General features: G+C 38.9%; 1 protein-coding gene across 15 annotated transcripts; it reads right to left on the bottom strand.

The window, feature by feature from the left end:
- Nucleotides 1–2,143: 2,143 nt before the first annotated feature.
- kif1b (kinesin family member 1B) lies at nucleotides 2,144–60,464 on the bottom strand. 15 transcript variants are annotated; one of them, XM_015378127.1, is made up of 50 exons: nucleotides 60,181–60,464; nucleotides 58,306–58,459; nucleotides 42,484–42,560; nucleotides 42,210–42,389; nucleotides 41,676–41,744; nucleotides 40,709–40,887; nucleotides 40,032–40,143; nucleotides 38,073–38,150; nucleotides 37,926–37,991; nucleotides 37,732–37,749; nucleotides 37,418–37,493; nucleotides 36,946–37,024; nucleotides 36,711–36,853; nucleotides 36,093–36,134; nucleotides 33,705–33,916; nucleotides 32,821–32,900; nucleotides 31,837–31,912; nucleotides 30,693–30,772; nucleotides 30,236–30,342; nucleotides 29,745–29,828; nucleotides 29,340–29,520; nucleotides 29,153–29,225; nucleotides 19,749–19,854; nucleotides 19,628–19,645; nucleotides 18,984–19,132; nucleotides 17,413–17,591; nucleotides 16,823–16,963; nucleotides 15,252–15,506; nucleotides 13,307–13,425; nucleotides 12,977–13,062; nucleotides 12,678–12,807; nucleotides 12,244–12,397; nucleotides 11,998–12,088; nucleotides 11,804–11,922; nucleotides 11,482–11,537; nucleotides 9,711–9,819; nucleotides 9,542–9,608; nucleotides 9,336–9,420; nucleotides 8,879–8,984; nucleotides 7,772–7,886; nucleotides 7,558–7,691; nucleotides 7,316–7,377; nucleotides 7,087–7,232; nucleotides 6,735–6,992; nucleotides 6,581–6,652; nucleotides 6,352–6,473; nucleotides 6,099–6,251; nucleotides 5,730–5,922; nucleotides 4,695–4,813; nucleotides 2,144–4,611 (listed from the first exon to the last, which is right to left on the bottom strand). In XM_015378127.1, the coding sequence occupies exons 2-50, from the start codon at nucleotides 58,409–58,411 to the stop codon at nucleotides 4,569–4,571; spliced, it is 5,505 nt and encodes a 1,834-aa protein (XP_015233613.1). In that variant the 5' UTR covers nucleotides 58,412–58,459; nucleotides 60,181–60,464; the 3' UTR covers nucleotides 2,144–4,568. The 15 variants fall into 15 exon arrangements, with proteins under 15 accessions (XP_015233613.1, XP_015233614.1, XP_015233621.1 ...); XM_015378128.1 differs by having other exon boundaries at nucleotides 15,252–15,503; XM_015378135.1 differs by having other exon boundaries at nucleotides 33,705–33,838.
- Nucleotides 60,465–62,769: the final 2,305 nt, after the last annotated feature.

The following is a 62,769-nucleotide window of genomic DNA, read 5'->3' as shown; positions in this document are numbered from 1 at the left end:
AAACGTTTATAGCCCCGGCCTGTATTAGAGACCGGCCATTATTTACCTCCTCTGACAGCGAGACCGGCCATTATTAGAGACCCGGCCGCTATTGGAATACAGGCCAATATTAGAGAATTTACGGTATATATATATATAGACACACACATACATACATACACATATACATGTATACACACACATATATATATATACATATATATGTAATTATATATATAAAACCTTTTCAAATGGCATATAGCTAAAAACACATCAGCTGACTTAAGGCTGCTGCTCTGTCAGCTGATGCCAGTGGTCATGTGGATATGTGAAGTTAATCCAGACCAGTAGTTCACATGGCACAACTATGTAATCTTGTTAATCTTGGAAATAAAGCTTTTATCTTGCAGCATCTGCAAGTGCATAGAAATAAGATACCAATAATATCTTTAATGTGAAATTATTTGTTTTAAACCATAAAACACCCAGAGTTAAATTAGAATCTGTGGGAGATCACATAAACGTGACTATAAAATAAACCAGTCTAATGTCAGAGCAAATCTGAGCGCAGAATATCTATGAATGAAAAGTAAATATTTAAAGAACCACATAAAGGGTCCTTTATTTATTCTGTAAAGCAACATCTCACATTGAACAGTATCAATCAGCCATAAATTTGAAGTTTTTTTTTTTTTTTTTTAATGTAGCAATAGTAAAATATAGTCAAAATAATTATTTGAAGATTCATATCATTCAAACAGAGAAAACCACTAAACCCTCTTCAAAATAATTGTAATAAATTTTTAATCTATAAAGTTGTAGAGACCTGTTCTCGCGTTCTGTGACTTTCTGCCCATCACAACAGACGAGGAACCATTTTTATCTTGCTATTGAAGTTAGCAGAATGAAGTAAGATGTAAATTTAAAAAATTAAAAGAAAACTTTAAGGATACAAAACTAAAGGTTTACATTTGGGGTCACTAATTTTCCATAATGACCATCAGACACCAGCTACATCCACGCTGGTTGCCTTGGATTAACCAGAAAATTAAAACAAGCTCACCTTCCATTAAAAAAGTAAACATGTGGAGTCTGCTACCAGTCTTCTTGGACTTAACCATGAGCCATTTCTATGGAACAGAGGTTTGGTGGCAAAGCATCTCATTAATAGTTTAATACACTGAAGGATCTGTGGGAATATTAAGAGTCTAATCTGGTCTTGTTTAGGTAGAAAAAAGGTCTGGAATTATTGTGGATTTGTTGCCTTAAAGACAGGAATGCATCTTCTAATTTTTTGGGGGGATAAGATTTATATTTTTCACAGAATATATATATTTTTTGGCTTGAAGCAATAGAGACAATACATTGATGCACCCAAATCTGTTTTAGGAGAAAAATTGTAGATATATCTGATCCTGTTTACTCTAAAAGTAAAATAACATAATATAACCCAAAGTTTTGAACACCCAAATATGATTGGGTTGCACTTAATGTTTCCCTATTAAACAACATTTAGAAGCTTGATCTAAACATTTTTCTGCTAGCAGGCAAAAATTGCTCTATTTCCAGATTCCGGAAAGAGGCCAGAAAAAAACCCTTCAAATGACTGTGAAAAGGTCCCTGAAGAAAACATTAAAAACCTGGTTAAAAAGAATCTCAGCACTTCAATATAGGAGAAAAAAATAACCTTATACAAGATTTTAGCATTTTCTTTTGCAGTTAAAACATCTAAAATATATTTTCCAATTTAGAAACATAAAAGTTTCAATAAGTTTTTAATAAATCTATTTTGTGTCACATGACACTACTTCCTTTAAAACTGCAAGGAAGGTATTTTTGTGTTAAAAACCTTAAAAAACAGCAGCGAAACTCAGAGCAAAGAGAAAACAACAGAACAGGCATCAGTCTGTGTAGTAATGCAGTTTGCACATTTTCTTTTTTTATTGTTGCCTCATTCACTAAACAGTTGAGTGGTGCAAGATTACCAGACAGAGAGTTAGGATACACATCTATGCTATACAGCGGATGGATTATAATTATTACAAATACAGTAAACATATTTACATTTTAGTTCAAGCTCCATACAACATAGATATTTACAAAATAAGTATGAAAATGAAACCAGTCTAAATAATGTACAGCGGTAAAATGTTCAGGTCTTGTCCTTTTATTTTTTTAAAACCAAGAATCCCAAAGATACTGTCAGATGAGGAGGGTGGGGGGGCTGATGAGAAAAATCACGACTAGTTTAGTTTGAAAGGCATCAACGGAAAATTTAAAGTCACATTAAAGTGTTCTAATATAATTTCAGTCTATAGCTATGATGTGTTATATTCCCTGATATTAGATTAAATAAACTAATAAATTAACCCTTTTATTAGATTTCAGACACCTGGGCATCGTGGGTAGTTGGTAAATGTTTCCTCATAATAAAAAAAATAAAAAAACTACTTTCTGATCAGGAGGAAGCGCTACTGTTGCTCATATCCTCATGAAAAAAAAAAAAAAAAAGGTGCAGCGGGTTACATCTCTGGTCCCTTCAAATTAAATAGTTAAAAACAACCAAACATCTTAAATCGTACATTCAACTCTCTCAGCTCAGGCTGCCAACCTTCATTTGGTTAATTATGAGCAGAACAACTAAACCGCACAGACTTTATTTAATCAGTTAGTTGAACCTTTTATTAATATGTGCAAAGAGCTGCAAACTAATATGTACATTTATAAACCATAAACACAAACAATAATAATATACTTCTGCAAAGGAGCCACTGTGTGTGAAAATGTTTGCTCTGGTGTCCTTGTATTTTTAACCTAACGAATGCATAGATGCAGGGTTTAGATTCCAGTATGGGCTCTTTAACGACTCTCTGACCAGCAGGTTTCCTGACCTCTGGGTCCTTTGACAAGCAAATATTCTACTATAAAATAAACTAATGAAGGCATCTCCGTGTCGGCTCTCGTGTGAGGTGAGCAGGGGGCAATCTGCTGGTTGGTTGGCCAGAGTTTAATAATGCCCTTCTGTGCAGCGAACGAGTGCAGAGACAGAGGCGCCTCATCAGCATCAAGTGCAGGGCAAACATTTTCACCTTCCTCCACGTCCTTTTAAGGTTTTCGTCCAGTGTAACTCCGATATGCTCACTCATCCTTGTTCCTGAAGCTCAGACATAATCCTGCATGATCTGCCTTGCAATAGATATGAGTTAATGTGCAAAAAAACAAAGGTGCAACACCAATAAATGCTGGTTAAAAACAAAAATCAACAAATAAATGCCCTTTTTTTACATTTCAAATGACAGTGAATACTGAGAAACAAAAGTTGTAGAAAGAGTGTTAAGAGTTGGAGAAGTTTAAATTCAGGAACCTGAAGAAAAAATAAAGAAGTGGTCATGTTTGTTGGTGCTGAAATTAACAAATACTTCATTTTAGAGGTTTTACCCAATAAGGGGAATGTTTCTTCATCCATCCTTAAGCTACAGCAGCTTCAGCACTCATCTCAGCAACTTTTTGACATCTCACCAGTTTTTAGTTTCACACATATGCGACAGTCAGGTAATAAAGTTTGGGTTTATTTTTGCTATAGAAGCAGAGAGAACTGCCTTAAACAGGATCTGAATATCACTGCCATCCCAGAGGAACACCTTTAGGAATAACTTTCCCTCCGGAGCATCTTTAGCTCCTGTATTTCCTCCCTCATATCCTCCAGTCCTTATGGTGAAATACAAAACGGAAAAATGTTTATTCCTGCAGCAACTATCCGTACAAAGAATGTACATTTTTGCTCGTTTTTATCCAGTTAGCAAGATTTCTTTTTTTTGTTTTTTTTTATGTTTGAACAAATGCACAAACTGACACTGGCACTATCTTGGCGTGTATGTACAGAGGCTGAGGAGTGGGATCTAACATCAAACGGAGGATTTGGGCTGAGCTCGACTAGATTTTACATGAAATCTTAAGTTTCTTATTTTGAAGCCTGATGCATTTCTCTTTAAGTCCAATATGGAAAAGCAATAGTTAATGTTACAGAGTATTAACTACTAAATCCCTTTGATATATTTGGAGATTTTCACCTAAAATTTCAATCTGTTTTCCCTTATCAGTAAGCAAACTTGGTGTTCTCCAGCCTCCCTTATCCTAGCATATTATCAAAAAACTAAAATTTAAATTAAACTTATTTTGGGAGTTACGTAACACTGATAGGAGACTTTTTTTGTTTCTTTTGTTTTTGTGAGAGATGTTTGGCAAACTAAAAATAAATGTTTTTGGAGAGCCGTGCACACACAAGTAGACTACTACAACATGCTTCAAGTCAGGAAGTTCAGGGGTGACGACAAAGCAGAAAGAAATCGAGACATAAAAGTTTAAAACACAAAAAGCCGAAGGGGGAGGAGAAGAAGAGCTCGGGTTGCTGGAGGGAAGCAAAGTTCAACGGAGTTGAAACTTTTAGTCGCATGAAAAGTAGAGACTTAAGCCACAGGTCTACTTACAAGAGGAAACCTTTTAAGACTCACAATGATTAATAAGTTTTAACACTCTGTATGTTCAAAGGCTGCATGGAGGGAGCAGGAGCCATGGGAGGCCTGCGTCACTCAGTTCTTCATCAGGCCGCTGCGCCTCCTCGCCAGCTTCGACCTACAGGGACGACATGTTGCCGTGAGGTTTAAGGTGCATTCGTTCAACAGATGTAAAGGTGTAACATGTTGGGTTTAAAGTACCTTATCGTCCCTGCTAGCAGGGGGTTAAAGGCGTACAGCCAGTCGTTCAGATCTTTCTCATTGTTGGCCTGCAGGAGGATTCCTCGATGCTTTGTGCACACTGCAAATGTGTTGGGAGTCTGCAAACAAAGATTCATAATGAGGCAGTTTTATCAAATTAGGTTAAAGTCTATTTATTTAAAAATAAAAACAAAGCTTGGTGATAAAAGTTCAAGGCAACTGCAGTCACGTGTTTATATTAGTCCATAGCGGGCTTGGAAGGTGCTCATTTTGCCGTGAGACACAAAATAACTTTATGGGAAAAAATGGTTACATGTTTAATTTATAAAAACACACAAACACTGATGCTAATTTGAAAGTTGTTGAGAAACGACTCTCTTTTCAGCCACTAACATGCTCCTAGTGTAATTTCCACTTGATTTGTAATCACTTAGATCTACAGCGGGAGGTTTTCTGACCCTGTATTTAGTCATCATGATTTCAGAAGCTTGATGTTGTTGCCAAACAGCGTCCTTGCGTCAAACACAGCTGGTGAGTTTGGGCGTAGTTCTCCATCATTACTGCGTTCAGTTTGTGTCATTTATCAGAAACAGACCCTCATGCTAGTCATGGTCAGCAGTACAGGCTTACTGTGCCTCCTCTTCCTTCTTAAACTCACTGAGGAAAAGTAGATTAATGAAGCTGGTAGATGTTAATTTAGGAGTTCCTCCTTTCTTAGTTGACTCCTTTTCAGCCTGTACTGATGTGATACTAAGTTCACTAAAGATTGCATCATCAGGGTTTTGGCAGATTCCCGATTCTTGACACTCATTCAGTCCACAGAGGGTAGATAGTTACTCTGCATATATTTTTAAACATTTCTGATGAATTCAAATAAGTTCCTGTTTTTAAAAATGACTTGAGCTCTGAGTTGTAAAGTGAAAGACGTCATGTGATGGGGGTATGTAAACCTCTATTTCACCATAGAAACACTCATAAAATAGTTCTAATGTTGATTCGAGCCTTCAGGAAGTGCTGGCGATTCTGATGAATTACCTTGAGCATGGCCTGCTGGTCTTCGCTGTATTCCACCTGGGCTGTGGACAGGTTGAGAACGCCGCGCTCCACTGGGTCCTTGTCACTGTTGTAGATGAAAACGTACGGGCGGCGAACGACCACGAAGTGCTTTACCCACGTGTTGGAGCGCGGCTCCATGAAGCTGAGGAAACCTTTCTTAGACACCACAGACCTAAAAACAAGAACAGAAAAAAAAGACCTCCTTACTTTGTTTTTCCTAAAGATGAGTGCCACCAATTAGCATCTTATCAGCTGAGAGCGTCCAAGTTTGATGGATATTTTTTAAGCTGCTAATTGGCTGTCAGACAATAACAGCCAAATCAAATAAGCCACTGCCATAATACTAACCCCGGCCTCATTTCCTCAATATCAGGCACCAGGTTTAAGAACTCGTTCTTTCCAGCCCGAGCAAGGTAGGACATCTCCAGCGTGGGAACCATTGGGAAGTTCTCATAGTCTGAGCAGGAAGGACTGGAGGCACGGGAGCTGTTCTCTGGAGTTCTTTAAAAGACAAAATACCAAGACAGAATCAAAGTTATGCACTGTCTGGATTATTTACTGTTAGAAAAAAATACATCAAACAATCAGAAAAAGTTTTTACTTTTGGTCTAAGGAGCTGCAGCGGGAGTCAGCCAGGGAGGGGCAGGTGGAGGAGGGGGTGAGGGTGGCGCTGCTCAGGCTGGTCACCGATGGGTCTCGTCCCAAGGGAGAGATGTCGGACAGCTGGAAAGAAAGGATGGAGTTCCACATTTTTTACAATGAGAATCAGCTTCATCACCGTTCAGATAAAATGCAACCAGATTGAGGAAAACATTCCAGAAATTTCTCACCTTACAGTCACTGATGCTGTTCACCACCTGGCTGTATTCGCTGTTGAAGGTGTGCGTCAGCAGGCGCAGACACTGTAACACAACAAGACCGTCAGCTCAAGGCAGCTTAGAGAGGTCACTGCTGTCTGTTTGGGTTTACGAGCTTTCTCCTCACCTTGGAGGCGAGCTCCTTCTCGCGATCCACCAAGCTCTCAATGTCCGCAGAGTCGTAGCCGCTGCTCTCGCTGGGGGTGATGGCGCTTTCGCAAGTGGCGCTGGAGATCTGGGAGGAGATGGAGGTGGAGGTGGACAGCGTGCCTGTGCTCATGCTGGGGGACAGACACTCGCTCAGGGACTTGGTGGTAGGAGTGGTTCCCACTGGAGCCTCTCCCAGCTTCTCCCTCAACAGAAGGAGGTGGCGGGTCTTCTCCACCTGTTAATGTGAGGGTTGTTTTTAAATAACAGATAAAACTCAGCTCTCTATGTATTTAGTTTTTCCAATATGTGAACAAGAACTGAGTTCCCACCTCATGCAGCTGCTCTAGTTTTTCCAGCTCCCACTGGTGCTCCAGGATCAAGCTGTCTCCTCTGGGTCTCCATCCGGCCAGATTCTCCTCTCCTCTTACATAAGCCACTGAAGTATCCAGAACCTTCCTTCTCCTTCGCTGCATCCCTGCGCAGCAAAGAATAACTTGTTAAGAAGAGGGTGAAACAATTATTCAGATTTTAGTTTAAAAGCTCCTTTTTCTTGCTCACCAGGGCTTCCAGTGTCAGACATCTTGCACAGGCTCAGCTCATAGATACCGGTGACACGATTGCTAAAACAAACCAGCAAAAAAATTATTTTGTAACAAGTCAGAGATTCTGCAGCAAGATAATACTGAGTTTTTATCTTGAAATTACCAACTTTACAAAAAAACAGAATGCAAATAAGATACTGATAAAATATGTTTTTATTTCAATAGAAAAATCCAAAGTTGATGAACTTGCAGGCTTACCAGTCAGGAGTTTTGGAGTAGCCACTCCCAAAAAGGTTCCTGAGCGAACGGGGAGGAGAGATTTTGGCGTCCCGGGAGTAGAACACCATAGAGACGTCTTTAGTGATGATGGCGGGCTGGATGCAGTGGTCCAGCTGAAAAGAGAGGAGACAGTTGGAGCGAGCCGAAGTCCAGAGGCAGGTGAGACAACTTGAAGCAGGGCAGAAGGACAAACCTCTAGATATGCGGACAGAGTCATGTAGATCTTCTCTCCGTAAGGAGTGACCCGGTTGAGCAGGAGGGAGTTGTGGAGGGAGCTGTCCCACACCGCTTCAAAACGATAGAAGGTTCTGGAAGAGAAAACCGAGAGAAAGGGGCATGAGTCGATGATTTGTGATATGTTGCTTTGCAAACACTAAGTTTATATTCTCACAGGAACATTGGGGACTTAAATTGTGAACCAGCATTAACGGATCTGACAGATTAAGCAGGAATCTTACTGTTAGCATGAAAGGATGTGAGGACAAATGGTGAGCAGACACAAAGACAGCACAGATGGTAAGGGTAGGAGCTGGAAAATACTACAATTAATTCACTGTGTTGCTTTGTACATAAATCAATCATCAAAATAAAACAATTTTAATGTCATAAACGTGTCTATTTAAATAAATTAACCCTTTTAAATGATTGTTTCCTTCTTTACCAGCAGGGGGAGCATTTACTATCAGACACTGACCTTGTTAACTTGTCACCTTACAACTTTATATTAAAGGTTTATATTAAAATCTAAAACTTATAAATATACTGTATAAAAGAAGCACTAATCAAGGGGTGTGTTTGCATTTAGATTGCCTTTCTTTGCAAATCAACATTTTGAGCAATTTGTGGGAACAAAGAAAGATCTTATGCAACATGGAGGGGAGAGGATTAAAAACCAACTATAATGAACTTATTTCTAAGAATCTATAAGTCTAAAGAAAGCATAAAGCCCATTCATTGAAGGCCTCTCATAGAAAGGGTACCTATCAATATCCTTATCAATAGAAAGCCTGAGGACAGCGGCAGCAGGAGAAAAGAGTGAACAGAACAAAAAGAGAAGCACAAAGAGTCAGGCAACAGAGACAATGAAGCGTTTCAAGTAAAAAAATAATGCAGACACTAAAAGCTCATGCAATGAGTGCATTACTACCTTAGATACTTTAGATGACAACATTTCATAGCAGAAGATGGAAAAAAAGAAAGACAAACTACATCCAAAACCTTGGGAAACCCATGGATTCACCCTGTGTTACCTGTAGAATCCATCAGAACCAAAGTAACCCTCAGAGTCCCATTCGAGTACCTGTTAGTGTTGTGGGATGACTTAATGTTCTTGGCAGAAATGATGTTGAGGGACAGGACGGCATCAGCTGCACCATCATCCACCTCGGCCTTGTTTCTGATACGACCTGATGGAACAAAACAGCACAACACATCAATATGGAAAATAATAATAAATAAAAGAAAACAACTCTACAAGCATTTCATCCACATGCAGCACATCAACAGTCTGAATAAGATGCTGAAAGTTTGAAATGTAATTATTTGGTCCATCAGCTGCAGCTAGAGTATATAAAACGCTGACAGAAACGTCACCTTAAGCAAAACAGAAGCCTGTCCTCCCAACCAGAAAGCTGTGTGGTATATTTCAGTAATGCCTTCTATAAAGTGTGCACCCTCCCTTCTATATACTCCGACAGGCTGTGTTTGCTGGATTGTTTCAGCCTGATCAAGTGAGCGCAGATGTAAGGGCAGCTCACCTACAACCAACTCACGAACATCCTTCCAGTGAAGTTCACTGCCTTTCTCGTGTATGAGGGTCACTGTGATCCTTCGCTGGATTCCCTGCAGAAACAATTAAGAGATTATGATTCCATTTTTATTATTTTAGAAAGCGATGAAAAAAAACTTTGAGTTAAAACACACATAGGGATATTTTGAGGAGTGTCAAATGTTTTCTGCTTACCTGGTGCAGAAGATAGGTGCCATGACAGGGCAATCCGGCACTGTGATCCACTATAGCTGGGATGTACCTGTGGATAAAGCCAGATTAAAATGAACAAATAGCATTTAATAAACTATTAAAAGTTGGATTCAATCTGATATGAAAGAAAAAGGCACAGAGAGCCACTCACTCTCCAGTAGGCTCCAGTTCACTTATCTCGAACCAGACGAGCAGGTCGTACTTGCTGACACACTGACCCAGGTTCGACTTGGTGATGGTGTTCAGCTTGGTGGCTGGAACTAAAAAAAACATCTAAAATTAGCTCAACATTCTATTAGGGGTTTTCATGAATGTTAATGATGAACAAACGTAAAGAACACCAATCATTTCTGCTGAGGCTGAGGGAATCTACACAGAGCCATACAGACATTACTATAGAGATTTGCTACAGAAATAAAAGAATGTGTATTATAGTAATCAGACGAGTCCAAAAAAAAAAAAACGAGTCTAGTGATTTTCTGGTGTTTGTTTTCTATCAAACACATAACATTCTCAGAATATCTATGGCAGCATCATGCTGTGGGGAAGCTGCTCATACTGCAAGCGGCTGAAAGGATGAGATCAGGGCAAATGTTCACCTTCCAGCAGGAGAAAAACCCTCCATACAAATCAGGAGCTATAGATCAAAGTGTATTCTATAGTCTTAAAATGTCCTGTAAAAATCCAGACATGAATCCAAAGTGATAAAAAGCTTGAAACTGATGTTCACAGATTCTCTTCATCCAGTCTGACAGGTCTCCAGATGTGTAAAGCCGGTCGAGACAAACTGCAGATTCAAAGGGGGCTCAACACTGAGGCATGCCATTCTTTTCAGATTTTTATAAGACTGATTTTATTTAATACCAATGTGTCATTTTCTTTCCTTTTATTCAGGTGTGCTTATAATATCATGAATTTGAAAAGTTCAGTAACCACGAGTCCTTTTGGAGGAAGCTGTATTTTGTGACTGAAAAGTGGAGTTAAATCACAGATTACGCCTCGCTGAACGCTTCCTGGTGTCTGACACATCATCAGGATTACGCTGCTGTTAGAACCATCTAATCTCTGATGTGCACACCCATTTCTGCAATATAAAGCTTGAAACTACTAAAGCTCTCTAAAGCCACAGAGGGTTTAGGGATCCACAGTCCGATCAGTTGTCCTTTATGATTAATTCTCTTTTTTCACAACCAGGAACACAATTTACGATTCAGGAAATGCAGCAAATCTACAGAAAGGTACAAACTAAAGTAAGGCTATAAGCGACGGGGGAGGTTACAGCTAATGTATTGGGGCTTGAAGGTGTCTCCAGTGAGTTGCAGCACTCACTGCGGTGCTCTGGTGTGTCCCCACAAAGAGGACCGAAAAGAAATAAAGCTCTAGTCTAATCACAGACAGTGGAGGGGCATCTATTGGCTGCTTCTCAACTGCTACAGAGTACTTTGAACCAACCGTGGTGCTTAGGTACAGTGAACACGGGGTCATGGAGTGCAGAAAGGAACGGGAAGTGTGAGAGCTGCTCAGCTTCGTCCTCCAGGCTGGCCACAGCAGAGGAGGCGAGGGCGTTGGCGTGCTCGGACAGCCTATCCAGCACTTTGCTGTTAACATAGCCGCTCACCAAGTAGTGGATCAACTCGATCTTACGGGTGTGGTCTTGGTGAGTGATGTTGTTTGTGTGCAAACGGTGGAAAAGATCAGTAAGTATGCATGCAGGGGGAAAAAAACAACAAAAGGGGAGGACTGAGTCTGGTAAATAGGATTAAAGATTACAGATAAATGATTCAATAGGACACAAAAAGATCCAAAGGAAGCGAGAAATGAAAATGTGCATGTGAGGTTTGGATATATAAGAAACTCAAAGTTATGGGGAATCAATGATGAAAGAACATTTTACTGTAAAGGTGTGCTGGAATGACTGGTACCTGGTTTAGACAGAGGCATAGGAATAGGATAGTATTTCCTTGATGGTGTTGGAGGCCTGTTAAAGGAAGCACAGGAAGGAAATGTGAGTTTAAAAGAGAAGTTTATCCTATCTGAAGTACTTTAAATGGAATAATGAAATGAAATAATTTAAATTCGTTACATAAGTACTCAAAATCCATGAACTTTTTTACATTAAAATCACGAAATTGCCTGAGTGAAACTCAGCCTTTTGCTGGAAGGTTCCTCTGTACTTTATTTAGTTGTATTAGAACAAGACATCAAAGTTTCTAGGGTTCCTTTCATATATCTAAAGCTTCCCACCTGATCAGGTCCTGGCCATGGATATGCAGCGGGTGCTGCTGATAGTGGCCAAACACCTCAAACACGATGGGCTTGCTCTTAATGTACTCAATAAAGGACTCCGTGACCTCCACTGAAACCTGCAACAGTAGAAAGTCCGATTTAAGCTTCTATTTAAACACTGCAGAAATATTTCCATGTTTTTCTGTACTTACATTCTGAACGTGGTAAAAGCCCAGAGGAGCTCCTTTGCCGGTGTTCTTCAGTGGCTCAGTTGAAAAAGCCTCGTCGTGGCGATGAAGGAAACTGAAACGAAGCACATGTCTGCGTGAAAAACGCTTCCTATAAAATCGGGACCAATTCTGATCAGAACTCGTTTTTCGGAGTGGTGAAACTTTAAGAGTTGTATAAAAAGAAATTTTAATCATTCTGTGTTCAGCTTAGATGTTATTTTTACTTACTTGAATTGGCAAAAGATGTCTGCATACTCGGGTGGGATGCCGCTGGCCTGGAGGACAGTAACACGGAAGGTGAAGATGCTGCCTACCTCCAGCTGGCCTGCCAGTCCGTCAATGTGACTCAGCTTGCTGTCTGAGATGTTGCCCAGCTTAAGGTCTGAGGAAGAAATATGAGCTGCGATTTATTAAAAGTGACCAATAAATGCTGGTGGTTCCATGTGAAATCTATGCTCTTCTTCTAGTTATTTAAGAGCAGCTCTGGGGAGGCAGCACTTTAAGCTTTTATAAAAAGCATACAAAAAAAATAAAACTGCATTGCTCTCATTAACATGACAAAGTATTAAATCCTAACTTTGGAACATCTGCTAAATGTGATCGCCAGTGAGGGGGAGAGCCTGAAATTTATGAGTGTGGAGGTGAAGGTCTGGCAGCCGTACCCATGTCGTTGATTCTGTTGAGCTCCTCGGAGGGTGTGATGACCTCTGAGCTCTGACCCTGACCCTCCACAATACGCAGCTCCTCCAGGGACAACCCAGAGCGAGTCATAACCGTAGAGGGAAAGTCGTTCTGAATGGATGAATAAAAGCAGGAGGCATTAGCATAAAGCTGGTCTAGAGGAATGAAGTCCTGAGAATTATATATATATTATTTTCAACCAAGTAGTTATTTCTGAAAAGAAAAACAGACAGCCCAGGTGTCTGAGTTTCCAACTGCTTTCATCTGATTCTGGGCTCACCTTTTTGAAGTATTCATCATCAAAGGAAATCTTGGCAGTCCCCGACTGTCTTACCCCTGACCCATAATCTGGGGCCTCCTCGTCAGCTAGAAGAGAAACAAACCCTCCTTTTATCCCAACCTGTCATAAACCTCTGCTGTCAAAGCACATCTAAAGGAATGCATAAAGGATCTGAGGGAATCACTGCGATGCAGCACAGTCCCTGACAGCTTTTCTACACATTCGGCTTTCAAAGCAGCAGGCAGAACCACACACTCTTATGTTTAGACTGTTTTAACAAAAAAAAGCATTTTTTTTTTAATTTCATTAGAGATTTCAATAATTACTCACCAGCTATAGCCTGGACCCCCACACGCAGGAAGCCTCGCACCTCGCCCTTTTCTGTAACTATGGCAACACGGTGGACGAGCGGCACCGGATACAGCAGGTTGCTCAGGTACACAAAAGCTCTGAGTGCAAGAAAAAAAACAAAAGATCTGAAAAACTGCTGAGAGCGGTTTAGCATCGAAATATAGCATCAATCTAGTATCTGCAAAGGTTAAAAAGTTAACATGTTTTGCACAAGTTATTGACAAATATACACAGTGAAATATTAGTGACAAAATAAAGGAGAAAAAAAATTAATAAATGAGAATGACAAGTAATGACAAGTAAGAGCTATTTAAAATGTAATTTTTTTCAGTTTTTGTCTCATTCAGTGAAATAGGAGACAGATCTGCAGGATGCAGCAGTAAAGGCTGTAAAAACAGCAGCTTAAGGTTCTATCCCATGGTGGTCTCTCAGGAACACACAACTCTGATACGTTTTGTAAAAAATTATTTGTAATTTCAGTACTCATAGATACAGACTCTGCAACCAGATCGCACCCCTCTGTCTCTGTGCCGGAAGACTCAAGGCTAAACCCAGAGCAGAGATGTCAATGCATAAAATCTCTGAAGACCCAGGATGCATCTGTGTGTTGGTTTCACTGCTCATCACTGCGATATTGGATTTACAGGATGGTGTTATTAGTGTTGCACCTTCTCCATTTTGGGTAAAAATCCAACCACCGTTGTTCAGTATCAAATCAATCTGTCAATTTTTCTTTATCTTTTGTGAAATATTTCATACCCATCTTGAAAACTGATAAGTCATAGCTTTATGTAATCTACAGTCTAGTTTAAGGTTTATATCACTCCTTTAATCTAACTAGAAACTGTTTTGATTGTATTTCACTCCGTTTACATCAGAGTAAAATACATTTAGAAATGAAAAGGGAAGGCATGAAAAAGCAAGATTTAGGAACAAAAATCAAGGCAGCTTTACTTAGAGGTGTCAGGAGCACCGACACCAGTTGATGTGGAAGCAGGAAGTCTTAAAAACTCCTGAACTTAAATTGCTATAAAATGAAGGCTTGTTTTGCAGCAATGTGACCAGATGCTCAAACTGTGATACGTAAAAATACATTCATCACACTAGCATCCAAAACTGCTCTTACTTCCATAAAAACTGATATATCAGACAGTCTTTTAGTTTGTACTTTAAATCATGACATCAGAAAACTTTGAAGCAAACTAAAGCAACCAATATGTAAAACTTTACAGCTGCTGATCACATGATGATATAAAACAAGCTAAAGCAAAAACACTGACAGAACAACCATTTTATAGCAAAACTTAACGGTTATTATGGAAAACCTGGTAGAGAAATGACACTGAAAGGGTTAATACTACACTGCATTTTGTTTTGATTTCAATTGTATGATTTTACGCATTAAAGAAAAAAAAAAAATATTTTCATTGGTCAAATGAGAACGTTTTAGCTTACACATTCCAAAACCAAAATATTTCAAAAGTGACAAAAACAAATGACACAAATTAAAATGAAAACAAGGTTTAAAAAGTGAAAAAGGAAACAAACGAACAGCACTTATTCTGCTTGGTGCAGTTTTAGCAGACAGATGGGAGTTAATACAGTCAGCAGCAAGTGGTGGTGGAGGATGACACATCTCACAGGAGGACGTCAGGAGATGATGCTGGCTTCTTATCTTTTTTTAAAGTCCAAAATAAAGGTAATCTTAATTGGCTGATGTCAGAGAACAGGAAGATGACTACTCATGTCAAATCAAAGAATGTTTAATTTAATTCTGACACTCTGAGGCTTGAAATCAGCTCCTTAATGCTGTAGAAACTCTTCTATAGCCTGTTTGTACTTTGCTCATATAACTAAAGCCAACAACAGCTCCCCTGTGACAGCCTCTGGGTGCAGAGCAAGAGGAAACGGCCAAATCACCGACCTTCCCACCAGGATGAACCAGGGGGAGCGGTCATAGAAGGGGTCCTGGCCATCACTGAAGATGTCAGAGCCCTCCTCGGTGCCGGCATCCGAGCTTGTGTCGTCCACAAACGCCTCGTCGTCCATGAAGTCGGACATCTCGCTCTGGCGCTCGTCCGCCAGCTCGGTAATCTCCGAGTCAGAGGTGGAGAAGGTGGGAGAGGGCGTGCGGTCGGCCAGGTGCTCGTTGACGCAGCCGTTAAAGATGGGAGAACTGCTGGATGGGGGTAAAGGTTTGGGAACAGTGGCAGGAACCGAGGAAAGGTAACAGTGAAGTTACAGAAGAGTTACAAAAAGGGAACGTTCACGTTGTGACACTGTTCGCTCACTTTGCTTTTCAGGGTTCTTACACAGTTCTCATGAAAAAAACTACAGACTTTACCAGACAACATTTTATAGTCTGCTCCTTCTCAAGATTAAAATCATAAAGTTTAGAATTAAATGTTCAAACTGTAGATACGGCAAAAACAAACTGGAAGAGGGAAACGAGAAAAGGACAGAGGGCACAAGGCAAGACTGCATGAAGGAAGGAATAAAAAAGCATAAGAAAATGTTGGAAGGAAGGAGCCAAGAAAGAAAAAACACAAGGAAAGAAAGACACATTTAAACAAAGGGACTTAGAATAAATTAAAGACCTATATGTACCCTTTTTCTTTTTTTATTTATTTTAATGTATATCCAGATCATATCCAAACTGTGTAGGAACCCTGCTTTTAGAGCAAACAAATAACTACAAATAAAAAGATTCAATTTTCCTTGCAGTAATTACCTGCATCAATCTAATGCAAAAGCTTCCAAAAAGCTTTTCCAGTTTAGGAATCATTTCATAGAGAGCCGCCATTAATCTAATCGCAGGTGTCAGAGCAAATACTACCAAACGCTATTTTAAAGCAAAATGAAAGCCCACATGAATGGATTAGCCTACAAATCCCCTCATGTATGCAGCCTGAAAGAGGATAAACATATAAAACGCAGAACATTCCCGCCTCATGTTCACATGAATTACATGAAAAGGAGAACAGCGACCAATGAAAGCACAACATGATGCATTGAACAAAATGAAGAAAATAAACATAAAACCATATAAATAAAATAAATACACATTTAAACTGATGTGGCATGTAAACATATGAAACAAATTAAACCACAATCACAAAACAAAACTGGCATATTTTAAATGAAAAAAAAAAAAAAACAAAAAAAAAAAATGCAGGTATACATAAGCAAACATGAATGGGAAATATGAAAATAATGATACATAAAAACTTCTGACAATGAAAATTAAACACATGAACAAAACCTAAATGCTTTAGTACAGTATAGGCATTTGCCTGTGATAGTAATAGTTTGATAGGCATTAGTAAAGATAAACAGATGAAACTAAAATGTTAAACCTAAAAGGATTAAATTGCTTTTCTTAAGAATAGCAAAGTACACAAACAAAGCATAGAGTTTGGGAAATGAGCATCACTGTTTTAAATAATCAAAACTGTTGATGTGGACCGTGCAGTAGAGTTCATATTGCTTACACACCTGCCCACCAGCTTAAACCAGTGAAAACGGTCGTAGAACGGGTCGTTTCCAGTCAGCGTTCCCTCTCCATCAGCGTCCTGATGAGTGGAGGCCATTTCTCCGGCACGGTCGTACATCTCTCTCATTTGTTCCAGCCTCTGCCTGTAAATGATCAAATGCACTCAGGATTAATGGAAGCAGGAAGAGAATGAACAGACAACTTAATGAATGGAGGGTGAGAGAAGCTGCTGATGTATACATGATTGGAACTGGACTTTTTTTCTTTGTATAGTCAAAAGAGAAAACAGATCTTACAAAACTGCTGATTTGAATACTGATTCTACATGATTAATGTGTTTAATTTTTCTTTTCTTTTTTTTCTTTTTTTTTTTTACAAAAAAACTCTTCAAAAAATGCATCTTAGTGTAGAAAAAATATATATTATAAAGCACATTTTTGCAAACATTCACAGTTCTAACAATAACGATAAGTTCATCCAGTCACAGTGAGAAGGATCTCCACTGTCTACATAAAAAAAAAAACATTAGCTGAGAAGTTTGAAAACACATCTTTACCAATAGTTACTACACTATAACATAATAGGTTATTACTTGAGTTTTTCCAGGGACCAGTAGTGTGTGGCTCCATTCTTCAGGTCCTGAACCTCCACAGCAACCACAGTACGAGGGAAAGGTCTCGGGTTGCGTTCCTTCTCCGGCTCTTGGGGCAGAAGCTCCGGGGGCAGAGGGGAGTACAGCGTGTCAGTCAGCAGGACGAACTGGAACTGGACCTGAACAAAGAGAGGATTTTTAGGAATCTGATAAGCCTTTTATAGTTTATGTGTTGTATAAATAGCATGGTTTTCTGATGGAAGGTGAACTACAGCAATTCAGCTGGTTTATTTCATTTCAACTAGAGCACAGTCTCTATTCAAGTGACACTTTCTTTACTCTTTTTGTAACATATTGTCACATCTTCAGTGTGTTGATGTAAAGGCAGCAGAAGCTGAAAATATTTATAAAAGAAAATTAAGTTAAGCTACATAGCCAAGTCACTGAGAGCATATATAAGCTGCCCTCAGAGCTTTGTTATGACCAACTGTCAACTCAGCCAATATGTCTGGTTGTCATGACAGCCCAAAGATATCTTCAGGATTCGAGTTTAGACATCTAGTCAGTAGAATATGTAACATGTCATTTCTACAGTTTCACATCCCTGAGGAAAACACATGGTGACATAGGGCAGTGTGATATAAGCCTTTCATGTAAGTCGATATTGATAATTATAGATTAGTACTTTTTCCTTATCTATTTATGATAAAAGCCCAAATTTGAATTGTAATACCAGTCCTTTTGAAACATAACCTTGGACCCTTAAAAACAGGGAGGCCCCTCTGCCAACTTTAGAGGGTTCGGTCATCAGATGTATGGTGGCTGAATCCTTTCCTCTGACTACATCTCCCAGAATACCATGTGGTTCTGGATCTGTAGAATTATTAAAAATGTGTTTTATATAAGATTCGATAGATCAATAGGTAGATCAATAGATTGATAATTGCCCAGCCCAAAATTGACCATTTAATGGCTACAAGGAGTGAGAAATCACCCACAAACATGTCAAATGACAAAATCCATTATCCCAAAAACCAACATAATCAAAAGGAACCATTTAGCATAAACTTTCAATTCAATAACAATCAAATACAATGTAATTCAGCCAAGATCAATAATTAAAAAAAATCAACCCAATTAATTCCAAAGCTAGCATATATGCTATGTTAGTCAAAAGCTGTCCATCTAAGGAAGTGACGATGCAACAACTCCATCCTAACCTCAAACCAATCCTCAGTTACAACAATGTAATACACAATAATTTCTCAATTATTTGAGTAAATGTGCAGCTCTAATCAAAAGAAGTGTCTTAGTAATCATTTGCAAATATATAAAACCTTTTATTTTTGAGTTTTTGCAGCACTAGTGGCTCGTTTTTTTGACAGTAGGCTTACAGGAAAGGAGGTATGAGAGAGGGGGAGAGACATGCGGCAAAGGACCACAGGCCGCATTCGAAGCTGCGTCGGCCGCATCGAGGACTAAGGCCTATGTACATGGGTCGCACGCGCAAACCGCTACGTCAGCTGCACGCCCAAATATATCAAACCTAATAGCAACATGATTTCACCCACTTTTTTCTTCAGCTCCACACTGATGGCGTTGGCCTCCTTCAAGTACACAGCGTTCCCCCACAGCTGGTCGCGCAGGGAGGTGAACTGATGGTACCTCCACTTCCTGAAGGCCCACTGAGCCAGCTCAAACTCATGCTGAGTCCACGGCACTATGGAGAGACGGCAAACAGAGATGACATTAATAATGCTCAAATTAAAACCATAAAAGGTTCTTACAGGAGGTTATGGTCGTTCAAACCGCTGCACAGATTCTGAGCATTAATAATGTGGAGTACTGCGTCACCTTATTTTGGGGCAGCATTTTCCTCTAGGAAATGACTGCACTGAAAGGCTTCCTGTCATCTCCAAAGACACGATTTTACAATCCAAACACTTATTTTCCAAATTCAGCTTTACAAAACTTCTCATATATTAACAAGAAGAAACTAAAATAAGAGCTATTCTCTTCTGACTTTTAAAGACGATTTGCAGGCAGTGGACTACCTTTCAGTACAGCATTCTGATATGTTGAATTAGTGTTGCAGGCATTTTATGGGCCACATCTACAGTCTGGTTAACCTTAGTACCTTCGGTGGGTAGTTAGTATGACTATTAATACATTTTAGAGTGAGACATGGTGACAGTATCAAAATTCATATACGCACATCCCAGTAATTTAGGTTCTGGACACAAAATATGGAATAGAACACACAGTTCATTAATTTCTTTATTTTTTTTACATTTATAGTTTATAATGCATTAGAATCCTCTAAAAGTAAAACACACCTTCCTCCTCTTCTTCCTCCTCCAGCTCCTCCTCGTCCGGCGTCTCTGCTACCAGAGAGCGTGTTTCCACCTGTTTCTGAAGCTCCTGCAGTTTGCTCTCGTAAACCTGGAGACCAACACACAGGAACACATGGACAGCTGTCCATCAGCTGCACAGACAGGGGAGCTCAGAGACTTTAGATACATTTTCCAGCCTAAATGACATTGGAAGACTGATGCCAGAGCTGTGTCAAAACCTCCAGGTGTTTTCTGAATTTTTGGCAGATATGCAGAATGTCACAGCATGCTGTGTAAAATATCATTGGTGTCCAAATATGTATTACCGGTACATCAAAATCTGATTTAAAAATAAAAAATAAAATCAATAGATCACAATAAATCAGAACGCAACACCCTTGAATATAAATTGTTTAACAAATACAATTTAGTGAGCTAAAAAAAAAAATACTTTATAAAAAAAAAAAAAACACAACAATGCTTGCAATAAAGAGCAAAGAGCTGGTTGAAGCTGAATCAGCTAATCCAATGAGGGACACCATCATCATCATCCTCTTCCTCATCATCAGAGGACAGGCAGGCTGTGGTCCCGATGACCTCATCCTGTTTGTTCAGTCTTCTGGGAAAACAATGCAGCCTTTTCATCTGGGGCTGACCTCCTTGCTGCTGAGATCTGCCAGCACACGAACAGCCAAACTCCCAGCTCGACCGAAAAGTAAAATCGACACGATCGTAAGAAACTTTGTATGATGTAAGATCCCACTGTCAGCCATTTCCTAAGGCTGATATTTAACAAATGTAGCAAATCTATAATAATGCTGGGTTGTCTTCCTTATTTCATGGCAACACACATATTTACAAAACAAAACAAAAAACTCAGTGTGATATAATAGATCATAATACTTCAGATCAGAGGGGTACTAGTTTTAAAACAGAGCATTTTTAATGGTCTGTAAAGTTGCCCTGCACTAAGCTGTGCTTCTGATACCTGCTCTGTCTGGGAATTCATTTCAGCTGCACCCCAAGCAAGCAGCTATTTTTTTTATTTATTTTTTTGTTCTTTTAAAAGCAGCTCCTACTGATTTGTGCACATGTTCCATAACTATATTACCGACCCGAAAACAATGTGCATTAGCAACTGCACCTTCCCATCCTTCAACATGAAGCGCTATCCTAAAACTCCACCCATCATCAGTATGAGGAGGGAGGTGGTGCACAGGGAGCTGGGCAGCAGGTTTCATGTCATTCAATGAAAAAAAGCCAAGCTGATTCTACACATTTTAATCAATTAATAGGGTTAATTTCAAATTAAGACATTTATTCACCAGGTTAGGAGACAAAGAATTTAAAATTGCACCTTAAAAGACTAAGTTCCTTGAAATAACATTTTCTTGGTTTTGTCTTTAATCCCAATTATAAACCATCAATAAGTTACGCCAAAATAATCTGGGTTTTTTTGGCTTCCAATAACACTGATAATCTAGATAGAAGAAAAATAGCCAACAATAATGCAGTGATTTAGCTGAGTGCAGCCATACCTGCTGGATAAAAACAATTACAGTTTATTTCCCCAGTATGGCTTTAAATGACTCGGCTTTGCCAGTTCATTAGTGGTCCTGGTTGTGCAGGTGTGGCTTCATCTGTAGATGGACGGCAGCTGGAAGGAGTCAGCCACCTGGGAGAGCTGTGGGACGGAGGTAGGCCTTCACAGTACCTGCTGATTGTTGAGCAGAGTAACAGATTGTGCTTCCCCCAAGTTTTGAACGGTTTATTGAAAATTGTAGCTATACATGTAGAGCTGGAAGAATCCTTAGGGTATGAAGGTTATTCTACTTGCTGCCTTCAGGACAAACTAACCATGCAGCATCTGCACTTCGCTGATGAGTGATTTACATAGAAAATCCAAAACAAAAAAAAGTCCTGCACTGGGTTGGGTACCAGCGGGTATTCGGCAGGTAACTTTTTAAAACGTTCATCTACGGGTAGAAATAAAAAAAAAAACATTTTATTTCATGGGTGCGGGTAGGAGTGTAAATAAATAAAATGAGAGAAGGTATCATTGAGAGTTACAGCATGAATGAAACTTATTTAAATTTTCTTATTTATTAACTCGACATCTTAAACAACAACTGAATTCAAGAATGTCCGGATAACAGTATGTTTTTAAGTAACAAGGCAAACCTTACTTTGGCCAATTCACAGCTGTTAATTTGTGAGCACAGTCCGCACTGGATGTGAGCACCAGGCAACTGCCTCTGTTATTAGAATAAAAGCTGTTTGCAGCTGCTTCGGATGTTATCATTCCATTAAATGGCCATCATTAGTGGTTATTAGTTCCGTAGAATACTTTCAGATTGTGCCTCCTACCTACGAGTAGGCTCAGTAGGTTGTTATCATCGAATTAATCCTAAGGTACAGTAATTCCTTTTCTACCCGCAGAATTATTGAATCTATTTATGTGTAATCTAAACATAATTTTAGTAGTTCATCTATTTAAAAAAAAAAACAACCCCTCCCAAAAAAACTCATGTTCTGTCAACAGAGTTCTTAAAAAAAAAAAAAAAAAAATTATATATATATTTATTAGACCTGTTTTAAGGTCTACATAACCACAATGGGTTTATATTGCACACAGTAGGGATGATGAATTCATCGCTACTCTTACATTCCATTGATAAAAATGCCACCCGTCCAACTGACTGCCAGTGGGAGTTTTAGTAAGATCAGAGCTCTGGAAGTCCTAGTGTTAAACACTACATGAAATCTGTGTGACTGAAACATGCAGAATGACCGAAGTAAAGAAAGTAGGCTGTAAATAAAGTACATAAAAAGTATAAACTAGGTAAATAGAAAGTGACTCAAGGCTTTAGACGTGGCCGAAGCTGCATATTATCAGCCATAAGAAACCTACTAGAAGGTAGAGGAGGTGCAGCCTGGAGCCATGTGGGACAGATAACCGCTAATAACGGCCGAATAATGGTTGATCACATCCGAACGATCAAATCCGAAGCGGGTGCTATGTGTACACTTTGTGATTATGAGTCAGGTCGCACTTTATTATTGACGGGTTCGTGCCGGGTTTTAAATGGGGATAATTGTGGGTAACTGGTCGGCTCTCGGTTCTGAACTCTGCAGGTGGAAACAGTTTTGAAAAATCAAACCCATGCAGGACTCCTCTTTATTAAAACACTTATCCAGGGAAGAAACACAGCTTTATTAATTGTAGCTGAATGTGTAGAGCTGGAATAATCCTAAAGAAAATCTAAATAGTAATGTAGACTACATTAATGTATAAAAAGTAATGCCTATGTCTGGTTTTGAGGACAAAAATGAATAATTTGGACCTTCAAAAGTTCCAACATAAAATTAGATTCTGTGCTTTCACTGTATAAAGGAAAACAAACAAGAAAACACTTTCATCAGAAATAACTGTAAATAAAAGCAGATAATTTTATTTCAGTCAACAAAAATAAACCTCCAGCAACACATTGCTGTGCTTTTTTTTTTTCGATATTTTTGTAAATAAAACTCATCATTTATAAGTATGGACAAAATACACAACATAGTGTAAAAGCAACAACGCACAGAGTCAGAAATGAGGCACCTATTGATGATTTGAAAACCAGATGGACGACATTGGTATAGATATTATGCGCTTTTCAGAACAACAGAATGCTGTACAGAGTTCATTTGATGCTTGATGCACAATTTCTGGAGTCAGTCCTAAATCACTGCTGTAATAAGAAGCAGCTTATTAGGACTTATTACATATGACATGCAAAAATAGTCATAGAGGGACAGTAAGAGATAATACGTACTGTCAAAACATAATAAAAATGATTTTATCATTACATTCACATTCTGATAGTCTTTACAACAAATGTATCCTGCTGCTGTAAGCTTGTTTCTGGTTAAATGTTCTGAAGGACCTCTGATATCAAGTCATAAGAATTAATTGAGGGTTTTAAAGCAACAGGAAAAAAAAGGAGCAAAATGCCAAGCTTTCTGCTTAACTATAAACAGCTAAAGCGCAGAGTATTGGTAGAATAAGCAGTTACACCCATCTGAGCAATTATCTAACAGGATCCAACACAAACTGGACAGTCCTCAAAATCTCATTTGATATGGACATTTCTCCTGAATAACAAGTATGCAAATATTTCAAGTCTTTGTCCTTCCTCCAGCTTTTTTAAAGGACAGGCTTTGGAAACCATGGCAACGCTCAGTGGGTATCCGTTGACACACAGTGAGCTCTGTGCTTACCCACTGAACCACAATGCTAAAACTTTAAAGGCTGAATCAAACTTAAACTGCAAAAGTTTGGACTATGAAGCTGATAGAACAGCTGGGACTTTGTTCTAGCATTTCAGTTTAGACCTTCTTTAATCCTTAGTGAGTTTCAGGACTCGAAGATTTAAAAAATCTCCGATAAGGGGGTAAAAAATATGTGTAAAATAAGGTTATAGCTTTGAAATACTAATTATTGTGCTCACTGGTTAATTACACTACTTACTTAGATTGCATTAAACTGGATTAAACCTGGTGGCAGTCACATGAAATAAAGAACAGGAAAACATAAAAATCACAGTTGTTCTTAGTGGCTTGCAAAAGAATTGAATCAATCAGTTTGTCAAAACAAAAAAATAATAATTTTTTTTTTTTTTGTTTTTTGGTGTTTTGTGAAATTACAAAAAAATAAAATAAAATGCAAAAAGCCCTGCCTGCATAATGAAAAAAAAAAAGGAATAAGACAAAAATACTGAATTGCTAAAGCAAGGTTAATAAAGTTAGGCACTTTTTGAATACCACAAACATTAAACATAATTTCAGTCTCAGTTTAAAAAGGTGCACCTTGGAACCAGTGCTTCAAGTTATACAAAAAAAAAAAAAAAAGATGTTTGTTTGCTAAATATGCATTACAAGGAAATATATAGCGTTGCACTGAGGGCTTATTCTCTCCATCAGTCAAATTATGTTTTCTGTTTTTCTTCCTGGGCTACATGTCAGTGTTGAAGTTAGAAACAATAAATCAATACTCAATTGGTAATAGTGTAAACTCAGAAATAGTTAATGTTGGCAAATTGAAGCATGATTCGTGAATTATTGTACAAGCTGAAAGCATAGCGTTGCTCTCCAGTGAAAATACCGTCCCCATCTGTTGGCTTTAAATCCTAGAGACTATCAGTGTTACTGAAGATGACCCACACACACACACAGTGCAGCAAACACTGACAAAAAACGAGGAATAAGATGATCATGAAGATGAGGGAAAAAATATTATTTTTTAACATTTTAAATACTTGGATCAACCAGTAACACATGGATCAAGTGGAACAGTCCCAGTCAGTTTTGCTGTTGTGATCTGTAATAGTTTGCAGAGTAAATGTGTATGGAACTAGTTCTGTCCCTCTGTTAGTCAGACCGCCGTCTCTCTGCTGGCTTTTAGGTTGGGGGCGGACATTTGCCTGCGCATTCGTGGAGGCGGCTGAAAGCTGTAGGGAGGGTTAGCATGGTGGTACTGCTGGTAGCCGCCGCCGTCTGTGTACATCATGCCATTGTAGTGGCACGGAGGGTGCTGATAGTGTGGTGGGGGGGTCTGCTGGTAGAAAGCCTGAGTGTGCCTCCTATTATTTTCAGGCGGCTGCAGAGACTCCATGGACCCGGAGGGCCGCTGGCGATGGTTAAAAGAGTTGCTGCGCCCCCGTTCCTGTGGCTGCTGCTGGTTCCTGTAGTTATGTCTATGACCCTGGATTAAACCTTTCTCTGAGTCTCTTCTACGCTGAACTGATGTGCTCGGCAGAGGAGGGGTGATGTTGACAACTGAGGCAGCCATCTTGTCTCTGGGCTCCACCGCTTCTTCAGTGGGGCCCTCTCCTTCTTCTTCCTGTACAGCTTCTTTGGGCACCTTTAGCTCAATGACTTGCTCGTCTGTAATGATGATATGAGTTCCTGGGCTCCAAGAGTTGCGGTGCTTGGGGTTACTTTTAAAGGGGAAGCGCAGCTTACGATCCTCTGGAGGTATAAAGCGGTGTGGCCCGGGATGCCGGCGGAGCTGCTTGGAGATCTCCTGCTGCTGAAGGCTTTTGAGGCGTAACTGCTCTTGGCGCATCCAGCGCATCTGACCTCGCTTTAAGGTGGAGTCATCTACTGCAGTTTGGGTTTTTTGTAAATCAACATCCTCTTCCTCTGGCTTTTCTTGCACAGGGGGTCTCCCTTCCCGAGGGCTTGGTGTCCTAGCCACGGCAGTGGGAGCTTCTGCACCGGGAGGTTTTTCTTGGCCCTCCGGAGTGATGAGAGGTAGAACCTTTTCCATTTTCACCATTTTATTTCTGAGAGCACGGATCTCCTCATCCTTCATATTATTCTGCTTCTTCACCTCCTGCAGGATGTCCTCGAGTTTATCAATGTGCACCTTTAGTTCATCCATCACTACTCCTCCAGGTCGGGGCAGGTTAGTGATGACGTCCTCGATGCGCTCATCACCAACCCCCACAGTGTCCCAAACATCCCGAGCCACGGCCCTCCACGAGTCCCGCTCGTTGGGGTCCTTCTTGCAGTAACTGGCACAAAGCTCCTTCATCTTCACGATAGCCAGAGCCTCAATCTCCTGCCGCGTGTGGCGGAAATCATTCAGCGCTACTTCATAACAGATTTCTTTCACTGCTTGGATCTTCAAGTCAGAGATGGTCACCCACTTGGAGTCCTTAGTGATGCGCCTTCTCTGGGGGATCTGGTACATTTTAACTGGCTCCCTTTTTTTCCCACTGCTAGGCAATCCACACTTTTTCACTATGGTTTGCAGCTTGCTGGGTGGTAGCTTTTCCCTCAGGGAAGTGATCAGCCTCCAGCTCTCTTCACAAGACCTCTTATCTGAGTCATCCCCACTATCAGAGTCTCCATCCTTGAGAAAACAACAAAAGGACAAAAACCAAAATGGTTCCCAAAAAAAGGAGAAATTACAACAGGAAATAAGGGAGAAGATGAAAGAATGGTTCAAAAAAAAGGAAAAAAAAAAAAGAATGACTAAAAAAGGTATTAATATGCAACACGAGAACCTACACCTACACAAGATATGAGTCAGAGTCTAATTAAGAGAATTATCCTGGATTTCAAGGACTTTTTTTGTCCCATAAAAAATTATATTGTAAACATCTGGCATTAAGGATGTCCTGATCCAAACCAAGTATTAGATTTAGGTTTTAAAAGATCAATATTTTTCACCTGACTGACCCCTACTCACACTGTGAATCACTTAAATCCTGGGTTGTAGGTCACATTTAGTGAATCTAAAGCTTTATCAACTATCTGTTTTTTTTTTCTTTCCCCAACCCTAACCAGTTCTGCACTACATGCTCTGGTTACATACAGCTTGTATCAGGCAGAGCTTAGCAAAAATTGTCCAAAGCAAATCACTAAGTTAAGAAAATGTTTCTAAAAGCTAAATGATCTAAAAGCTAATTAACAAACTTCTTTACACCAAATCCTTATTCATGAATTAAGATTCACATATTTACATATGAATACATACTTATTCACATACCTACTTAAAAGTAGGTATCTATGAAATAAAACTAGTCAAAAAACAGATGCTGTTGCTACCAGAACTCCAGTAAGTACATTGGAATAAATAACTGAGATTTTTTTTTGTTTTTTTGTGTTTTTCATCACAGCTGAGAAGTAGCAGACTGTAACTTAGCAAATGCCTAAAAACAACAACAAACCCAAATCAGGACATCCCTAGGTTGCATACATCGGAACTGTAAAAGATGTATGGCACCATGCAAAATCATCTCAGGAATTTCACTCAAAACAAAGACGGAAAAGAAATTTAAATGTAACAGTGGCTTCATTGACATTCTTCTGAGTTTATCCCCTTAGCTTTTACAGCTAAACGGTTACATTACTAGGAATTTATGCTCTTTAAACTAACTTCTCCCTGGAAGACAACTGTGTTCCTCATTGTTGCATATTAATAATAAAAGTAAAAGCATGTCTATAATGATTAGAAAGGAAATAACAGATGATAGTTGCTGGCTGGAGTACTTTCTCTAATGTTTTCTGTATTCCTCTTCTTAATAGAAAGTTTTACGATTTGACAGCTGGATCCCAAACATGCGACAGCGGCATGCATGTAGGTGGACTTTTAGAGCCTTAGTCCAGGAGGTTTGAGTGGCTTTAGTAGCGGTGAGTTAGAAGAAAGAGTGTTTTTGCAGTTGCTCAGAAAGTCAGTTGAGAAGACGAACAGAAGAGAGGGCAGGTGTTAATCCACTACAAAAAAGTTAGTTGGAAGAATAAAATGCAGTTTCTCATTTTTGTGGACAGCAAACATTACAGATCACAACCAGTCAGCACTGATGGTCAGTTTTTGTGTATGAGCTAATATCTGGAGCCAGAAATGGATATGTTATATCCCTGCTTGTATGAAACTTGAATTCTTGACGTTTTGCATATAAACACACCGGAATAATAGAAAAGTCTTAGTATCACGGATTGAATTATGAGCAGTGAGAACTCTGTGAAGCCGTACCCTCAATGCTCTATGCAAACAAAGAGAGGCAGCCAAAGAAGTCAATGAGAAACCACATTGTCACTATCTGTTCAAAAAAATAAAAACTACAGTGGGAATATTTTTGTTATCACAATGCATTGGATACGTCAGCAACTGCATTGAAGAGTTGAAACTCAGAACAAAAAAACCAGAGCGAGAAAACTAGAAGAGAAATCTAATCCAAGCAAATCCACAGCCACTCCAGAGGGTTGAACAGCTCAGCGGCAAACACTGCAACTTAGTCCAGAACCAGTAGGAGTTAAGAAAACATGCTAATAACATGAACCATGCAAAAGCAGCATCTTTTTCTTAAAAGATGGTTTTAGCACCAACAATTTTTTCATTTCTACAGCCAATTTGATTTATCTTCAAGTTGCTGTTTTGCAAGATTCAGATCCACTATTGGAAACATAAGAAAGGGAGGGAAAAGGAGTGGAAATTTCTGAGTCTTAATTTACTTTCTATAGAATAAAATTCAGTTAAACCCAGAAACAAAGACAAGTAAAAAGCTCATCTGTCTCAAACCAGAAAACTTCCATGCAAGAAGAAACAACATGCACCAGGAGTAGAAACGTGATTCATAAGTATCAGAGCTCAGAGTGACAATTAGTTTAATTCAGATGCCAATTTTAACCTTTTTTTTCTGGGACATTTCCTACTGCAACTAATCTTACAAAACCCTGGTTTTGAGTTTTCTATGTGAAAATACATTTCCCTCAACAATAACACAAAAAAACAATTCATCTAGAAGCTGCGCTTAATTTTAACAAACTAAGACAAAAAAACAGAACATCTCTCCTCTTAACCCAAATATGTACTATTTAGTCTCTATAAGGGTGACAAACTGATGTAAACTCACCAGTCGCTGCTGCTCCAGAAGCTGGTCTGCTTCTTCCTTCTCCTTTTTGTACAAGATTTCCATCTCAGTGAGCCTTAATAAATGCATAAAATATATGATTCATTTGACAATTTATAACCAAAAAATAAATAAAAATCACACAAAGATCAAATCAATCCAAACAGTAAATGGAGACCAGCTCCAATACCTTTTCTCCATTTCCTGCTTCATGTCGATGCCCTGTTTCTCCAGAAGTTCTCGCTGGGCAAACGTCCAGTCCACAGGCTCTACGGGGGTTTCAGCTGATGGAGTTTTCTCCCGTTCAGCTCGGGCCTGTTCTGGGTGGTTGAATCGGAACACGTGGTTCTTTCCCATTATGATGCGGTTGCCTAAAGATAGGTGAAGCACAAGTGTTTCAGGGAAAAGCAAAACAAAACATGGAATTGGAGGCATTGTCCATATTATGTGCTGTCTGGTACAATACTTGATAAACCGAAAAATTGTATTTGTAAGTATAAGGACTCAACTCAGTCGATCCTTATTTCTAATGATTAAAAAAATAAAGCAATTTTAATCTCTAATTTTCTCAACAATAAAAGCAATCAATAAGTACCTGAACGAAGCTGGATTGCTTCCTCAACACGTTTGCCGTTGACATAGGTTTCAGATCCCTCGCATGGCACCAACAGGACAATAACTTTACAAACAGAAAACCAAATACTTTTCAGATTCAAACTAAGAGGAAAAATAAAACAACAAAAAATAAAACAAGCTCATATAGAAGAATGGTTAAATGAAATCATTATAGCCAATTATAGCCTATTGTTTCCAACCTTTATCCATGAAACAGTTACTTTCACCATCAAATCACATTCAGTAGATTTTGTATTTATTTTAGGAACAGATCAGATCCTTCAAAACTTCAATTTATTATTTTGCATGTTGTGTTTTCCACCTCCTCAATGTTACATTTTAAATATTTGGTTGAGAAAAAAAAAATCATGGAGCTTAAGCACTTAAATATTTCCATCTCTATAATCAGTCTAAACCTTCACGGTAATAAATACAAACTTATTTAACAACATATAAATAAAAATGTCCCACCATCTCCGTTGGCATTCCTTTCGCTTCGAAAAATGCAGTGTTCTTCCTTTATGTGAGCTCCACTTAAAACAATGTCTTGCCTTCGCTCAGCATCGGCCTGACCCACTCTGAAAAAGACAGTCCATTTTGAAAGCCTAGCTCTGCCATTTCACTGCCAACAGTTTAAACATGTAATCTATGTAAAAAATAAAAGTGGAAACATTACTTAAGAGAGGTTAGATCTAAGTTCAATGTACTCAATGGTTGTCCACTAGCAGGGGTAAAATTGAACCCAATACTTCAATATGAACAGTCTAATAAAAAGACAAGGACAAAATGGTAACACAAGATAGAAAAAAAATGCAGTCACTGCCAGATTTTAGGCCTCATATTCTTCCAATTTCCCTCGCTAGACATAAAACTCAGAAAAATGAAACAGAACCTGTTCAAAATCTCTACAACATCTAGGTTTGGTTACCTTGTAATCCCATCTTTGATATAGTAGAGCAGACACTCAGACATTAGAGGGTCCTCGTTCAGGTTGACCAAATGTGGAGTCTGCAGATGAACAGAAAATTAATAAACACAAAAACCTTTCACAAGCTTTAGGGAGACCTTCTGAATTAGACAAGGATGCTGCTCTGACAGATGACACAAAAACAAAGAAGTGGTTTTCTAAAGTATTTGATTAATTACAAATGGACTTTAGGGGTTCCTATGGGCTACAAATCCAAACCAACCTTTTTAGGGGAAAACACCCCATTAAAGTCTGTATAGAGATCACAAGGCCTCTCTCTGAAATGCTACCCCAAGAAAAGAAGACAGTGAAAGAACAGATAGATGTCAATAAAGAAAATAGATATGAAGACAATTAAAAAAAAGGCAGAAAAAATGTAAAGGCATTGCCATTGGGGACTAACATTTCTCTAAAACACCAATGGAGGGGGGGAGGGGGGGTTCTTATAAATCCTAAGCTGTCAGAAAATAAAAATTTTGAATTAATGCCGACTTTCCTAAAAAGCAAATATAAACCTAATAAATATGCCACACTATGTCACTACTACTTTCAAAAGGATAATACAGTAAAAAACAAAAAGGGAAAGTCCAGTTAGAGTAACACTTTGGAAGCAATTGGTCTGAATCATCAGTGTGGAAGAGAGCAGCATTTTAGGTAATAAACCACCTTGGCTACTTACTAAAAACAAGTGTTTGGAAGCCAAGAAATACAGTATTAAACTAGCTTAGATACTATATTACTACTAATCAACCAGTAGTTGTAGGAACTAATCTAATGGAGGAAAGAGGCTTGATCTATTCATAAACTAAACAAACCTTCTTGGTAGAAAAGCAATCAAATTGCTCATCTAATGGACCATCATGGCTAAGCTGAGAGGGTGAAGAAAAAACAAAGTGGAAAGAATGACAGAATGACAAATGGGATTGTGAGAGAAGAGCCAATGGTGAGGGGAGGGATCTCTTGGGGGAAAAAAAGATAAGATGGAAAACAGAAGTAATGAAAGACGGGCAAATATCCACGCCCATGAGAGTTATGACACATTTGTCCGTCTATCAGTGTCCAAAACTTGTGTAACCCTCTCCTATTATTCTGAGACTTCCTCTACCTTTTTAGGAGAGAACACCCCCAAAGTGCCTCCATCTTCACGGATTGCCACGCCCATCTCTGCAAGCAGAGCCTCCCTGTGATGAGGACAAAACACATGCATAATGAGGAATAGCACTGCACACTTTAAAGGCTTTTCCAAACAATGTTTTATATTTGTTCTCCCCTACACCTTTGAAAAAGAAGCATTTGCTTGAATTTCACAACAAAAATCTGGAATGAAAACTATAGGAGGTGGACTAACAGTAATACTGGAAGTAAGGGATTGTTTTTCTGACTCAGAGGAGAGACAGCAGCATGACTGCAGCCACAGATGAGTGGATAAAGAGCAAAAAGGTACAGCAAGAGTGTTAGAGCAGCAGTGTGAGACGACCAAGGCAAGGAAAATGGACAGAATTGGTGCAGGGGAAAGCAAAAAAAAAAAAAAAAACAGTAAAGAGGAGTGAGGAGACAGTGGCAAGCCTAACAGGTTACAGTCTCAGATAACAAGCACTAAAGAGAAAAATCAACAGCCAAGCAGGTGGGAGACGCGTCATTTACAAATAGGGCATTTTGCTGCAGGCTCTCCAGGGAGACATCAAGAGAACTGCATTTAGCTTTACACACACTACAAATAACAACAACATCAGAAAAACTCTGTATTTCAAATAATAGAGTAACAGATGAAAGCAAAAAAAAGCGTTACAAGTGAGAAAAACAACAGCTGTCACATCCACATAAGAACACCAGCAGGAGGTGGGTTTAAACACTGGATTGTGTGTTTGGGAAAATAAGCACAAAACTGCCACAGCCTCCCATCTTCTGACGTCAGAAAAGGTGTGGGGGCAGCTTTCCAGAGCCATCAAACCATTCTCCGAAGAGCAGCATGGACAGACTATAAATCCCAATTAGCTTGTGATGGGGTGGATGCACATAGAGGACGAGCAACCCCCCCCTTCTAGCAGACGCATATGGAAATGAGAAAAAGCCATCTGATTATACTGACCTCTCCATTCGGATTGCTTCTGTCTTCCGTAGTTTCTCCTCCCAGGTTTCATTGAGCTCAGCAATGATCTTTTCTGACTCCTGAATACAAAACGGGAAACGTTAAAAAAATTGATTTAGCTGTATTTCGGTCAGGCCAACGTCTTTGCTTCTATTCCTCTATACTAAAGAGAAAAATCTTTGAATTGTTTAGGCTGAGATAAAATTTCTTCAATATTAAACAGAAAGAACTATTAAAATACTAGAACTTTGAACTCTTATGGCAAAGGAGGCCGTTTCATTTTACAGCAGATATTTAGCTTATCAATGAAACATGTGTTTAATATTTAATGAAGCAGACCACAGGCATAGAGTATAACAACAGGTTAGGGATGAGTTCTATTTATAAGTCAAACTTTATGATGCTTCCTTTAAAATAAGTACACATGATTCGCCTCACTGTGATCGCTACAAGCCCATAAGAGTTCAATCTATTTTTGTCTCATTTCCTCTGTATTTGCGTCGCCACTTGACGTCACTGGGATGACGGACGGATTGGGAACCATGGTTGTCATGGGAACTGCAGCTCGTGGAGCACTATGTTGTTGCCTTATCTACTGAGCGAGAGCTGTAGAGGAGCAATATGAAGTGCTGAGGACACACGCAGAGTTTTATCAGAGTGGGGGTTACAATTATACTTCTAGTAAGTATAGAAATTAAACCTCTGGTAAATGCATGATTTTTTTTTTTTAATTCAGTGCTTGTGGTATTAAAACTCTAATTTCATTTTCATTTAAAATTAGTCAAGCATCTTCGGAAACCTCCCCCCTTCCTGTCAGAGGGAGAACCAAGTGGGAGATGGGATACCTACATATTGCCTGGGACCACAGTTGTTACTATAATTACCTTGAGCCTTTCAATGGCCTCCTCTCCTCCAGGCGTAGACATGATGCGTTCCTGGATACTGGTGACTGATTGAAGACCCCCCTGGTTGCACAGTGCGCCAGAGGATGGAGAGGCTGTCAGGGAACCAATAGGGGCTGTGGAGAAATGGCCAGGGCGTTGGTTCTCTGAGGCTATCAAGTATCTATTCTTATTGTTCTGAATGTCTTTGAGGTCTGAGCCACCAACAAGAAGAGAGAGACAGACAGAAGGAGGGGAAGGCCCAGGATATAGGGTGGAGGGAGTAAACACATAAAATGGAAGAACCAAACATCAAAAAGGAAGAGAGGAAAACAGAGGGGAAAAGAAAGGACACAGGAGGGGAAAGACCAATGTAAGACACACTTTTTACATCAGAGGGTTAAGAAAAACAATCAGAATGCAGCTTAAACTATAGAAGGCAGCAGTTTTCACACCAGCAAAATAGACCAGATTTTAGAATGCAATTACATTCCTCATTTACAGGGCACTGCTTTAATATTTGGTTTGGATTAAAGACCCTGTGTGAAAACTGCTGTTAAGGTTTTAACTAAAGGACTGAAGTGAGATGGAGACCGCAACAAAGTGCAAAAACAGGACAAGAAACCGAGAGACATGCTGCCCAAGTCCAGCCCGCTCTTCTGGTGATGAATGAATTGTATTCATGCGCTTGCAGATCCAGAGACACAGCAAAGCTGCAGCTGCATCACTCAAAGGTTAATATGAAGACTGCAATCTTCATTTACGAGTGATTGCTTTCTGAGGGGAATGTAGGCTTTGTTAAAAACAGGAGCCTCACATTCAAGGAAACCAAGCATTACCAGACAGAAATCCCTGCTGTTTACATCTTCAACATTTTCTTTTTTTTTTTTTCCTCTGCAGTCTTTATATCTATACTGGCTTCAGTTTAAGTCCTCTAAGTATACTAAAAATATTAACACACTAGGGATGCATCTAACCATTTATAAATGCTTTATAACAGAATTTGCTTGTAGATAAGGCTAAACATTTTTGCAGACCAAGAAGGTTTTTAATCTTTAAAACGCATACGTTTTAAATGCACTTTCGGCATAATTACTCATGGATTGTTCCTAAACAGGACATTTATACTGTAGTCTGTACACTTAAATTGATTACTACATTGCTGCTTATTCAAATAATCATAATTAGTTGTTCAATTCCTTAATAATGAACAAAACTTTTCTTCCTATATTTTTTTTATAGAGGGATCAGTTATCTAATATACAATGGCTTTAGCTTGAGATGTTTTACAATCAAAAATATAAACAATTTTCTTTTTACCCCCCACACCATTAGCAGCTAGCCACTAACAGAGCTAATATTAGCGTAGCTGGCTTGCTGGAAACTACAGGGGCATTAATTATTAAAAGTTCATAAAACCTTTTTTTTTTAAGCAATTTAGAACAGCAATAGCTACCCTATCCATGGGCTTAACATTAAATCAGATTGGGATTAGTAAAGAGTTGAAATTGTATAGCTAAAACTCTCATTAGCTTAAGCTAAAATTGTTTAGCTTATATGCTACCTCAGAAATCATCTATAAGTTAATAGGATTTTCCGACAAAAGAACAAAAATTAGTATATTGTTATTACACTGAGAAATAAATGCCATCTTTAAGCACAAAGAGCAGGTAAGTGAATACTTCTGAAACTTACAGGGACTAGTGGGCAGTAATGTATAAGCAAAGGGTGCACTACAAAATTATCAAAACTATTAAAGCACACTATGTTAGTCAACTCCGTATACATACACACTCCTGAAGCCGCTACTTGCAAAATAAATGAATATATATATGCACCTTTTGATCTGTAGATCTGAGTCTCACTTTGAGAACTCAGAAGAGGCATTCTAAAGCATTGAGCACTGTCACCTGCGATGGATGATTAGTGAAAGAAAACAGGATAAAAAAGCAGCAAGAGCCACTGGCCACAAAAACAGAAGCTTCAGACAGTGAGTGAGACAAGATGAGACATGATTATACAATGATCCATGGGCTCTGGGGGTGGGGGAGACCGATGTAACACTATTCTTTTCTAAAGGTTGATTTTAAAAAAAAATAGTTGGATTGAAACCAGCCAGAAAAAAAGCTGCCTCACCCCCATCAGTCTAAAATTAACAGAAGAGCAAGCGCAAAGCATGCTAACCTAATTGCATGCTAACTCTTGCCAAAATCCACCTACAAAAGCCTTGCATTTCAGAGTCTTATTTCTTAAGCCATTCCTGGCTTTTAAGCAAATACATGCAAAGCTGGCAGAAGATTTAATATATGAGCAGTGGGGGTCCTAAGCAATTAGCCTTCAGAGTTTAAGCAGTAAAAATACACAAAGCATAACTAGCACACGTATACACACATTTGATTCCACTTCCTGGGTAATCATCCCCCATTGGATCAACTAAGGGGAGCAGGAAAAGATGAGAAGGATCAGAAGTCAGTGCTAGTAGTATGAGAGAGATAACTAAGAGAAATATCTCGGAGAGCTTAATATAAAAGATAACAAGGATGAGATACAAGGTCATAGACTGACTGGTTAAAGCGTCAAGTCACTCTGCATGACATTAGGAAACATCAGCAAGTAGGCAGCTTGTTAATCAGTTCAACTATTTGAACATATAGATTGCAACACTTGTAATTATGCATGCCAACACTGGTGGCTTTTTCTAATTGACAGGGAGGGGAGCCATTACTCTTGTATTTAGCTAATGAAGGGTGGCATTTCAATCTGGTTTACGTCGCGTCAGGCCCAGCAGTGGAAAGTATGTTCAATAAATTAGAGCTTGAATTGAAATAAAAATACTGAATATATAGAGAACAGAAAAACTAATATCTTATAAGAATATTTTGGATTACGGACATGTTCAGGAACTTGGATAGGAAGAAACTTAAATAGCATAGAGCTTTGAGGCAGTACTGATAAAGAAAGTTGGTGTCAGCTTAAAGAATGCCCTGACTGAACTGGCTGCACACTCACTGTCCAGGATGTCTCCAAGGCCCTGGGCGCGGAGCAGCTCCTTTAGTCGAGCCACTTCATCCTTCAGATCACGCACCAACTTGTTATTGGGATCCTCATTGATAACGGCGTTACATTTGATGTTCTTGGCTCGGTCAGCATAGCTATATATATTTAAAAAAAAAAACAGGCTTTTAGTCAGGCTTGAAATCATACACATGCTTTCATTTTGAGAAAATAAACCTCAAGACCTTACCGCAGTGTACTGAGGGTTTCATCATAGTTGATATCTGCAGGACTGAGGGCAGCTACCATGGCTGTTCTGGAGTTTCCACCTAGAAACAAGTAGGTCAGGAAGGATGACAATTTTTTATACTTTTGCATTACAGAATATCAACTTTATTCCCAAATGCAATATTTGCCTTTAACAAAACTGAATTAAGAAAACATACTGCATCAAGGAAGTGCTAAAGATATACTGCCTGCACTAATCCGAAGATAGAAGTATCCTCTCGTCTTGTTAGTTTGAAATACAGTCTGCTGACAGGGTTCTTCTTAAATTGGCTGAGGGTAATGCACACTTGCTCCAGTCATTTTTATACTGCTGCTTTATTTTCCATTACACAAATGGATCACTTACTATGCAAAAATAAATACCTCACTGAACACCTCAAAGATGGAGATTCAGTCAGACAAGCATATTTATCAAGTGTCATCAGGGTTCATACCGAGGTTTTCCCTCAGCAGCCAGGTCAGGACAGAGTCTCTGTAAGGGATGAAGTCTGTCTTTTTCTTTTTCTTGCTCTGCAAAGGAACAAAACTGCTCAATTGAATACTGCAACAAAATGATGCAAAGCTTTTGTTTTCAGCACTACAGGAAGAACCTGCTGTAAATGGTAATATAGGCAGAGAGATTTTCTTGGGGCCTGTAGGCGTAATTGTCCATATTACCTAAAAGCACGGTATAAAAGCTGATAAAATGGAGTCAACTTTAACACCTAGTACAGTAATGATTGAGTGCTTTAGCTGTCAAAGTGTTTACCTTGCTGGTACAGTTATCCTGTGTAAGCAGGCATTACAAGGACAAGAGGAGAGAAAACAGAAGGGCAGAAGTTACAGCATGCCAGGCTGCAAACAGCAAGCCTTTAAGTAGGCAGGGTCACGGTCAAGAGGGAAAGAAAGGATGTAAAGAAGGAAAGAAAAAGCAGGAAATGCAATCAGGCATAAGGGACTTACCACTTCAGCCAAGGCAGAGATGACCTTCCCTAAAGTAGTAAGAGATTTGTTGATGTTTGCTCCCTCCTGCAATCATATATCAAACATTAAATAAGATCAGATCATAGGCTTCTAATTGCAGAAAATGTGTGCAGATGAGCCCCCTACCTTTAGTCTGGTACCTTTAGCTCCAGTGGAATCTGCACGCTCACTTCCTGCCAAGTCTACCAGACTAATTTTACTGACCTAAGGAGAGAGAGCAAATCTATAAGATGCCCAGACCTTAAATAATAAATTGCATTTGCATTAAGGGAAGTTAAATGATATAAGAACAGCTGAAGACAAAGATGTCTCCAAATATTTTGATAATGAGGATCAACAAGAAATATACCTCTATTCTTCTTAGTTATTATCACATAATTAACACATGGTATTATTTTTCTTATTTACGTTACTTAGTCAGTGATGTCACGTTCAGAAACATATTATACATAACTTTAAAAGAAAAAGGATTGCTCTAATCTACCCCTGTTAGGTGTAATATACGCCTAAAAGTTCAAGTTGTTAATCAATTCTTCAATTTAACAACCACTCTAATATGCAAACATCCTTATCCTTAAAAATGTCCTTTAAATATTAAGATATTGCTCCAATAAAAATAGAACAGTACCTCAGTGAAAACCTAAAACATTCAAATCTATGCAGAAAAGAGCCAACAGTTATGCATTCATTTTAAGCGAGATATAGCCTGGCAGTAATAATTAAAAATAACAGACGAGAGTCACTGGAAACAATAGCCATTGTTTTCAAAATAAACTGTGATCTTTGTTTCTTCACAGCGTCAGAGGAAACGCTGGAAGTCGTATGTAAAATGGCTCTATTCCCCCACCTTCTCCATTCAGGACAAATTTAAACCATTTTCACAAATTCACAACAGTTTGGGACTTTTCTTAATTTCTTTTTTTTTCTCCCAAAAATTTATTTTTTGTCTAAACAAGATGTATCCCAATTTGCCACACTCTTTATTTTTTCAGTTGGATAGAAGTTAGCAAATAGAGAGACGTGTTAGCCTTTACTGAAGGTTCAAGGTTTTCTTGAAATTCCTCTTCTATTCAGCTCACCTGAAAGGATTTCAAAAGAGTTCAGCTCTATGGAGTGAAATGGCCATTTTGAAAGATCGCTTTTCATGTGGGGAATCCTTTCTTTTGTTTGTGGGAAAAATATTTTTATTGTCTTTCTGCTGGTAAACAATAGGATGATCCTAATTTCTCTAAATGTTAAGCAAAAATATCCTTTTATTTCATGATGCCATGCATGCTACCAAAGTTTGTGGTATTTTGGAGAGCAAAAAGGCCCACAGCATCACACATCCAATCAGCTTGGCCAGCTAATAGCATTCATTGGCTGGACTAATGGAATCATTCAACAGGTTAAATAATAGGATAACTATGGATGGTGAGGAAAACTTTTTCCTTTTTTTATTTTTTCATTTAAATAAGCTCTTAATGCAGCCAGTTATTGAATTCTTAAAGATGTATCCATCTCATTCGGGATGCGACAAAGTGCATCATGAAAATATTGCTCCACTGTAGTGAGATATTAACAGTTATGGTTAGAGAAAATAGCTTCGGCGTTATGGGTAATTCTGGCACACATGTAAACTTCCGCCTCCTGAGCTGTGGTCTGGTCTATTTTAGAGCCTTACCAGACTGACTTACATCCATGCAAGTCCGTCTGTCTAGCCAGGCTAATAATCGATAACATGAAATAGTGTGTAGCGGTTGATTTTTCAGGATAGCCCATTCTTCCTCTGTAGCGTAAATGCAGCTAGTGGGCCTCTAGCACACAAACAAAAATGGCTAATGCAGTTTTCAGCAAAAGAGCAGGACACATACTAGTAGATAGATTCAATTTCTTAACATCTCAACTGAAATCAATTAGAAAATCCTGCAAATGGAAGGTTCTATTTTTTTGGGAATGGCCCTGTTTGTCAGTTAAATCATTATACCTCGGGAAAAAAAGGTCTGATTTACTAATAATATCCTGGAAACTAAAAAACTTTAAATGTAAAGTAAATGTTTAAAGAGGCTTCAGTCACATTCCTTTTAGAGGGACCAACAACCTGACCTTTTCTGTGGTGAGGTCCGTCTCACTGTCATGTTTCTTCTGCGTGAAGACGATGGTAAAAACGGCATGAGACCTGCTGCTGGTCTCATTCATGTTTGTAGCAGCAACCGTTCTGTATAAAAGGCACACAGGAGCATAGGTAGTTAAACAACATTGTAAAATGGACATAATTTGATTTCCTACACACCTTTGTCCCAAACTAAATCATTGAAAAAATGCTGTATAAAATGTCTTGAGTGTTACGAGTACAATCAACCCAGGGTTTTACACCTATTAAGGTGAATCCAGTCCAAGGGATTAGTTTGTGCCGCGGAGGGGGATAATACTGAAAGGACGGCAGACAGAGTGTACGAGGCTCTCTCAGAGGGATGGCCATGGGGGAGACACTGGCTTTATACGCCACGTTCTAGAAATAAGCCCTCTGAGTCAGCACAGAGAGATTAAAGCAGGGTAGCTTTTCTAACACACAGCAAATCATCCTGGTATTTCATCTTCTCTTACTGTTTCATGTGCAAAATGAAACAGTGAAAAGAAATTAAACTGTTGATTCTATAATTACAGATGATAGAAATACACAAGTTCTTATCAATAATCAGCACAAAATTATTGTTCTCATAATCCTTGTTTGTTCTCTCTTCTTCAGCTCATTCATACCTAGAGATGACTGCTTGACTCACCTTGCTTTATTTCCTGCATCCATTAAATCAGCGATGTCTGTGTAGGATGTGACCGCTAGTTTGGACAGGTCCTCCACGTAGGGACCTAGCAGCGGATGCTCTCGTACCCTCAGGTTCCCTTTGTTCTTAGGATTGAGCAAATCTCTCACCCTTTCACAGTAGATCTCCATGTAACTCACCTGAAAATGATTTAAACAGCAAGTATAATTTATTGGTGGAAGCACACTTTTACAGCTCAGTGAATCTAACATATATTAGCAGCTCTTAAGGAATGCAGGTAGATAAGAGCAGAAGAGTCAATACATCATATTCCACCCTACCAGGAGACTCCAGCAGGTACAGTTTAATATGAAAGTTCAACCTGACAGACCAAAACTTATTTTCAATATCAGTAGGTTGCTTGAAAATTAAGTCAGTTATCAGTGGCTATTTTTTTAAAGGGAAACCTTTACTTTTAATATTAATTCTGGCAGCTGCTTTTAAACAGAGTCTGACTTCAGCAAATACCAGAATAAGACAAAGTTTCAGCTTTATTCCACTGAGGTGTCATCTATTAGCAGTGAAACATGCTGGATTCATCTCAAAGTTAAGGTACGGATGAACCTTCATGCAGAATTCAGAGGCTGCTGTTTACTGCTAGTAATGCTAAGCAAACTAATCGCTAATTGTCAGCTGTTTTGAAACTTTAATTTGAAAAACAGGAGTAAAAAAAGTAAAGTGTAGGATTGTAGGATTGCAAAAAAAGAATAAGAAAAATATTTGGAAAAAAAATGTCCAGATACTGGAAATCTGTCCAAAACCAGATCAATGCATTGCTAAAATAAAGCCTAAGGACAAGCATATATGAAGCTTGTCTTCATCTGTTTGATATATGACATATATCAATGGTCACTGAAGAGTTATTAGAAGAAACATAACATTTTAACATTAAGGATTTCTAATGGCAGTCTCCCTGTATAAAATATACCTCTACTGAGTAGGAGAGCTCCTCTTTGTTGCAGTCTTCATTGATTTTCTCAAACAGATCTTCACAAAGCTGAAAAGCAAAGAAAAAAGACGATTTTGGTTCCATATTCATAAAGAGACAAACACAGCAAAAAAAAGAGCCAATGTTGCTTATCAAGCCAGTCATGTAAAATCTATCCTATTACGTAACAATTAAACTAGAGGCTTCATAAATATTAACTTTTTTTTTTCAAATTGCGGGGCTGTTTTTATATTATAAAATGACTCATTTATTATTTAAAAAGCTCTTATGGTTAATTCATTTTAAAAAAATGCAGAAAGAATTTAACAGGTTGAGAAAAAAGTAGAGTGTGGAGCAGCAGAAATAGATAAGAATATCCATATCCATAGAGTAACATAAAAGTAACATAAATGCCTTAAGGCTGTGTTAATAATAACCCATTACAGTTAGAAGACATGTCATTTGTTTTCTAGAGGTACAAAACTGCTTAACTCCCCATGAAGCAACAGATTTTCAACAGTGAATCATACAAACCATGGGAATGATTCCTTCCTGTCCCTCCTCCTGTTTGCCCATCATAGTGTAGGATTTGCCAGCTCCAGTCTGGCCGTAAGCAAATATGCAGACGTTGTAGCCCTCAAAGGCATGCTCCAGCATTTCCTTCCCAATGTCCTTGTACACACGGTTCTGTGATGCAAAGCAGGGGTCCTCTGGCTGTCGGACGAGAAAACAGTTATTAGGATATGCAAGCGTGGTTTCTAAGGCCAACCATGAATTCTAAATATAAAGTTTCGGAAGGTCTACTCACCGTGGTGTGTGACCAGTAGGAGTAATCAAAACTAAATGTTTTTGGAGGTTCTTTGGGGGCTTTGGGATTGAGGATAGCTGTGGAGAAAGTGTGGAAAGTAAGATATTAGTTTAAAACATCAACAACAGTTTAGGCAGCAAAACACAATGAGGGAAAAAAAAAACTTTCGTAAAATGTGTGATCAGCAAAAATAAAGACATTTCACACAATGCATTCAAATGTTGAATTAATGTAGATCAGATGACAGTATGTTCACCTCTTTACCCTTAAAGATTAAATGATACATGCAAGTGATATGAATTAATACACCAGTTTACTGCTTATTTTTTGTTAGTTTCAAAACTGAACAGTTTAATATTTTTGTTTTTAGTCTGAACCTTTAGGTCAGAGCTCAAATGAAGGGCAGAAAAACGCTGAGGCAGAAAAGCCTGATCAGGAAATGTCTAAAATTTCATCCAGTGCTAATTTTAAGGCCTGTTGGCAAAAACCAGTCAACTTGCAGTTTTTGAATCACAAGAAACAAGAATGATATCTTTGGACCTGAAAGTCACGAGTCAGTGACACATTACATCCATTTCCCCCCTTTTTCAGAGAACTTAAAATGTTCTGGGTATAACCAAGGCCCTGGCCTTTCATCTCTAAACAGGCCTGAAAACAAACAAACAAAATAAGGATTGGGTCTGGTACCATTATGCAACATCTTCTACAACATTTCACCTGCTTTAAATGTGCTGACAGCGGATCCACACAGCCAAGCTGATCGCTGGGGTCAAACATTTCTTTATGAGAAAGAATCTGCTGCTATGCCTGGTATTTCATCACGCCATCCAGGCTGACTGGTACCAACAGAACAAATGTCCTAGCTCTAAGAGTGTAAGTTTGACGTAAACACAGATGGAGACTCGTTTGTAGGATATTTAAAGAAATAACCCAAACTGTTATCATCAGAAGTACCGATGTACAGTAAAGCTGCATATGCTGATCAAGTCTGTTGCAGCAGCTCCACAGCTGTAATTATCTTTGTTATATTTAATTGTGTTCCGTAATGATGGGCAAATTCAAGCCGCTTTTGCTCCTTCACATCAGGCTGCTTGAGAGGCTTTTGCATCAAAATGTCGCCTGCAGAGTGCCCGACATGCTCAGAGAATTTCAGCACACTTATCAATAATGCAGGAGAAGAGGAGAGACAGGGATTGCATATCGCCCTCCATGGGTCACATCATGCTGACAGAGAGGCACTGCATGTCCTCTGAACTGCTTTGCACTCAAAGTGTGATCATTATACAAACATCTCTACTGCACCTCAACAAGCCATCTTCGAGTTAAAACAATGCATTTGCTTCTATGCCCTGCAGACTTCAGGTTGAGGTGCATGGCGGCTGCTTCCATATTGGGTACTGGAAGAGGATACAGAGAGATGGGTGGCTATATAAAGCCCATTTTCACCTCTGACCTGCCTCTGGAGAGAAACTGGAGAGTCGGCGTGAAGAAATCAAGGGGGGGAGGTCAGGTTACTGATGACCCTATTACCCTCTTCCTGGAACAATTTAAAGTACTATTAATGAGCGGGCATCCTGGCACTGCAATACAAACCACTAGATATTGGGACTTTAGTGACAGCCGGATGGTGAAACCACACGGTAGGATATAACTCCATTCCAGCAGGACAAAGCATTTGCTGACCGCTGGCTCGGTCAAGTTCCTTAATAACATTTTATAAAAGGGTGATTTTTGTAATAAATTTATAAAAAAATAAAATAAAAATTAGAATAGTTGCAGGAGGACTTTGTTTTAACAAGAAATCATCCTTGTGAGGCTAGATTGTAGCATCCAATCATTTAAGAGGAAGTGAGGCAAAGGCCTAGAGTCTAAAAGAAAATTAAAACAACCGCATAATTTGCGGTTGTTTTAATTTTTGGCAATGTTCTTTCACATCATTCCACACCACCAGCAGGTAGGTATATATTCTATAGCTCACAGTGGAACCAGGATGCCACCAGCCTTTGAGGGAATGAAGCCAGGGGTCCGCGGTAAACACCATTACATTTCAGTTACACTCCGAGCATGAGATGGAAGAAGCATTTTTGCTGCCTCATAAACAACGTCATAAATCTGTTCCTCTCAGCCATGGCAACAGGTATAGGATCAGACTCTGGTTGCCATAACAACTTCAACTTGGCAAAGAAGGGGGGAGAGGATGCAGCACGCTGTGTTCCCTTTTTCTCTCTTCTCTCAAGCATTCCTTATCACCAATCGCAGGAAAATGATTTAAATGCGGATTTATGAACAATTACCATATATTCTAGCTTTGATTTCAGGCTTATAGCCATTTTAACACTCTAAACATATGCGAAAGCTTGTTCTGAAAAGCTGCAGGATTTGTAGCTAAGACATTAAGCCACTTATAAGGTCAGATCCCATAAGTAATAGGAAATTTCATGAATCCAAAGCTTTGTTAAAGCTTTTAGAAATCGTATTATAACAAAATCACTAATAAAAACAAAAGTTTCCAGGTGCAAATCCCTGAATTGCATCGTTTACTTCTTACAAGTCTGCACAACTCATTGTTTTTTTAATAACTTTAGCAAATCCGGGTATAAGGAACTAAAATTGAAACATATTTTATTCCAGGCTAAAAAAAAATATATCCAGGTTATGAGAGGAAAAGCTACAGAGAGCCAATATAAGCCACAAGAAAAGTTATTTTTCCCTTGGATAGAACCTGCGCTGCATCAATAGATCCTGTTCAAAATTGGGAGTGGGAATACGTGGAACACTCCACAGGAGCTCTCCATTTGAAGGCAAGGTAGGTAGCAGTTAACTAACCACATCCTGCCATCCAGACAGCATCACTCAGCTGGTTATAGCTGGCAGACATTTTCTGCTACAGCGAACAACATGGGGTCTTATAATCCAAGTAGGAAAGCTTAAAAAAACACCTCCCTAATTAGCTGTTAGGAGGTCTCCGAGCAGCAGATGGGGACTAAAAGCTTTCCCCTTTCACCTGAGATGGACAGACAGAGTCTAAAATGGCTGAACACATCAACCCCTCTTAGCTAGTAAACCTCTAGAGAACTAATAGCTGTTCATTCAAGCTGATCAATGGCAATTTAGACTCGCAAGAAGCAGAGGATGATGGCAGGAAATGAATGCATGTATGAAACTTTGAAAGGAAAAGGAACTAACTTGCTAAAGGGTGAACCATCAGAGGAAAAAAAACAAAACAAAACCCAAGAAGGATGCAGGCACTGAAAGCTCCTAGTAGATTATTCAGTTTCAGGACATGCGCAGCTCGTTGAGGTTCAGATCAAAATAAAAGCTTGCTACTCTACTCTTAAATACAACAGATCACTAAATTTAAAGCCCAACTGCAGCTACCACTGAGGGAGGCCCAAACAATGACCGTTCTCCTGTCCGTCACACAGGGACACATGAGACAACCACATATGTTTAATCCTGTAATTAAGCTACCATCCGTATTTAATCAACATTCATGCTTTTGTATTCTGAATAGAAGGTAAGCAGTTATTTTGTTTTCATTTTTCACACATACTGCCAACAATATAGCACACTTTATTAAAGCAGGGGGGACATTTCAGAGCTGACAAGAAGGGTGTAGCATTAAGTGGGGGATTGGCAGCTGGTGTTACTTTATGCTCCCCATTGAAAATGCAAATAAACAACAAAGTTTCTTCCACATTTTATTGGATTAACTTTAAATCGCAAGAATGGTTTGATGTCACTTTTTAAAAGCCTGAAGAATCTTAATAATATCACTAACCAGACATTTTCTACTACTGACAGCCATATTGAAAACACATAATCTTATTGTATAGATGGTATAAAGTTGTTTCACCTTGATATCGGAGAATTTTAAGTTTTCAGTTTTCTCCACCCGCAGATTAATCAATAACTACCGCACTACTGAAAATAGATACAGCTTTTCCTCTTGTTGTTATTTAAGATTATCATTATCACTCTTTTACTAATGGGTAATACATGAGTCATGTTTTTGTGTTCTCATTTCCTGTTGTTCTTAGGAACAAATATTCAGCACCATATTAGAGCTGCATGCCATTTCTCAAATACAGCTTCATAACCAGCTTGCCTGCGTCAGTTTCATGACCGTTGAAGCAGAGCAGCTGTCGACATTAGCCAAGCAGAACCACAGTCCCTCTAACCTGGTTATTCAGTCTTTAACGGGAAGTGCATGGCTGGGTTGCAGAGGATTCTGAGGCGAACACAGAAATCTTCCTCATGTTTTCAGATGTTTATGGCAGACTTTGTGCATGTGTATGATGACTGTTACCAGGGCAGCGGCGCAGGTGACAGAGTTATCACTGGATGCAGGGCTAAAAGTAGCGTCTGAGCACTGCCTCGCACATTTGACAAACAGCTGAGCTTGCTGCAACCACACAACAAGCCATACAACATCTCCAAAACAGAAACCAACATGCCCTGAGGAATTTCATCTGTGGTGAGAATACTATTGTATAAATGCAGGAACTTTCCAGAGGGGTTTGCCTCAAAGAAAGCTTGCCCTTTAAAGTAATCTGTCCAGGAATCTTAAGCATTCAACTGTTGAAACAATTATAATTTTAGAGATACCAGAAACACTAAAGGATGTAAAAAAAAAAAAAAACAAAAGTATTTACTCGGAAGGATGAATATTTCGCATTGCTCTTCCTACTGGCTGCATTGAATGCAGCGGACCACATGGTCTGCAAAAACATTATGGCTGTGCCCTTTCCCCTTTTTAACAATGACTGTGGCTGTGTTCGCATTCAGCGGCAGTGTCCTGCGAAGGCCAGATTCGCTGGCCTATTACATCATAGCACGGCACCATGGCCTTTTCAGATTGGAAGACTCCTTCGTATGCAGCCCACAAATGCAGCCATCTTTTCACCCTTTTGGAAGGACTGGTCCACTGTTTCCCTCATAGCAAGCAAGCTGGCCACTCTGTGCTCAGAGGAAAAAGGGAAATGGCGACAAAGAGTGGTGAATATTATAAGTACAGATTAATATAATACAAGTATGTGAATATTTTTGTCCTGAATAAATGGAAATAGTTCCTCTAAATGGTTATTGAGTCAGAGTCACAGGTATGTCACAGGTAATGTTTGGTTTATCGATAGGTTTTATCTGTGTATGTGCAAAGTGGTTTGGTTGACATTTAAAGGAATAGTACACCCAAAACATGATTAGCCTTCATTTTCTACTCACCCCCATGCTGAACAACACTCTGGAGTACTTTTTTGATATCTCAAATGCATCTGGAGATCTGGGAGGCTTCTTGCTGTCTGCTGACATTCAAATAATGGAGGTGTCTGGCGCCCGAGGCAGAAAGGTCCATAAAAGTCCACAAAAAACGTTTCAATATTCCTCCATACTGCTCGTCCAATGTATTCCAAGTGTCCTGAGTGGGTAGCATCCAGAATTTACTCGAAACGAAGTCATTTAGAATGTTTTTAGAGCATAAACAGTAGTGTATAGGATTTCCTGAAAGCGCGTTCACGACGCTACGGAAACCGGGGCAGACCAAACCAGACGAAAGTGCGCATTCAGCTCGGCAAAGAACTCATGCTCTTCCTCAACACTGAAGTCCTCAAACATTTTTCTTTCGTTGTTTCTTTCTTTGCACAGGTAAACAGCACATTTCTTCTTCTACGCTTGCATTATTGGCAGAGCAGACGCTGAATGCGCACTTTCATCTGGTTTGGTCTGCCGGCTTCCATAGCGTTGTGAACGCGCAAATTCTGGATGCTACCCACTCAGTAGTAGTATGGAGGAATATTGACACGTTTTTTGTGGACTTTTTTGGACCTTTCTGTCTCGGGCACCATAGACCTCCATTATTTGAATGTCAGCAGACAGCAAGAAGCCTCCCAGATCTCCAGATGCATTTGAGATATCAAAAAAGTACTCCAGAGTGTTGTTCAGCATGGGGGTGAGTAGAAAATGAAGGCTAATCATGTTTTGGGTGTACTATTCCTTTAAGCACAAAATCCAATATACGGTATCTACAGACTGGGAATTACAATCTGATATCTGCAATGACAGTACTACTGCTAAAGGTCCTCAAAAATTTAATTAGCACACAGAACAGTAGTAAGAAGCTCGGCATCCATTCTTTGCCTGCTTTGTGAGTCAACATCATGGTTGCTAGGTGACAGAGCATATGCTGAGTGAGGGGCGGTGACGGTTGGATAAGACTAGACCTGTTTCAGTCTATGTCCATTTCTCAATGTGTGTCCTTGTGCGTTCTCATGTGCTCGTATACTCGTGAAATGTCATCAGCCCCAGCCCTCGTACTGTCTCAATTCACAAGAACAAGAAGAGCGAGAATGGACAAAGTCCCCGGATGTTGTTCTCGCCCCTCTCTCAGAGCAGACTTGTCTGTTCTTAAGATTGACAAATGTCCCAGCATGCATTGCGGCAGCAGCAGCTTCCAGTGACGCCCTAACAGAGCTCAGAGTATTAAGTTAAAAGATGCCCTCTCTCAGCATAGCCGTGTGTGAAGTACCGCTGGCTCTGATGGCAAATGTTTTTGTTTTATTTGGCAAATTGTTAATTTGATTTGTGTTTATTTGATTGTGTTAACTATTCACCACTAAATAAAAAAGTAACAAATTATTATCTAGAGACTATTAATAACAGGAGGTGAAATGCAGCTCCAGATGAGCCCTGGATGTGGTGACGTCATGAGTACGCTTCTGTTCCAGTTGACCCATATTTATGCTCCATGCTCCTGTTCTCCCAAAGTCCATACTTTCCTGTGTTCTTCTCAAGAACAGACTTGGCGAGGACACGAGTCAATACTCGCGTTCTTGTGAATTGAGAAACGGCCTATAGCTCTTCTTTTTCCAGTCTTCTTGTTTTCATGGCATTCGAAGAACCCAGTCCAGATAGGCTGGGTCCTTGGCAGGACGGAGTGGCCGATATCAAACACAGCCCCTGGTCACACTGCTTCTCCTCTGGCCAGAGTTTACAAAAAAAGGTGAAGCCCTCAAACAAAATAATTTGGCTTTAATGTGAAGCAATTCTATGAAATATAAACAGCACAACAAAGACAAAAGACTCTGCTTGTTTTAAAGAGGACTAACTTACAATTGCACAGTTACCATCACAAGAAATTAAATTGCCAATCTCACGTTGTAGCTGATCAGGATCTTTATTTAACTCCTAAAGTAGAAGAGTACAGGGGTTATTTTCAGCTATTATTTGGTAAAAGGTTTTCTTTTAAGGATTTGCCTCCTTTTACTAGAGTAGTCCAAGCGTGTCCAAGTAAAGTGTGTATTGCAGCATAATCTCATTACCATAAGGGCTTCAGAGTTCTTCTTTCCCCCTTCAGACTCTATGCTGAATAGAAAAGTGACAAATAAATAAAAATCAACCGAGTCTAGATGAGGTGGCTTGCTGAACTAGAAAGCAGTGGAGGAGGTCACAGTCTTGATCTTAAGGCCAGCTGTTCCAGTTCTGTTCTGCTGTCTATTTATACAGCAGCAGATGGTGGTTAGTGCTTCGCATGCCGACAGACTGTCAGTGACAGGAAGGAATGGACAGATTTCAGCCGCCCAATCTTTCCGCTGAACCCTTAGCCAGACCCCGCATACGTCGCTCCCAGTGGGTCCCTGATACCTAACTGGGGGGGGAGCAGTTCAGAAAGCTCAGTGACTGGGTTCAGGACAGAAACTAAAGGGTGGTTTCTAGAAGAGGAAACATGCAAAATCAGCAGGACTCCATTCAAAAGCAAAACAAACAGAGCACTACAACAAAGGGAGGGATTGCAGGCAGCCTCTCAGCTGATGACGTGTTGGTTTTAAAATCCACAGGGTGACATTATGATATCAGAGCAAAAGGAAGGAAATTCTGCTAAAAAAAACATCTGGGTTAACATGTAAAAAAAATGTACGGGGATCAGAACCTCAAACTGACAAACTGGATAAGTACTGGAATGAAACGATTTCCAGCTTGATATTAGTGATCAGGAGGTAACCGAAAAGATGGTGAACTTAAAATCACAAACACTTTTCAATGCACCATTATAAGTTCGGGCTGACAACTATATTTAATTCAATGCCAATTTCAGTTAACAATATAGTCAAGATGAACCCTTAATTAGGTAGGAAGATTTTTCCACCTTGTTAATCAATACTGCCACTTTTAGCAGATGTTGCAGGCTGTTTGGACAGGAAACAGCAAAACTAGATTTATCCAGCTGAATCTTGTGCTATGTTGTGGAATATGAAGGATTTTAAAAAGCTGGAAGTTCTCAGGCAAATAAAAAAAAAAAATTATGTGCAAATGTATATTACTATAGCTGTGCTAACTGCTAAAAACAGATGCTATACCTTGTTTAGGAACCCAATATATAAGCAAAACCCTGTTTCCACATTACCCACCACAAGAGATGCCCTATGATCCCAGCACATGTAGTTATGTCTGTTGTGGCAGGAAGGGTGGAGTATTCTAGCCAAAGAAATCAGAATTAGCAGGTCAGAAGTTTCAAAATACAGCAGTTTCGAAATCAGCCTTTTATAGCCTGATCAATGCCTCAATAACCCGGAGAACACTTCCTTATTTGAATCTGCACCCTCAAAAGCCAAAGCTCTTTCCAAACTCCTCCTGTTTCATGAAAACCCAGCTGAACACTGCCTTAATTTTCAGAAATATAAAATACTGCACCTGATGCCAAAGCAGCTAAGAAAATGGTCTTACTAGCTTTGGGGAAGTGAGATTGCAAATCAGACAGGGTGAAAAGCAAGTTATTTAAGAGGAAGCAGTTCTTTTCAGTTTTTTAAACTAAAATATGTTTAGACAGAACCCATTTATACAGTCAGATCAACTGTTTGAACTACATTTTCTACCAAAAGATACTCATAATATGCTAACACTAGATTTTTATGAATTATAAGTAGAAGGGAAAAACAAATATGCCAGCGATCCATACCCAGATACTAAAATTATGCCACAGGAAGCCTCTTAAATATCCCTTCGTTTCTGACCATTATTGAATTCATACTGTAGGAATCAGTTGCTCCAAATCTCTAATCATGACAGTAGAGTTTGTCTGTTTGCCTGAAAACAGCGTGCAGATTATCATATGATCCAGCAGCTGAGTGGGAACAACTGTGTAAACCAGGCTGTGCAGACAGGGAAACACACACAACCCTGTGCAGCCACAGCACGCAAAGAGCACCCATTTTACAGAGTGGTGACCTGGATTTCTTAACCATCAGCTGAAGTTTCCATTTAAATGCTTTCTGCCTTATATAACTGTGGCAACATGAACACATAGTGGACAGAACATCATTCAGGATCATGATTTTCTTACAGCTTAAACAGAAAAACTCTAAAGCAGGAAACAGGCTACACACAATAAATTAGCTACACACTGGCTGGTTTCATTGTTTTGATAATCACCATGGTGAGAAAAATCACAATTTTGTTCACTTATGAATAACCCAAGATGAGCTTTCTGCCCTACAACAAGGAATGCTGGAGTTTTCTGAATGCAACACGGACTCTGGGAGGAAGAAATAAGAGGAATACAGGTAGGAAGTTAGAAAAGTGGAAGCAGAAAAAAAATTGTGCTCTTAAATGTGGGAGAGTTCAGTTCGCCAGGCAGATAAAAGAATCAAGGGGGGGGGGATGGCATCAGCAAAAGCAAAACACATTTATCTGCTTTATAGTCCTCGCTTTTGTCATTGAGATAGAGAAGAATGGATGCAGGCAACAGAAAACACTGCTGGTCCTGCAGAGAAGTAGAGGATGGTGGAATTGGTTGTACTTTCACTGAAATATAATCAGGTGGACATTTCCAACAAGGACACAACATTCAATTTTAGGCCAGTTTCAAGAGAGCTGATGCTGCTGGACAGGATCAAGCCAACTTCCACTTGTCTTTTAAGTGCCATGTATATACAAAACAGAGCCAAAGCATTTATGTTTACATTCTTATCCATCATGCAATAACCTCAGGGAGCAGACAAATCCAAACATGCAGGAACAGACATAAAGGTCCACCTTCAGCGATAAGAGGAACAAAGAACACTGCAAGTGCTGATATGCCTCCACAGCCAACATCCCAGTCACTCCAGAGACAAAACTGAGCAAGACCATCTGAATTCAGACCATTTATGGGCAGGTTTTGTTAATGATGACCAGGCCTTTGTGTTAAAAAGAAACCGATCAAGTACAAAACAAACACTTGACTCTTTTAGTACTTTTAAGACCATGTTTGTGCCAAAGCAATCTTCTGCTAAACACTGGTATGGTTACAAAATAAATCCCCTCGTTCAGCAGCAGGTAGACCTCATGCAACGCTGCCTCACACTACTCTACACGTGATAGATCGACTTTGCTCGACTTTCACCGTCTCTGCTGCCGAGGATGTGATTAACTCCCCCACTCACTCCAGATCTCATCTGATATCCAATATTTACAAGGAAATGCAGAAATGAAGAGAATAAAAGCTACAGATATCACTGTAAATATGTTGCAGCTTTTTTCACCCACCTTGCTATGTAAGAACTGAACAAATTAACTAGCTTAACACTTAATTTTGTTCTTTGCATCTCAGTATTGGACATTATCTAGGGCCCAAACCAAACGCTAGGAAAAAAGCCAATTTTTGCTATGTGGGTGTATTTAACTGAAGCAGATCAATCATAGGCTGCAGAGCGACGACTACGTAGCTGCTTCAGTATGTGAAGAAACCGATCACTCTGCTCTTCTGACCTTTGCCACGTCAAGTGCATTCCAGTATTTAGCATTCCTCTCATGGCTATTACTGTCACTTTGTGAGTTCTCTTTCATTTCCAAACACTTCATAAAAAAGCCACAATGGCTCAGCGGAATGTGGCTGTGTGTGTATTGAATAAAACCAGTGTCATCTCATTTTAAAAACATATGATCTGTTGTCAGTGCTTTACTTTGAATTATTTTTTTATTGCAAGTATAGAATTTATAGTTTGAGAAATTTCAATTAAGACAGCACAGAGAACAGTTAACAGACATTAACACTCTTGCACATTTGGTTATGCAAAACTGACAAATATAAAATTTTGCTGCAATGCTTACAAACTATTTAAAGCATGTACAGAGAGGGTATAAACATGGCGGGGGATTGTTCTATTATTTCTTTTTAAAGTAAAAGATATACAGAGAAAACAGTTATGACTGGAAATAAATGGTTCTAAGACAGGAAATTTCCAATCTCTTAAAAGCAGTGAACACACCACATCCCAGGGCTACAAACTGCCCACAACACTGTTCAGTGTGAATGTTGGAGACCCAAAGTAGGCTTGTTTTTTTTAAGCAATCAGGTGGTTGCCGCTTTTTAAGGAAGTTTAAGGAAGCACAGATACACCAAAAAAACAGGAAAAAGCAATTTACAGATATGGCTGCTGTTCATTTAGGTTGAGAGAGATTCAGAGAGCTAAGGTTTCAGCATATGACAGAAAGGCTGAGTAAACTACAGCAAAAATGCACCAATATCCCTTTGCGCTTCATTAATTGTATAGGCTGGATATGGAAATATTGGACCTATTTTAGAAATATCAAGAGCTAAATTATGATCTGCACTACCTTACGAATACAAACAGACTGTAGCTGTAAGAAAGCTGAACAAAGTGTCAATTTTAAAACATTAGTGAAATCCAACTATTTGAAATCTGCTCTGTCTGAGAAATTTCAATTACTAATCCAAGAGTAACACGAATCATAATTGATCATAGTAATTAACAGCATATTTTAAACTCAGGCTTTTTTTAGCCTTCAAGAAGCAAAGTTAAAAACCCAGAAAACCTGAATTTTTTGTGATAAGTTGCCTCAAAACAACCGGAGTTGTAGCTGATAAGAAATTTAGCACTCTAATGGGGATATGAAGAAATATCTTTGTACAGATACATGGGTCAGGGGGATTACTGCAGCAGGGCGCGGCGACCTGAGGCAAGCCTGGTGGATTAATGGTCCTAATTGGGTCAGTCGTCCATGTGTGAACAGGCTTCAGCACGTCGATGTTTATCCCTCAAACAACATTACTATATCCTTCAGCACTACACTTCATCGATAGGAGAAAAAAATACTCCCGTTATTTCTACCTCTTTTAATATGAATCCAACTCTGGAGCAGAACTCGTTCCTCCCCGCAGGGATTTTCTAATGTCACCAACCACTTAGCCCTTACCAAAAGGACACTTGGTAGAATTATATCTGAAAGGTGAAGGTTTAATTGAAGCGGGACCTTTTGTTTGCATCAGCGTGTCACGTTGTTTATACTTCAACACTGGACAGAACACTAAGCATCATTTAGCTCTCAAAGATGTGAAAAACCTTTATAATGAGAAGCAGCACACATATGAGCTAAAGAATGAATAAGCCGTGCTTCTTTACTGCACGTAACATGTCTGTTTCTATGAAGTAAGGCTAACTGAATGCGTAGGTTATATAACAAGATGGACAGATACATTAATATCACTAACTGAATGAATGCTGTGGGTGTGGTGGAATCATTTAACATTTCAAACACCGATACAAATCACTATAACTGGCCATTACATCTCTCCTTTATAATGACATTAGCTCTGGTTGTTTCAGACATTCTTTTGAAAGAGGCCTTTGCTTATTTCCCGGCTGGCTGCAGAGGCCACGCAGGCTGGATAATCAATTTGCTGCTCCTCTGCATGCACCCAATCCCTGACAACCCTCTGTGCATTGTGAAGAGATGGGGAGAAGGAGGAGGAGGAGACGTGTTATCCTGCACTTTTTGTCCCCGGGCTCTCCCTAGCCCTTTCCTGTCGACACACGCACATGGATGGACACAAGTGCCCTTGAGTGCGCCACAATTGGGGGGGTGGTGTCATGGCCTCTCGCAAACATCTGTCAAACACCTACACGCTGACCAAGCAACTCCAGGAGAAAGGCCAGACTGCTTGCACTCCTATTTAAATCTGACACATCCCTAAAATAACACCAAAACACACACATTGTGTGTAGTCTATCAAACAAGGAATACTTAATATCCATAAAATAGAAAAAAAAGTTGAGTTAATGTTTTTTATTAAAGCTTACTACTTATCAAGCAATTTGAAACTCAAAAGTTACTTTACAATAATTTTGGAAATAGCGATGCAGCAATTAATCAGTTACAGATCCAAAGCAGCAGATGGTTTGCTCTGACTGGCGATGATCAATCTTTTCAATACAACATAGAAAAAAACTTTCTCATGCTTAAATATTTTTGATATATAGCACTAATTAAATAAGGTCAAAGAAAAATATCTGGTAAATAAAAAATAAAAAAAACTAATGGCTGCGTTTCTGATCACATGTTATATTACAGCCCTAAACAGAAAAACACAAGTTCTAGCCAATTACCAGATTGATCAGCCCTACCGATGGTCATGATCTTTAAAATCCAACATGAAAGATACTACTAAAAAAAGATTTTGAACAGAGAACTTAAAGAGTGATAGACCAAGAAAGTGGCAGCTTGACAGAGAGCGAAATAGATAAGATAATCCAAATTATTTTCCACTTGAACACCCTTTATTATTCTCTCCTATCAACTGGATTTGACAGTTTCCTCTTCATGTCATCAATCATGATAAACCCTTTCCCCATCCCTCTTATTATAATATAATAAATATATTATTAGTGCAAAACGCACCATCAGGAAACTGGTGAACACAACTATAGATATAAGTTTTCTTGGGGTTAGAGTGGTGTAAATTTCTGATGGATGAAGATGCTTTTTGTTCAAGAAACTGAAAAACGCACCAAGAGAATGCTAAAGTAAAATATGAAAAAACAATTACATTGTGAATAGATAAAACTGTATATAAAAAACATCAACTTTCTTGCAGCCTCAAACAAACTGTTAGGGACTTGAGTCTCAAAGCCAAGCATGCCAACCGTGATAAACATAATTTAGGGTGCTTGAGGAAATCTACTTGACCAGAGAGGTAGAGCACATCAACATGTTAGAACCTCGACATGTTTGACTCACTTGGTTCTGTTCAAACTCTCAGCATCCTAATAGGACACCATTCTTAGCATACCATCTGCAATAAAGACCTGATGAAAGAAGAGTATGGCTGCCTGCCAGCCTTTCTCTCTGTTCTGCAATCTGGCCATGTGATGGGGAGGTAGAGCAGGCGGTGCTGCAGCCTACTCCTCTCCCTTGCTTATACACTCCCTTACTAACCCCCACCTTAAAAAAAACCCTGCATATGCTATTGCAGTTCTGCTAGATACCACAAGTTCCCCTCCAGCTCCTCCGGGTGACATTGGAATAATGAAAACCTACGGATATGGAGTAAAAAGTACTGGGGATTTAACAAATCCGCGTTTTGGTAGACTCTGAGAGATAAAGAAAAAGCGAGCCACATCTAGAAGGGACACCAGATCTGATAGAAGATTCATACGGGCTTAGACCAATGAGGCAGATAAGACAGACAGGGGAGAGTTAAGAAAAGCCAGAGAGACTATTTTCCTCTGTCAGAAGCTGTCGTGTTACTGGGTCATTGAATGGTTCTGTTAGCATCGGGGGGGAAGATATTAATCATTGGACTGAAATGGGACAAATGACACCAACCTGACTAAGGAGGCAGCTAATACCTCACAACACCTGATGACTCACAGTCACAAACAGATCAATCTAGTTACTTTAAATACAAACACATTTTTCCAGCCTTTATTCTTATTTAACATCTGTGTGTCCAAAAGGATGCCTCAATTACATTATCCCTGTATGTCACCTTCTCAACTAAAAACATTTATAATTTTCTGCATCGATATGTTAGCTTATAGTAATCCAGATGCTTGTGTCAACCCATCCTCCTCATGTTTCAAAATCATTACGGCATAAAATTCAAAACATTGGCATCAGTAAAACACGTTCTTCTTGCTTGTGTCTAGAAAAACTTGTTAATGGCCAGAGGAAAAAAATAAAAAAATCACAACCTAAACATTAGAAATTACTAGAATTTTCTCCCTATTAAAGATGTTCACCTAGTGGCCTGTAAATTGTAGATTTTATAGGTATTTATTTAAAGGCAAGTTATACAAAAAAGAAAACAGCTATTTAAAGTTCATTAACTTAACTAGTAGTTCTGATCCAAGTGAAATTACATTACAATATTGCCTTTATCTATGAATCAAACCTTGACCTTTATCCTGTAGCACATGCTGCTGGGTTGTCATCTTTTCAAACTAGGAATGACAGAACCTCTTTGTTTGCTACATTTAATCGATTAGGAATAAAAATTAGACTTGAGCAGCAAATTAGCCGGACAAGAAAAAGTTGTTTTTTTTAGTTCTCTAGAGTGAATTGTGCGTCAACAAACAGTGAAGTAACAACTTTATCTAGTGACTAAATAACCTAATTCTATATCATTTTATTTGCTTCTGAAAAGCATTAGACCAATTGCACGCCGCCAAGAGATAATGTGGTCATAAACTACAGAGCAACAACACTGGCTGTGATAAAGCTCCAGCGAGCTGGGAGGTGACTGCAGGTCAGCCTTTGTAATGACCCCTAGGTCCCTGCATCAGGAACAAACGGTGGCTTTCTCCCACAGACTCCTCAGGCATGAAGCCCCCCCTCCAGTGTGAGGGGGGAGAAATTCCCCTGTGGAAGCTTTTTATTCCCTTTCAGCCTGTTCTTTCTTCACCATCCATTCACTTTGCTCATTCTCCTTCCCTTTGCAAAGAGCCCCTGAAGAAAACACCACGTGGGAGGAGGTCCAGACAAACCTGCATGAACTCTAAAATGTGGTTTGTGTGGTGGCTCCTGTGTGTGGGACAGTAGACTACTTACTTGTAGTGTTGCCTTGCATCTGAATGATACATTTTGACTCCTTTCCTATTTCCCTGGAGTTGAAGGGTCGAACTCGAACAGCAACTTTTACAGATGCCCCAGACATGCTTGCTCTTAGGGTCGGACTCCAAGTATGATCGTTTTTATATCCCTCCTGAAGAAAAAGGACAAAAAATGGAAGAAAGAATCTGGTTAGTCAAAGGTATTTTATCGGAGTGAAAAACTAAATCTGTTTTGTATAGGCTCTTGTTAGAAAGGAAGCAGTGGAGGAAATGCACTAAATGAATTAAAAATCATTCATCGATCAGTTTTCGGTTCATTTTATTGTGTTTTCATTCATGTGTTGGATAGTTGCTGATATATATATTGCACAGTCTATAAATATTTCATATCAATTTTGAAAAATGACTCATATTTGTGCCAAAAGCAGGAAACTAATCACCAGCCACAAAAATCTATAGTTGTTTTTATTACATTTCTTTGATTAGGGATATGGTACCGACCTATCCCTCCCCATAAAAATACATCTTTGGTTTCTATTGCAAACAAAAGCATCAACATTTCTGATGATAAACGTACAGAAAATACGGATCATCTTAAACGTTCTCTTTTTTTAATTCACATTGCTTTTTAATTTAAGCGTTGGTATAAAAACCGGTAGATTCATATAAGCAGTTAATCTTAAAAAAAAAAAATTAAAAAAATTTGTTGATTTACCTATATACTAAAATCCATTTATCTGACGAGTGAGCAGATGCATAAGAGTCGAAAACTTTAATTCATTTATGATTTTTTATTGGGGTATTTGAATATAACGTTAAATTAGAAAAAGGAATAAAAGATGTGACAGGATATTTTAAGATGGATTAAACGTGCGTTTTTAAAGGTAAAAATATTACCTATACAATAAGAAATGTGTTGAATGAAAAAAATGTTTATCAGCAAGTCTACTTATTATACTAGCAACTAAAAAAAGAGGAACGTTAGTTATAGATTATCAAGCATAGCATGGCAACATCAGTGATACATTTTTAAATTAAGTTATTGCAAAAATATTGTTCTGAATTCTAACTTACTCATGACGGCTGAAACATTTTTATTTCTTTGTTTTTTTCTTTTTTAAAAACATGCTTTCCTTTGTCAATATGCATAATGAAAATGGACCCCCCAAATAAAACGGTGCTTAGGGCGTTATTCAATCTTTGTCCGTCTCTGGGGCTTCAAACCCCATCCTTCCAGTTCGCCTGTAGTCCATTTCTACACCAGATTCCTAAATGATCCCTTGTTTTTTCCATATTCCAGCAGTCAGCCATACTTGCTGAGGCATACGCCCATGAAATCCTATCTCCTCTTTCCTTGCTGTGGGCTACAGCGGGACAACCAGCCGGGGGCCCCGTCTGCTGCATGTGACTCCGCATTAGTGCGAGCCTCCATTTTTTTATATATTGAAAAATTTAATTCACCGACGTTAAGAAGTGGGCTAATCCTCCTCTGCTGAATTGTTAGAAGAGTTTGGAACACACTGTTCACGTTTATTAAGCAGAGAAAAGGTTAATACCTCCCAAAGACAATCGTTTTAAACGATAATTATGAGATTTCTTCATTGGAAAAACTGTTTAGACATAATAAAAGGTTACCGGCTGAGGCTTCTGTCAACATAACATGTAGTGTTAGCAGCTAAGCAATTACAGCTAAATGTAACGGTTTTGGACTCCTTTGCTAATATAGTCTAAATGATAACTGTTAACGTACATTACGTGACGTAACTATGTACGGGACACGCATTTCTATGACTAATGTTGCTGCTCACGAGCAGAAATTAATATGACATAATATATATGTATATTATCCACATAAAACATATTTTATACTCACGTTTGGTCACTCTGCCCCAGGCAGCACCACCGGGAACTAATGTTAGCTTGCGGGCGGTCGGGATGTTGTTGCCTTGTTTAATCAGAATCTGAACACACGTATTTTGCTACAGTGTCCGCTTCCGTGGAAAACACCCATTATAGCGGTATCTTCCGCCCGATGGATATGTAAAAATATGAGCACGGTGGCTCTGTGTGACTATCTCGTTTTTTTTGTTATTTTTTTTCCAAAGCCACGGGAAAAAAGCGGCCGCCCATCTGCGCCCGTGCGAGAATGGAAATCGATGGATTGCCTTGATTTACCGAAGAGATTACGTCAACTGCTTTTCAGCGTGCCGACTGACAGACCAATGGTCCAATCAGCGCAGGGACTCGACTGGACTAGATGTCAGGGAGCCAATGGCGATCTTCTGAATCGATGTGGGTGGGTGGGGCCTCTCTCTTTTTTTTTTTTTTTTTTTTGTGTGACGCCACACTGCAGGATTTCGACCCCACCGCTCCCCGCACCGCTGTCGCCGCTTTACCAGGGTCACCGCAAAATAGCGCCCCCTGGCGAGGAATTAAATGGCCAACCCCAAACGATAAAGGCTTTCTGCACCTTTCTGGATCTCTTTCAAAGAAAATTAAAAAGAATGGGTTGTAGCAGATTCAGAGTACCTGTTTTTTTTTTTTTTTCCCAGTGTAATATCTGATCCAAGTTTTTTCAAAGTAATTTAGATAGCTACAAACTTTAATTTCTTCACGTTTCAGAATTAACTATTTTCAAGTACAAGTATATATATATATATATATTTTTTTTTTTTTTAACATAGACAAATTTTATTCAGAAGAACCAGAAGCAAAAGTAACTGAACTAAAATGATTATTTATCTACAAAGGGTAGAAAATGCAAGATGCATTTCAATAGATTAATAAAAAAATGCTATAGATTTTTTTTTTTTTTTTGAACAAACTGTCAATAGAAAAAAAAAAAATCTCATGCTCGGACATTTTTTAAGAACTATTATAGTATAAGGAATAACTGTAATCATCCCTTTAGCATATGCACTTAAGATTTAAACCAAAATATGTTTTTAAATCACACTTTATGTTTAGAGGTTTATTTCTATTACCGTACTTATAATCTAGCACAACAAACATCAAACTTTAGGGATAGGGAATTACTAAAAATGTAACAAATTGGTTTGAAATTGTTAGATGATTTTAGGTATTAAACATCTGGTTTTCATTTACCCATTAAATGCAAAACTTAGAAGAAGTTATCAACCAACAACTTATCCCTCTATGCTCCCTTTTAAAGTAAGATAAAAATCAGATTAAGGCCACCCATTAACCAAGATGTTGCAATTTTCTATTTGATGCAAGACCATCACAAAAACCTGCAATTATTTTTTTTCTTATTTTAAATAAATTATCTTAAACATCTGAGCCCAAAGACAACTTGAAACTGGTGTTGTCCAGGAAAAGTGTCGCTGGTGCATCTATAATAGTTCTAATTGGCTACAACTTATAGTGATAAGAATAAGTTATTTTAAACAAGGATTTTATTTTATGACTGAAACACAACAAGGATGTGTTAAGCTATGAATTTAAGCATTCTTTAAAATATAATTTCTAATGCAAAATAGCTGTGTTCTATCATATTCATGGTAAATTTCTTGATTTTAAAACACAGCAAATGAATGAATTTGTCTCGTTTACTGTGCGATGGTGGCTTTTTTAATAGATGGAACAAAGTGTTCAGTCCTTTGAAAAACTCAGACCAATAAAATGTTTCTCAAAAAATATATATATATATTTTTCTTGCCTAGAAAAATTTGTGAATTTTGTACAAGTTTCAAGGCCCTCCAGCCTTTATTAATTGACTGTGTTTAAAATTACTACAAAAAACCTTGCTGGCAAACTAAACCCCCTGTTAGTTAAACAGGTATTATTTAGTAAACATGATCATCCAACATATTCAAAACTTCACCCTCAAACCAATAACCTGATAAATCAGAGGAAAACACGATTAAGAATTGTGAAATGAAGGGAATTTGGCATTTAATTTCAAAGACTTCTCTAAAGTAAATAATTCCTGTAAAGGCAGAAAAGCCAAGGTACAGTAAATGCAGTGTTACATGACAGATTTTTAAGTATGGTAAAATTATTTGGATTCTACAACATCCCCCTTTCTATAACAGATATTTGACCTCGATGAGCAAACACGTTTTTTTCTCTCCAAAACATAGTTGTATTTAAATCAGTCTTTTTAAGTCAGCTTTAAAATGTAACTACCACACTATTCCACTTAAGTTCCTGCTAATCAATATCGAAAAATTAAAGGTCACTTCCTTTTAAAATTAAATTATGTTAGCCCAAATCCAGCCATTTATGGTTCCAATTTGTATTCATAAGCACAGATGCCGCATATGTTACTTAACAGGCTACATGGGCTGAAATACACAAATTAGCCTTAAAACAATTTGATCATTATCCACACAGACTCTACTTTCCTTTTCATAAAGCCAACACACTTTTTACCAAATAGAACAAGCACTGTAAAGGAAGAGGATCAAAAAGACTTGCTAAAGTTTTTTTGGAAACTGTT

This window comes from Cyprinodon variegatus, unplaced genomic scaffold, assembly GCF_000732505.1.
Source record: "Cyprinodon variegatus isolate N-32 unplaced genomic scaffold, C_variegatus-1.0 Scaffold165, whole genome shotgun sequence".
Classification (NCBI taxonomy): Eukaryota; Metazoa; Chordata; class Actinopteri; order Cyprinodontiformes; family Cyprinodontidae; genus Cyprinodon; species Cyprinodon variegatus.
This window is presented reverse-complemented; position numbering and strand designations above follow the sequence as displayed.

Bases quoted from the DNA above. Each gene is read 5' to 3' on its own strand.
- kif1b (XM_015378127.1), bottom strand. From the start codon at position 58,411: ATGTCTGGGGCATCTGTAAAAGTTGCTGTTCGAGTTCGACCCTTCAAC. The intron at 15,507-16,822 runs GTGTGTAAGCAA...ACCCCCATCCAG, and splicing joins TGGTTTAAGCTGGTGGGCAG to CAGTTCTCCCATCTTTAACG. The intron at 12,089-12,243 runs GTAAGTAAAAAT...GCTTCGTTTCAG, and splicing joins GACATCTTTTGCCAATTCAA to TTTCCTTCATCGCCACGACG.